This window comes from Adiantum capillus-veneris, chromosome 4 (assembly GCF_014529385.1).
Source record: "Adiantum capillus-veneris isolate H3 chromosome 4, ASM1452938v2, whole genome shotgun sequence".
NCBI classification, from domain to species: domain Eukaryota; kingdom Viridiplantae; phylum Streptophyta; class Polypodiopsida; order Polypodiales; family Pteridaceae; genus Adiantum; species Adiantum capillus-veneris.
The window spans coordinates 132,198,735-132,270,823 of NC_140934.1; the positions used below are offsets into that span (position 1 = coordinate 132,198,735).

The 72,089-nt window shown below is 42.5% G+C and overlaps 1 protein-coding gene across 1 annotated transcript; it reads left to right on the forward strand.

Annotated features, from left to right (window-relative positions):
- The first annotated feature begins 50,002 nt into the window (after positions 1–50,002).
- LOC147459998 (maltose excess protein 1-like, chloroplastic) lies at positions 50,003–57,148 on the forward strand. Its single transcript, XM_086511155.1, has 9 exons — positions 50,003–50,288; positions 50,883–51,092; positions 53,310–53,600; positions 53,690–53,779; positions 55,271–55,372; positions 55,441–55,559; positions 55,643–55,705; positions 55,788–55,849; positions 56,781–57,148. Exons 1-9 carry the CDS (start codon positions 50,049–50,051, stop codon positions 56,864–56,866), a joined length of 1,263 nt encoding a protein of 420 aa, XP_086367281.1. The 5' UTR covers positions 50,003–50,048; the 3' UTR covers positions 56,867–57,148.
- Positions 57,149–72,089: the final 14,941 nt, after the last annotated feature.

A 72,089-nucleotide genomic window follows, 5' to 3' on the forward strand; every position in this document is an offset into this window, starting at 1 on the left:
TTTGGAGAGCCTGGAGAGGATGCAGAATTATTTTTAGCGAATTTCAAGATGTCTTGCCGTATCAAGAGGATAATAACTGATCAAGAACGTGTAGAAATGTTTGAGGTGATCCTTAGGAAAGATGCTAGCACTTGGTTTGACTCTTTGCCTGAGGAAGTTAAGGGGAATTACACAGAAGTTTTGAATCGTTTCAAGAAATACTTCTTTGATCCGCAAAACACTCAAAAATTATGGCAAGACATTGTTTCTCATAAGCAAAAAGACTTAGATGACTACTACTTGTACAAGCAAGAGTTTCTACGTCTTTGGGCTCTATGGATACGAAATGTTGCTAACCCTGGTGATGGTGCAGAATTTTTAAAGAAGGAGAGGTTCATAGCCGGACTCTTTCCTGACCTTAAGGTAAAAGTTGAGGCGGGTGCACCTACTACTTTTGATGCAGCTGAAATTAGGGCTGCTGAGAAGTATAGGAAACTCAAGTGCTTAAGGGGAGAGGTTCCAATAGAAGGCCTTAGACCCAAAGGTAAGTCACAAGCATCAACATCTAGGGAGCTTCCTGAGGTAACGGCTGAAGTGATTGAGAAGTTAAATGAATCTTTAAGTAGCCTGTCAATTCACCTTGCACAAGCTATAGGTCCAAAGGGACAAGCAAAGAAGTTAGAAGAGAGAGAGCCACGAACTAGGAGAGTCTTGCAATGTTGGAATTGCGGAGAGTCTGGACATGGGATGTATAATTGTCCTTGGCCCCATGGAGAGCCAGGGAGACCTAACTTGAATTACCCACTGATGAATGCAGGAGAAGGAGCTGGTCAACAACCAAGGCTTCTACAAAGGCCAAATGGACCAAGACCACCTCCACAAGGGGTAGAAGGAGTTCCACCTTTGCCAGATCCAAATGTGCATGTGGTAGAGGTGACAAATTCAAATGAGTTTGACATGGAAGCAAATGGCATTAAGCGTGGCCAAGGAAAAGGTAAAGAGAAAGAGGGTGTCCCATCACAGAGTGACCATGGACAAGGCAAAAAGGCAAAGGAGACCAAGGAAACCAAGAGGACTTGACATCGTATCAACCTCCAAGACTTCCCTCTTGGACATGGTATGGCTCCGTACAACTTGTTGGAAGACATGAGAGGTAAGGGTCCTGATATTTCATGGCCTCAATTTCTTGCATTATGTCCACAAGTTAGGAGGGATTTAACAAGGGCAGTTAGCACTAGGAGAAAGGTAAAAGAGAGTGTGCCTGTTGTAAAAATTGCACAAGCTGAAATGAATGAGGACATTACACCGGTGCTAGACTGTTACATCAAAGGAAGATTGGTTAGGAAAGGTCTAGTGGATGGGGGTGCACAAATTTGCATCATGACAGAGGGACTCATGCAAAGACTAGGCATGCACATCCATGAGACACCTGAAATCAAAGTCAAGATGGCAAACAATAGCGAGGGTAGGTGTGTAGGCATTTGTAAAAATGTCTTTGTAGAGGCCTTTGGAATTAAGAAAGCGGTGGATTTTTATGTTATGTTTGACCAAGGGAAGTGGTTATCCATTTATCCTAGGAAGACCATGGCTAATGAAAATGCGAGCTTTGCAGGATTGGGAGAGTGGGAAATTAATTTGCAGGAATGACAATCATGAGAAGGTTGTCTTTGACATGAAGGAGCAACGCCAAGAGGAGCTCCATGAAGAATCATCTCAAAGTGAGACGGAAGAAGGTTGGACCGATAGCACTTCAGAAGAAGAAAGTAGCGGCAGCATTACTGAAGAGGAGTCTTCCATCGAAGTCATGGCGGTAAGGTTTAAGCCAAGCAACCAAGAGACCTCTTGTCAAGGCTTGGAGGAGGTAGGTCCTCAAGAGAACGAAGGTGTTCAAGATGAAGAGATGCTGGAAGGTATTCTATCAACAACACTTACAAAGGATGAAAGAGAGGAGTTCAAATGTGTGCTAAGGAAATTTCCTAGGATTTTTGCTAAAGACTACACCGATGTGCGTGGAGTAGATGCTGTTCAACACAAAATTGAGTTGAAGCCAGAGGCCACACCTAAGGCTCAGAAGCTACGAAGGCTAGGAGTCATCAAGGAGCAGGCTTTACTCAAGGAGGTAAGAAAGCTTCTAGCAGCGGGTTTCATTTATCCAGTGGAGAATTCAGAGTGGGTCTCTCCCGTTGTTGTCACTCCTAAGAAAAACGGAAAGTGGAGGGTGTGTGTGGATTACCGTCCACTCAATGAGGCAACAAAAAGAGATCACTTTCCCCTCCCATTTCAGGATGAGATACTAAATGAGGTAGCTGGTCATGAGAAGTACACTGTGTATGATGGCTACTCAGGCTACTTTCAAATAGGTATCGCATTGGAAGATCAATTGAAAACAACCTTTATCACTCCTTGGGGTTGTTATGCTTTTAGAGTCATGCCATTTGGACTGACAAATGCTCCTGCAACATTCCAACGTTTCATGAACATGGTGTTTCAAGCATTCTTTGGAAAGTCAATTAGGGTGTTCATTGATGATTTCTGCATTTATAGCTCAAAATCATTGCATCTACAAAGGGTAGAAGAAGGTTTAAAGAAGCTCTACGACATGGGAGGTCAACTCAACCCCGACAAGTGCCACATAGGTGAGGATGAAGTGATCTTGCTCGGTCACAAGGTTTCCTATAAAGGCATTGAGGTGGATCCTTCAAAGGCAAAAGGCTCTTATTGAGCTCCCATCACCGAAGAGTCTTAAGCAGGTCATCTCTTTCATTCAGAAGGTGAAGTATATGTCACGCTTCATTCACTTAGCCTCGGAGGTGCTTCATCCTTTGCAAAAGTTGACACAACAAGTAGAATTTGCATGGTCTGATGAGCTTGAAGAGTATTTTTGTAACATTAAAGTCATTTTGTTAGAGCTACCAACACTCATGCCTCCTTGTTGGGAGTACACATTCTTTGTTAGCTCTAGTGTTGGAAGGGAAACAATTGGTGCCGTGTTGCTACAACAAGATCCCCACAGTACAAGGATGCGACCCATCTACTTTGCTAGTAGGGTCATGAATGCTTTGGAGAGAGACTACACAGAAGCAGAACTCATGATGCTTTCTCTCATGTTTGCGGTGAGAAAGTTTAGATCCTACTTGCTCCCAAAACCTTTTGTAATCCTCACCGCAGAGAATTTGTTCCCTTGGGTGTCATCTCAAATGAATCTTAGTACTAGGATCTCAAAGTGGATTATGGAGTTGCAAGAGTTTCAATACTCTTTCAAGGTAGAAGATAGTGTGCGTGCACAATTGGCAGGGATTCTCACTTATAGGGTACATGAGAAGGAAATTAAGGTGCCTCAAGTAAAGACCCTACCAATTCCACCACCAAAAAGTATTCCCAATGCTTTTACCTTGTTCTTTGATGGAGCTTTTCGACGAGCCACAGGGAAAGCAGGGGGAGGGCTAGTGTTGCTCAACCCAAGTGGAGAGGTGGTCATGAAAGATAAGGTCAATCTACCAGGTTCAACTAGCAACAATGAAGCAAAATACGACACACTACTTCATGGTTTGAGGATGTGCATTGGCCAAGGGATAAAACTTCTCATGGTAAAGGGAGATGCACTTCTCATTGTTAAACAGATTTTAGGCATTTGGGCATGCAAGAATGAAAGCTTAAGGACAAAAGTTCATGCCATTCGTAAGATGTTTAATCAATTTGAAGAAGTGCAACTATATCATATTCCTAGGAAACAGAATGAAGATGCCGATTTACTTGCACAGCAAGTAGTTACATGTGTTGAGAAAGAAGTGCAGGTCATCATGGTGGCAGCAACTGTCCAGCAACCGAGATACCAGGTATTGGAGTCATTGACTCCCATTATTAGCTACATTTTGGAGGGCGAGTTTCCACAAGACTTCACGAAGGCTCAGAAGAGGAGATTCATGAAGAAGGCAAGCGCATATCTCTTCCTAGAAGGCTCCCTCTATCAAAGAGGGAGGGATCAAGTATGCAGAAGAGTACCAACTATTGAGGAAATTCCAGACATTCTAAAAGGTTTGCATGAAGAAGCATGTGGTGGTCATTTTGCCCAAGAATTAACTGTGAAGAAGATTTTGCTTGCGGGTATGTTTGGCCAAGTTTGCATGTGGATGTCCAACATTGGTGTAAAAGTTGTCACAATTGTCAGGTAAATGGGAATAGAAGATTGGTTTATGGTCCAAGGCAAATCGTGCTTGCAAATGGACCCTTTGAAAAGTGGGGCATTGATGCTATGGGTCCTCTGCCTAGGACAAAAAATGGTAAACTCTACATTCTAGTGGCTGTAGACTATATGACTAGGTGGGTGGAAGCACAAAGTGTGGCAAAGGTAAATGAGAAGATAGTGAGCAAATTCGTCTACACTCACATTTGTTGTAGATTTGGCACACCTTTGGAGATTGTTTCTGATAATGGTCCAGGGTTTAGAAAGGGATTGCTCACAGAAGTCTGTGAAGAACTTCACATTCTACATCGTCACAGTACACCCTACTATCCCCAATCAAATGGTTTGGTAGAAAAAGCTAATGGTGTCATTGCAGGCATCATTAGAAAGATGGTGAAAAATAAGACAAAGTTGTGGGATGACTTCTTGGATGGTGCCTTGTGGGCGTATCGAACCACATATAGGGAAGCCACGGAGTTCACACCATTTCACTTGATCTATGGTCAAGAGGCCTTATAGCCAATTGAGCTAAACATTCCAACAATGCGACTTCATGGCAAATCAGCACAAGATGATCAAGAAGCATGGATGGATTGACTTCTTACCTTAGCTGAGCTTGAGTGGAAAAGAGAAGCAGCATACGAGTGCTATAAGAGGAAGGCCACACAGACAAAGGAGAAGCTTGACAAGAAACTGAAGGACAAAGGCATCAATGAAGGAGATCTTGTGCTAAGGTATGACAATCGATTCGATAATCGTTTTGATGCCAAATTTGAAACAAGATGGCAAGGGCCATACATAGTCAAGAAGGCTTTCAATTCAAGTTACTATCAGCTTATGGACTTGAATGGTAAAGAGCACTCCAGGAAAGTAAACGGATATCACTTGAAGCCCTATTTGAGTCGCCTTCTACCAAAGATCTGTCAAAAGGCCACTGTCTCATGTAAGTATTGTTACATGAAGCATGAGTGTAACTCTAGCCAAAATTCTGAGGGGCCAAACAATAAAAATCTCGTCAAGGACTCTGAAGCACTCTCTTTGGAAAAGATGCTCTATGATGGTACATGAATATACCATCATCCAGGGGGAGGGCTAATGATAGCCGTTTTTTCGGCTCTTTGTAATTGCCACAGTGAGTTACCTCACCCTACCAAAATCACTCAAACACTGTGGCTATCCCTACCATTTCACTGTATATAGGCGCGTGTGAGTTAGGGGACTTTTCCCATATCTCCTTACTGAAATAAAAAACCCTCAATTAGCTAGGCATTGGGCTAGTTGAGCCAAAATATATATATATATATAAGTATATTATGGCCCATGCATATGTAAATATTTCTTTGTATATAGGGCCTAAATAAAAGATTTTTTCATAATTATTTTGGTATTTATTTAAATATTTCTACTTAGGTGTGTGTTATTTATGCTCTGTACATTGCCTCACCATTACCACAATTTTTCTTACCATTTTTCATACTCTTTATTCCATATAGAAATATTTTCATGTAAGTTTCTCTTATATTTGGTGTAACTCCACCCCAACAAAAATCCAAAAAAACTAGTTTTATTTATGTGTATATTTTTTCACTATTGTGATTTTTCCCTTCCTACATCTATTTTGTTTTTTCTCTAAAAAATTAGAACACCAAAAATATTTATCTTTTTATGGTAGCCTCATAATGAGAGAGATTTCTTTTGACCCCTTTATATTTTTTCCACTTATATTATTTATATTTGACATGTACATATTTTTTAGACCCCTCAATATTTGATTTTCTTAGTTGTACTATTCACTTATATCATAATCTCAACAATATCTTCAATTATCGACCTACCAAATAAGGTCAAGGGTAGGTGCCATGCATACATACACTATGGAGGGCTCACTCTTGGAGGTATTCAAAAGAATCATCCAAAGAAGGACCCCACAAGGACCTTGTGCAGTGGAAAAAAACGGTCGGTTTTGCTGAATTTTTAAAGTTCACTTGCTCTCCGAATTTGAAAAGGTGATACAGACAAAAGTTGTAGCTCGTGGGCTGAACTTTTGCCTCAAATTTTTTCATATTTTTTTGAGCTACGAGCTGTGAGCTATGATTTTATTAGGGGACCCCAGTTTTCCCATGCTATGCAGCCACACTCTCTCTTCCACTTTATCATTTTCCTCTTTCACACACACTTCTCCACTCATCATCCCCACCTCTCTCACCACTCCTCTCTGCACCCTACTCACCTTCTCCTCAACCTTGAAGAATAAGAGAAACCATGGTGAACTCATACCTAGTCTCATTTTTCCTCCTCCAAATTACCCATATCTATAAAAAAACCACAAAATTCAGCCTCTTCTCTTAAAAGACGGCATCATGGTGGTTGATTACTCAGCTTCAATTACCTTGTCTCTCAAGGAAGGTCAAGAGTGGAGAAAAAATGTACCGTCAAAGCTAGTGGACCGTCAACAAGCGTCAAAATTGGCCCTACTCAAGAAACTTGGAGCATCAACCTTGTAAGAAATCCACCTTTTCTTACCTCTTAAGAGTTTTTCTTCCTTGTTTGTATCTTACATGGATACTCCCATTGTAAATATCCAATTCCATTTGTAAATTAATACTAACTCTACTAACACTAACCCACTATGAAAAGTCCTATCACCTCCATTTCTCTCCTCTCTCTTTCCCCACCAACTTCTTGATAATTCCAAGCAAAAGAAATTAGATAAATTGCTGAAAATCTAACCCAACCATGGTTAGAGGAGTAACCCTAGCCTTCAAAATTGCTATAAAAGGAGGGTGTAGCTAGCACAAAAAGGGTAAGCAAGAGCACTATGCTATAGCTTGAGAAGCCAAGCTCAACCTCTCTAGAAGGAGCTCTTGAGTGGAAGCTCATTGTCTTATGCATGTGCATGTGTTGTAATAGGGGATTAGCAAGGGAACTCTATGCCATTGTAAGAGAGAGAGGATCATTCAATTGAGAGTAGGAAATCTATCATTTCTCCTACTAGTGAAAGCCCAACATTTGCTGAATCAAGGAGGGTGGATTTGGACTAAGCTTGGATACTTTGTCTCCCTTCCAACGTGAAGTAATGGACAACAATGATGCGTAAGTGTCTTGGTGTTTTTTGTTAAGTTCTTGATAGCTTGTCTCTGGTGTTGTCATCAATCTAGCCATAAATTCCACATACTGTAAGAGGGCGACAGGGTGGAGAGGACTCCCCTGGCCTTAAGACAGTGATTGGGGTGGCTTTTCTTGTGATGTGTTGTGGTGAAATTTACGCAAGCTATGTTGAACAAATACTAATCTCACTTTGATTTGTCATGACAGATTTGTAAGAAGGTATTAATGCAACAAGCACCCCCTCCCCCTTTCTCTCTCCTTCTTAAATATATAGTTGTGTTTGCTTGATCATTGCCGATACATTTCAAAGCAGCTCTCTCTCTCTCTCCTCTCTCTCTCTCTCTCTCTCTCTCTCTCTCTCTCTCTCTCTCTCTCTCATTGGTGTTAGGGTTAGTGTAAATTCCTTGCTTGTTTGTGGGTTGCTCTAACGATTCTCCTCTTTTGCGTCCTAGTTCGCTCTTAAACTAGGTGGTGCCCCTTGTGTAGTTGGGATTTGGCTGTGGGTTTGTTGTTTTGGTTTGTGTTGTGTTGTGCCCCAGTCCCATTGAGCAGCACGGGAGCCTTGAAGGGTGTCTAGAGGTTGCTCTTCTTGTTGCCCGCCCCGGACCGCCTCAATGGTTGGGAGGGTGGGTTAAGTATGTCAGGTATGTCGGGTCTATTCGGTGCGAGTGATGGTGCGAGTATGTCTTTGGATGGTGAGCACCATGGTGCTCTATTTGGTGTTCTTGGAAGTGCTTTGTTGCGAGTGGACAGTTTGCCAATGATTGCTTGGAGTGGTAGAAGTATGATGCTGGCGGTTTGGCTATGCAATTGGTTATGTGCCTTGGTGTGGCACTATGCAAAGGTGTTACAGGTGGATGGAAGAGACCAATGCAAGGTGTTTGACCATGGAGGTTGATGATAGTTAAAGCAGGGGGTGTGGTCTATATAGCCCATCCGGAGACTTTATTATGCATATGAGTGTGTGTGGCGAGCTCCCCTTCGAGCTTGGCTATGGTGGAATGCGGGGGCGGCTCTGTCGGACGCTGTGCAGGCGGCGCGTGGGTACTGGATGCTGGTTTTGGCCAGGAGGGGAGCCGTCAGTGGCACACGCCTGCATGTGGGGACTCGGTGGATGTGATTGATGATGTGGCCTACCCGCCAGGAGGCCATTCCTGCTACCCTTGGGGCCCAACCTTTTTTGAAGAGAAACCCCCCCAATAGCGACATCGCTAATGCCTTGGGGTAGGGGAGGTTTCATATGAGTGTGAAAGAGAGGAGGTAGCCCGGGCAAAACAGTCGAAGGACGAGCCGAGATAGGGGACAAATCCCGTGCAAAGGAGGAAGCCCAAAGGGTAGAAGAGCAAGCAGTTAAGAACCGGGGAAGATGGTCCAAAGGAGCTCCAAATTGGTTGGGTAAAGAGGACCAAGCAAGGGCAAGTAAAAGTAAAGGGCAAAGAGGGAGGCCGGGACCAAAAGGGCAAATGAGAAATAGAGGGTAAGAGAAGGCAGGAGGGAGCTAGACAAAGATGGTCAAAAGTGAGCCAAAGGGGCAGTGCAATCTAAGCCCCCCCAAAGGATAAAAATAAAGGAGAAAAAAAATAAAAAATAAAAAATCCTAGGGAGCAATCGTGACATCGCTAATGCCCCCCCCTCCAAGTGCAAAAAGAGCAAGAGAGAGCAGGTGAAGCCAAAGGCGGTTACCTCCTCCCAAAGCTGCTAAAATAAGATGCCAGAAGGGCCAATGAAAGGGTAATTTCCAAAGTTGAAAGCCCCCCACTTTAAAGGTCAAACTTTAATCAAATTGGGGGCTTCTTTTGTGCCATTTGGATCCTGCAAAGTGGATCTCTCTGACAGAGGAGTGTGCCTGTCAAATTTCTTTGTATTTTTTCTTGAAAATGGCCATGGTGATGACTGTGCAAGCCTTTGTACATGCTATTTGAAGTGTAATCGAGCCACTGTTGCCCCGTCTTGTTGTTGTTTCCCCTTCCCCCATTCTCTTTCTCCTGCTTTCATGTTTCCCCTCAGTGCCGGCAGTGTGGAAGTGTGTGCCCCCCGAACCGACGGTGTTTTGTGTGAGAGAGTGAGATTGAGCGGTTGTGTGTGTGTGTAAGGGTGGAGAATGATATTGTATGCAATAATTTGCATATGGATGATTTTGTTGATGCATTGAATAAAGGGCTTAAGTGGTTTTATAATCATGGAGAGCACACATGGGTGACATATAGACATTTGAATTTAATCAAGGAGTTGCAAGAAAATTCAAGTCATTTGCATGAGTTGCTTGAGGAAAAAAGGTTTCTAAAGAAATTGTTTAAAGCATGGCATACCCTAGCCAAAGAAGGGGCTGGAAATGATGACGACCATGATGAACATGGGAATGGTAGGAATGGGATGGATATTGGAGTGAAGAGAGAGGACCCTATGAGCCAAAAGAGCCAAGGAGAGTCCCCGAGTAGCCCCATACTCACATCTTGCACCATCAACCAAAGGATTGTGGGCCAAATTTCATTTGCTTTTGATGGAGGATTGCATAATTTTGATGTCTTAAAAGATGATGATGATGATAACATAGATTTGTTTGTTGAACATCATGAGATGATTCAAGAAATTAATTTATGCAACTCTAAAGTAAATGATTGCTTTGATGAGCTTTGTGATGAAAAATTGAAGAAAAATCATGATGAGAATGATGAACTCACTTCTTGATGATGTAGAAAATGACGTGATCAGTGCTTTTGTAAATTCTCTCACATTGAGAGAAGATTTTTGAGTGGTGATATCTTTATAAGAACACTCATGTTTTTTGTAGTGGCATCCTTCATGGATCCAACTATCCATTTCATCGTGGAACATGGTTCAGTTGGAGGTTCAATAAAATCAAGAAAAGCATCTTGATTTTTCACATCGTTTTCCCTTTGCAACCATCTTGTGTAATCGGCCCATTTTTGCCAACATAGCGTATAGACTCCATTTAGAACTCACTTTAGTATGCTAAAAGAGTTATCACAAGTAAGATGTATCTAAAAGAGTACCTCTTTTCACTTTCCATGAAAGTAGCTAGTTGACGTAACTCATGAGCAAAGTATAAGTCCTTGACTTAATATCATTGTTCATCAGTAAAAATCTCCACCATAACTAGTGTTCAAGGTCGAGAACCTGATTTGAACATGAAGAGGCTAAACTTAGTCGCAACATGCTTTGTCTCATGGTGAGAAAACTTTAACTAGAAAGATAACCTTTTTCAATTGGATTTCTTGGTGCTAACATATACGCTTAGCATATCCTTTAGCACAAGATTAACACTGGTAATCTGCCTATCCTCTCTGGATGACTGGCAGTATTGATATGTATATTCCCACTATTTACAGACACAAATGACTGGTAAGCAGGGATCACAATTCCTTGCAACATTGCTAATTAATCAAAAATGTTAGGAACAATCATCTTGATTAACTTTAGTGAGTTGTTCTATAAGCACTCAAACTGATCCATGACCTCTATTGGTGATTGGTAGATCTACAATTAATCTCATAGAGATATTGCACATATAGTGCAAAATGATTTAGAAGCTACTGATTCCATGAATGTGCGTGACCTGCCAAACCAACCTTTGCTAAACACTAGGGCCCATAACACCTAGTGTGCATGAATTTAGTAAAAAAACGGATCTGAACTTGCATATCCATAACCGTACTTGCCAATGCTTATGGGTAATGTTATGCTCATAGCCCACTAGGAAAGAACTAAATACTACCCATCGTAATTAGTGAAATCCATGGTAATTTAGTTGAGTTATAATAGAATGTGAAAATTAATCACATCTAGGTGCCAACAATACAACATATTCATGAACAAAACATAAAGTCACTACATGTGTAAACAACCATCCATGAAAGTTGTCTAGTTGTACTTGTAACCTTAACAAGTCTTACTAGGTATTCAATAATTTTTGGCCACTGAAATTGTTACTGATAAGATGTGCTCAGAATGGTCGATTAAATGGATTTGACCATCACGTAGGGACTCTATTGCAACACATAATTGAAATGATGGACACCAGTGTCAGTCCTCGAGACTCATATTCTCCACATGTGGAATGTGTCTCATATAGGGATGTTTGCAAAAAATGATATCCATCAAGTACAAGATGTACTTGTGTATGGAGGTAATCTTAAACACTGAACGACATGAGTGAGAGGGGCCCTCGTAAATTGTGCTCCACACTGGCTAAAACGAACTCCATGAGTTTGTAGACCATGTTTCTCCTCTCGTGACAACATGTGGCAAACAAAACCCTACTTTGTAGGTCCATAACTGCAAAATGCAGAAATGTACATAGGACACTACGACCCAAAATTCTTTTCTCCTACATGACCTTGTCATGTCTTTGAAGAGCAAAGTGGATGAAAGAAGTGAAGCCTATACATCCTACTTGAGAAATCAATCAAGTCATATTCAAAAATTAAATAAAACCAAATCAGATGTGCACTCGGAGGCTGAACATAGCATTCACTTACCCGTAGTCAAATGCACATGGCCAAATCTCCCACTTGAATAGGCCTAGTAACACTAATTAAAAGATTAGTGAAAATCAAGCTGTATTGCATGGATAACCTTGGGTCTTGCCTTTGCAATCCAAACCCCTTGGTTAAAATCTAGAATGTCACTTTGTATGAAAAATTCTCAAACTAGCAGCCAATGATGACCAACACAGTCTACCATGTCTAATAGTGATTGGAATCAACTTGAAAAGTTGAGCTTGTCCACTATCCCTTGGTAGATTGTGGACTTCTTTCCTTGACAATACAATTGTGATGAGATCAAACTATGATCCTCAACACCTATGGAGTGATTGTGTATTAGCTGGGTCACATCCTTGAAAATACCACTCCTATAGATACAATCAATGCTATAACTAAGCAGCATATCTTTGCAAGTTGGAATCTTATTCACGACTGGATCTTGAAACTATGAACAGAAGAGAAAGATATCAAACACCCCAAAGAATGGTAGTCATAATTATTTTTTCTTAGGTGTTCAAACAAGATATTACCTTTTATGAGGTTCTCTTAGTTTATTCATGTCATCTCATGAATTAGTTGCTTTTGATGGTTAGGCCATGCATACTTTTTTCCACTTCATGTCATCTCATGAATTAGTTGCTTTTGATAGTTAGGCCATGCCTACTTTTTTTCCATAGGAAGCGCCATTTGTATTGGCTACACCATGTGCATAGAATCAATGATGTAAAAGCCTACTGTTGTAGACATATACAACGATCACAAGCCAATCTACCAGTCTCAGTTCTTCCTTTGCTTTGCATAACAGAAAATCTTTTTTCAAATGAAAAGTTAACAGATAGAAGAACAAGTAGAACTTGAAATTGTCTAATCTTGTTGCCCAACTAAGAGCAGTTTCTTTTGCTTGAAGCTGGCTCGTAGCCATGTATGCTAAGAAATTTAGAGCTGTCGAATGTACCTTGTATGCCCTTGGGGCTTGGTTCATACCAACCTCCAATAAAAAATAGGTAGACATGTTACCAAGTTCGTATGCTAATAGTATCCTTTCAAACCTGGTCATAATCAATTCTGCCTATCGACTTCTTGGAATTGGAATTAATAATCGGCCTTGCCGAATGCCTTTGCCTTACAAGTCATCAGCCATGCCTGACTTGCTTTTACTGCTACACAACCTTGCCTTATTCAAGGTTGAGGAGTGTCATTGAAACCCTTGTATGGGTTATCCTTGTTGGAGCCTTGCTCCTTAATCTAGCATTGTGCAATTCTTTGTCACAAGCCTTGCTTGTGCCTAGAATACTTAAATTGCACAATTATGGAAAAGCGTCCATGGTAGCACACATGTCCATTACATACCATAGCCACACAACATGTTCTTGAAGAATTTGGCAAACAAAATCAAAATTGTGTTAAGTATGGAGCCTGATTTACCCCTTGTAATTTTTTTTGTTAAAAACACACATTTGTAAGGGCCCCATTATGAGGAGAATCCATCTTACGTTAAGAAAAATAACTTGCCGGAAAATAAATCACCCGTCGCCAAAATATTCCTTTTTGCCGGAATATTATGGCCGGACGGCGGTCGGAAAGTGGTCGGAAAACGACCGGTCGGTTGGTCGGTTGGCCGGTAGCCGAATTCAATGGCTGGTGGCCAAATCCAAAATCGGACTTGTCTTCTCAAGGGTGGCCACACATGGGCGGATTGGAGGGTCCGATTTGGACTTATCTACACAAGGGAGACTTCACATGGCTGCCTCTTATGAGAGAGCGCAGCCCTTTTGGCCTATAAAAGGAGGCCATTTTTACACACATTTCACAGTGTGAAGTTGATGCAACAAGGTGGGTGTGAGGTGGTGAGAGTGAAGCAAGGCGGGAGCTCCAAATGGGTATAATCCCTTTGTAACCTACTTCTCTTGTTTTGAAGTACTAAAGCCATTGAGTGGCTGCTTTCCCGTGGACGTAGCCCACATTGGGTGAACCACGTATATCGTGTGTACTCTCTCTCTCTCTCTCTCTCTCTCTCTCTCTCTCTCTCTCTCTCTCTCTCTCTCTCTCTCTCTCTCTCTCTCTCTCTCTCTCTCTCTCTCTCTCTCTCTCTCTACACTCTATAATCTCTTGTGTGTGTAAATTATATCTCTCCCTTCAGTAATCTACTCAATTATCTACTTAGCTACGTCATATTTCTTAACAAGTTGTTTGCTTACCTCATAAATTACCTGCATCAGCTTTCTGTGTCGATCACATGACCAAGGTGTTGGAGCTTCCATGATCCTCAAATCGATCATCAATATCGTTTTTGCCTAGCAGCCTTGTCCTCGCAAAAATTCACATCCAAAATAGAGAGAGAGAGAGAGAGAGAGAGAGAGAGAGAGAGAGAGAGAGAGAGAGAGAGAGAGAGAGAGAGAGAGAGAGAGAGAACCCCCTACTAGCTCCTTGAAGTGGAACAACTGGTCTGTCATGCCGAGCACCTTGGCACCTTGCCTTTGCATGATATAGCTCAGTAGCCCAACTTTGGATGCTACCATTGGTGTTAAATATCAACTTTGACAAGCTCGCTTTGAGCGTCCCTTCTTCACTTTGGAAGAGGGTAGCCATTCTTAACCCTCTGAAGTGGTCTCTCATATGCGAGGACCATGGGTCTTACTGAGCATACAAAGAAAGACTCTCCGTCGCATTCCTCATCTAAGAAACAAGGAAGTGCACTTGAAGAACATGGCATGCTACCTTCCGGTGACATACGGAGCTTTTTGAACACCCCACAATTAATGATTGTTAATCAACAACAAGATATCATGTCTCTCATAGAGAAATGCTAGAATTTGGATATCAAGAATGTATACCTTGAATAGACAATCAATGTGCAAGCTTAGAACCTTGATTCATAGGTGCAAATACTTGCTTTTTTGGATGCCATGCTTGTGGATAGAAAGAAAATGCAGTCAAGGATGCACACATAGATGTCAAAACAATGTTGTGATCGGAATGACACATGCCAATGGAGGTGCAATTGTCAAAACGTTGAGGAAGGGAATGCCTTGCAAAACATTATCATGAATGCACAGAGTGAAGGCACATGAGTCGATCCATGGGATGCACATAGAGATGTCAAAACAATGTTATGACCGGAATGACACATGCCAATGGAGGTGCAATTGTTGAAAATGTTGAGGAAGGGAATGCCTTGCAAAACATTGTCATGAAGGCACAGGGTTTTGATCCACGTGAACTTTAAGAATGTGCCAAGAAAGCCCAAAATATTTTGATTTGAGGACTACCCGAGAAACCAAATGAGACACCCCTCTCATTGGCCAAAGATATTAGTGAATTATTTGTGGAACTTTTTGCAATGCCTGACATTGTAGTGTTTGATTCGGAAACACAAAGAGATTAAAGAGGACAATGAGAATCCTCATGGCATTGTAAGCATTTGATGGATGTTCATAAACGTGAGATCATCTTGGACTATGTAGAATATACCTCCATGGAACATCTTTCTATGTCTTTGAGGACCGCACTCCAAAGCAACAAGAGGAATGCAAAAAACTATATGAAGAATGCAAGAAGTTTCAACAGAATGCCACAACTTTTAGTAGCATCCGGGAGGATGCTCTAGCTTTGGATAAATAGGAATGAGAAACCCATGGGACACACACATTGCATGAACGATTGAGAATCATCTTTTGGAATTGGAGGGGCTTCCCCATGGCACAAGAGGGTTGTACTCTATGCATTCATGAATGATGCAGATGTAGCCTTTTTAGCTAAGACTTGGGAAAGAGAAACATTTTGCATCTCGAACATACCTAGATAATTGATGCATACAACCTGAAGTGCACGTGTGAGAGCGTGTTTGTGTGTGCAGCAATGGAGAAGAGAGAAGAAGAGAGGAGACATAGGTTTGGGTGGACTCCAAACACAATAGTGTTAGGGTTATGAGTCCTTATTGTTTTATGTAGAATGAATGGTAAGTGTTAGTCCTTGGTTATTCTATGGCCGCCCAACACTTAGGCGCAGCACATTGCGCAACACTTACCACCCCAACAACCTCCCACTAAAAGGACAATGTGCCTTTAAGTTGGGGTAACAATGTATATATACATACAATACAGGTAGACAATGACCATGATCATCTACCCAATGCCCATGAGTGCCCAACAATGTGCAAACCTCTTTGAAGGTAAGTCCTTTGTTAGAAGATCAGAAGGATTCTCAGTGGTGTGAATCTTGGCAAGCTGCAATCACTTTTCCTCCTCAAGCACCTCACGAATGAAGTGATACTTCACATCCACATGCTTTGTCTTTGCATGTAACACTGGATTCTTTGCCAATTGTATAGCACTTTGTCTATCACAATGTAACACATGCATCTCAAAATTGATTCCCAAGTCTCCCACTAGCCGACCAAGCCATATAGCTTCCTTGCAAGCTTTTGAAGCTGCAACATATTCAGCCTTTGTAGTAGACAAGGTAACACAATCTTGCAAATGATATCTCCATGAAACTGCACCTCCAGTGAATTCAAAAACATAGCCTGAAGTGGACCTTCTCTTGTCCAAGTCTCTTGCATAATCTGCATCCGTGTAACCCATTACACATGCTTCCTTTCTTCCAAAGCAAATGCACATGTATTTTGTACCATTCAAATATCGCATAGCCACTTTCACTGCCTCCCAATGTTTCTTGCCTAGATTTGACATATATCTGCTAGCAACTCCCATTGCAAAATCAATACGTGTAGCAATCATAGCATACATCAAACTCCCAACAACTGTAGATGAATAAGACACTTGTGCCATTTCAGCCTTTTCCTCTTCAGACTTAGGGAAATCATTTTTAGAAAGTCTCACATATGGAGTCAATGGAGTACTCAATGCCTTCCCCCTCTCCAACTCTAACTTCAAGGCTGAAATCTCATCCCTATATTTCCCAAAAATTAACATATCATCCACATAAAGGACCAAAATCAGAAAACTACCATCTTTAGCTCGCTTAGTGTAGAGGCAATGGTCCATATCACTACGTTTGTAGCCTTGAGAGAGCATGAACGAGTAGAATTTATGAAACCACTCCCTTGATGACTGCTTTAGACCATAAAGAGTTTTGTCTAACTGACACACCAAGTCTTCATTGCCCTTCTCAACAAAACCTTCTGGATGGTGCATATAAACTTCTTCTTGAATATCACCATGCAAGAATGCCATCTTGACATCCATCTGGTCAAGTTCCATGTCTTCTATAGCAACCAATGCAAGTACACACCACAGAGTAGTCATCTTGACAACCGAAGAAAAGATCTCATCAAAGTCAATATCCTGTTGCTGCTTAAATCCTTTAGCAACAAGTCATGCCTTGTACTTAGGTTTATTATCATGAGGTGTAATTTTTTGCTTGTACACCCATTTGCATGGTAATACCTTTTTACCTTTAGGCAACCAAACCAACTTCTAAGTTTGATTCTTATGCAACAAGTATATTTTTTATTGCATAGCTTTCTCCCACTTTGCCTTGTCATCCATTGACATGGCTTCCTTATAGGAGGAAGGCTCTCCGCAATTTGTCAACATAATGTAGTCCAATGAGGGAGTAAATCTATCAGGAGGCCTTGAAACTGCTTGAGCCGGTTGTCCCTCAGCAACATCTTGTACTATAGGAGGATTATGTACTTGTTGTCTGACATTAGTCACTTCAGCCCTTATAGGAGGAAGGCTCTCCGCAATTTTTCAACATAATGTAGTCCAATGAGGGAGTAAATCTATCAGGAGGCCTTGAAACTGCTTGAGCCAGTTGTCCCTCAGCAACATCTTGTACTATAGGAGGATTCTGTACTTGTTGTCTGACATTAGGCACTTCAGCCCTATTGTGGACAATTCCATCTTCTTGGAAGATAACTCTCCTAACCTCCACTATATGCACAAGCGTCTTATGCATCTTTTCTTCATTGAAGTATACGTCATTGCTGCGAACTATGTTTTTAGCTTTAGGATCCCACAACCGATATCCCATCTCGCCAGGATTGCCATAGCCAAGAAATATGTATTTCTTTGACTTAGGAGCCAACTTGCTTCAAAACTCCTTTGGAACATGGCAATACTCTTCACAGCCAAAGACTCTAAGATGCTTGTAAGAAGGTGGCTTCCCATATCAAAGCTCTTCATGTACCTTCTCATCTAAAGCCTTGTTAGGAGATCTATTAATAAGATGGACAGCAGTTGCTAACTCTTCCGCCCAAAATCTATTAGGCAACTCTGCATTAGACAACATGCTACATAACTTCTCTATTATGGTACGATTCATCCTCTCAGCAACACCATTTTGTAGAGGGTTATATGGAGCATTCAACTCTCTTTTGATGCCTTTGGAGTCACGAAATTTTTGAAAGTCTTTAGTGACATACTCACCACCATTGTTTGACCTTAAGCACTTGACTTTCTTGCCAAACTAATTCTACGCTAATGCCACAAAATTAAGAAATTTTGAAAGAACTTCATCCTTCTTTCTGAGAAGATATACCCACACTTTCCTTGAGAATTCATCAATGAATGTAACAAAGTACAATGAACCTCCCATGGATACGTTAGGCATAGGTCCACACACATATGCACTAACTCTAATGGCTCACTTTTCCAAGTGCTTCCCCTTTTGTGTGGTGATTGTGTTTGTTTACCATAAAGACAATGCTCACAAACTAAAAAGTATGAGATATTGAAGCGAGGAACATAACCAGAACGAGACAAGATTTTCATTCCCTTTTGAGACATATGTCCTAACCAGTGATTCCACAAACTTGGCTGCTCGGTTACACAAATTACATGGTTTTTAACATTGGATACATGTAGCATGTACAAAGTCCCAGACTTTGAACCATGTGCTACCACTAAAGAACCTTTGGTAATCTTCCACGAACTATCACCAAATGTGCAGTAATATCCTGCGTCATCCAATTGTCCTATACTAATCAAGCTTTTGGTAAGCTTCGATACATGTCTCACATTCTTGAGCATGAATAAAGAACCATTTTGAAATTTCAGCTGCACATCGCCGACACCAACTATGTCCCAAGTAAAATCATTGCCAAGACAAACATGACCTTTACGGGCTGTATCATATATATTGAACCACTCTGTGTGAGGAGTCACATGAAATGATGCATCTGAGTCAAGAACCCAATCCTGTAAGCATAGTCATCAGTGGCAACCAAAAATGATGAATCCATGGGAGATGTGAGATAAATGTCTCAATCAGAATCTTCAACAAAACATTGTTGATCTCTTCACTCTTTATACTGCTTTCCTTAGTCTTTCCTTCTTCGTGCTTCTTGTCTTTACCTTTCTCTTGTTTCCACTTTCAATAGTCTTTCTTCAGTGACCCTTTTTGTGACAATGATAGCACTCAATGTCTTTTCGGCCATGTGATTTGCCACAAGATTTTCCTCTCTGATTCTGCTTTCCCTTTTCTTGTGATCGACCACGAACAACGAGAGCATTGCTAGTACCACGAGAAGCATCAAGATTCTTCCTGCTAACCTCTTCAATAAGCAAATTGTCCTCAACATCAGCACATGTTAAACCATCAGAAGGTGCTGAGTTACTTATGGCTGTGCAAAAAGTATCCCAACTTCGGGAACATAACTAGCAAGAAGATTGCTTTGACCGAATCGTCGAAATTGACTCCTTGTGCAGAAAGCTAACTGAAAATTGTGTTGAACTCATTGAGATGGTTGCACATGGGTGTGCCCTTATCCAGCTTCCAATCAACTAGCTTTTTCAACCAATAAACCTGTGATGCTGCACTTTGCTTTTCATACAGGTCATATAACTTCTTCTACAGCTCATAGCTAGTCTTTTCCATGTTCACATTGAAGTACACATTCTTTGACAAAGTCGGCATGATGGTGGACCTGGCAAGCTCATCCAACTCTTGCCAATCATACTCATCCATATCCTTAGGCTTTATCCCCTTCATCTTTATCGACCGGATCTGCTTCTTCTGTACTAAGACATTGTAAATTTGTTCCTTCCAAAATGGAAAGTTAGTGCCATCTAACTTCTCAATGTTGAACAAAGAGGTCTCCGATGATGAAGCCATCACTCGACAAGGAACAAAAGTGATGGATACGCTGCACTAAAGAAGATGATAGAAAACATGAAAAATTTCGGCAAAGTCTCCCCTGCAAAACTGACTTCGGGACCCAAAACAAGTGTGTACAATGACTGAAATGTTGATCAAAGTGGCTAAACTGGCAAGATAGAATCTCAAAGAACTGTCACTGTCGGTGTCTCCAACTCTAGAAGAGTGTCTCTGACCAACTGAACACTGTCAAATGCATACACATAAAGATGACAGCAATGCCAACAATGGCGGGCCAGTAGATGCACACAATACTGCACTAACCGCATAAATATATGTCCTATGTTGATGCCGAAACTATGGGGATGTCAAGGGCTCGCTCCAAAACTTGTATCACCGAAAGGATCTGCACATTTGAGAATCCCCCAACTCAATAAAACCTTACCACGACCCTCAACAATAGGCTTTGCATATTTCCATCATAATACATAAACCGCATAAGATCTTACATCAACCATAGAACCCTTTTCTGTAACCCCCGCGGCGGTTTGTCTGATTTAACAGACCCTCAAGATCTTACATCAAATATGCATGTGACAAAGATTTCAGAAACAGTCTGCAATAAAAACCTATATGCAGAAGAACCGATGAAGTTAGACCACCTTGCTGTGTGAACTAAATATATCTCGAATTGTGCAAAATTTGCATAAACTTACTTCTGCAAAGTTGTAAACCATGCGAAAACGGTTGGGATTATGGGAATGGATATAAAATAAGTTGTAATAATAGGTCATAACGAATCTATAAAAATCTACAGCTTGTACTTTACGACCTACAGGCAGTCTGAGTGACGTATCTCAAAATCGGTGAGTATTTTGAGAAAACTTTCTTCTGCAAAGTTGAAGAGGACAAAATACCGGTCAGGTTTCAAGGAAATCATCCTGAACAAAGACGTTTTGATGGGCCAAAATAGATCTGCAAAAACGTGCTATAGTTTTTGCTACTTCTCCGCCTGCTTCCCCGTTGAGCTCCAATGGTGCTCCCAATCCCTGAGCTCTGATACCAATTGAGTGCTCTTGTGAGAGCGTGTTTTTGCAGAATGGAGAAGAGATAAGAAGAGAGGAGACACATGTTTGGGCAGACTCCAAACACAATAGTGTTAGGGTTATGAGTCCTTATTGTTTTATGTAGAATGATTGGTTCGTGTTAGTTCCCGGTTAGTCTCCGGCCACCCAACACTTAGGCGCAGCACATTGGGCTTTACCACCCCAACACATTCTTCCAACCACATTTTGGTAAAAAAGGACAAGGGGGTGTAGCTTGTTTTTATAAAGACCAATTAGAGGGAATTATTGAGTTATGCAAGGTTGATATACACAAACAATTTCTATGGATAAAAGTACAAAGTGATTTGTCTCGCATGTATATTGTTGGGTGTTAAATGTGCATCATGATTCACCTTTTTGTACATGGTTTGAAGTAGACCCTGGGACCTATACCTAGAGCATGAAATCTTTATAGTTTCAACCTACCTTGCACGTTGATCTTGATAAAGACAAGACATGAAAACTTGACCCAATGTGGCACATATGCTCTATTGATGACACAATTGATTCCCATGGATGTGCTTTGAGGTGCATGATGAAGAATGGCCTTCATATGCCAATTCTTAATGGGATGCAACTCTTTTAAAAACAAACATGGCTACTTGTTACTCAATGGGTGGAGGATCTAGTGTATTGGACTATGCATTGGTACATGTGGATACTCTATCTTTGATATAAAAATTTAACCTAGGAGACAAGAACCCTGAGTCTAACTACCTACCTCTGTGGATTTCTCTTGACATGCGACACTCATTGAATGGTAAAGGGTCTCGCCCCATGTTACAAATTTTAGATGCTAATTTTGCAAAACTGTGTGGATATTACGTGGGATACTTTGAGAGATTTCATTGTCTTCTATAAAAATTGTGGGGCCAAGAGGAAACACAATAAAGGTCTACCATGTAAAAGATGGTTTGATGATGAAAGAAAACAAGCACAAGAAAGGATTAAGCAAATTTCTTGTGGAAAAACATGGTGTGAGATTGAAAAGCAATATCGTACGCTCACACAAGGGAAAAAGAGGCATTATATTTAATCCAAAGATTTACAGATGCTATGGAATTTGTGAGACACACCAAGAAAGCTTGGAGAGGGCTGCGACAAAAGTGAAAGCATGTCACAAAGGATTTCACAAAGTGGGATATGCTCTCTAAGACTATTCACTTGTACACACATATAGATGCACATCAACTGCACTATGAACATAAGGTTGAACAACCTGCTACCCTCCTTTTTGCTGATGATGTTGATATGGGTTTGAAAAAGATGGTAAATGGAAAATCCTCTAATACTATCCACATGTGTGCTAAGATGCTCAAGTGGGTTGGAAAAAATATGTGGAAATGGTTGGCTATGGTTCTTAACCATGCTTTCATGTATGGTTTCCCGTGAATGGCAAGAGAATTGGATTTCTGCCACTCTATAAAGGGGGAAATCACAATCTTCTCATGAACTACCTCACCATTATGCTAGGCTCGACAATGGGCAAGTTCATTAGGAAAAATATGAACCCCAAAATGGCCCTTTAGCTTAAGGGGTGATTAAGCATGGACCAATAGGAAGAGGGTGGTGGCCACAACTATACCCTCTCAAAAGGTAGGGTAGTAAGGGGCATGGGGGCCTATTTGTTCCCCTCATTATAGCTTTGTCCCCTAGAAAGAGAGAGAAGAGGGGAGGGGGCTTTCCCTCCATTTCATGGGCGCCCATAAAGTAACCCTAAAAATTCTTTTTTTTTTGAAAATCTCTAAATCTCACTTTTCACTCTCCAAAAGCTCTCCTAACCAAATACATGGTCAAAAAACTATTTTCTTTGACCAAAATCTTCATTTCTCAGCAGTACCCTCTATTCTACCTCTTCTCTCTTCTCTTTCTCCTTCTACCTCCAAGCTTTCCATAGTTGCAGCACATGAGGAAGCTTTTCATAGCTACACCACTTGTCTCCCCCTTTCATCCACACCATCCCTTTGAACTACTTCTTCTCCCCTTGCTCCCCATTGAGCCACTTCTCCCCCTCCTGCCAAGCTTTTCATAGCTGCACGACATGTCTCCCCTTTCATCCACACCATCCATTTGAACTACTTCTTCTCCCCTTGTTTCCCATTCAACCATTCCTTCTCATTTCATTCCTGAAGTAACATGCCTCTCTCTCTAACACCACAACTCTTCTTCTTCTGGTGCTACCATGTCAACCCCCTCCACTTCAAGGAAGCCAAAGGATGAGATAGAGGTGGTTTGCTTGCATAACACTAGGGATTCCGATGGGGAATGCGTGCCGCAAGTGTTTTCTAAAAGATCTTGGATCTTCATGCAACCTACAGCTATTGGGCCTCATCGAGTTCGAAACCAGGGCAACCTTGAAGAACATTGGAAGGGGAGACTTCTTGGTTTCAAGAACCATAGATTCAATGTCACAGTGGCCATTGTTCAACACGTGCACTTTTGGCGTTCCATGCGCTTGAGGAATGGAAGCTCAACAGATTTCCCAATACATTGTAAGTCGTAAAACATTGTTGGTTGCTGATTGTAAATGCTTGTTACTTGTTTTTGACTTGATATTTTTTGGTGTTTCCATAAATATATTCCCATCCGACTTTGTTGAGGAACAACCAATCAAGAGTCTCATAGGAACCTTCAACGCTCTTCATGCGGACATTGGTGTTATGATGCTTCCCAATTTGCCACCTTCAATTCTGTTGCAATGCAGAATCTTCTTCTACTCACACACGTATGTAGTGCCAGCCTTGAAGGATGGATATGGTAAGATCATTGCTGTTGAAAAACCTTCCTTACTGAGTCCAGAATGGCCACAACCAGATGCGTGGTCACTCTTCTCAGTGAAGGAGAAGATGCTTTCTAATATTTTCTCCTCATTAAAATTTGGGAAGGCTTCCATATTAGTAGGGCTCAGTTGGTGCTTCCCCATGCATGTCTTTGTCCACATGTTCAAGACATTGCCATTCTGTGTCACACCTACTATGTTTTGTAGCAAGAATGTCATGTATGAAGCACTAAAACTGGTATTTGGAGATAATTGGGGAATGGTTGAGGGAGTGCACCAAGGAGATAAATACAATTATAAGGTGGGGGCTTCAGGTATAGGGATACGATATTTGAAAGTGCACACTACTTTGTACCTACGTTTCCACTATGAGCGTTGGATGTGTAAGAGTGGAAAGTGGATACCCTTACAATCTAGCGTTGCTAATTTTGTGACATTTGACATGCCCGTTACTTTGTCAAATGGTGTTTCTGAGATTGTGCAAGTTAGTGAACATTAGACACTCACCAACATACGGGAACACTTGATTACCTGGGGCTACAAAGAAATCAAAGATGCTTACTTTCGTCTCAATCGACAAAAGGTCAGTTTAATTATATGTTGTCTACATGTGCCAATTGTTAGTCTTATTAAAAGCATTTTTGTTGTTTCAGATTGGTAGGCGGATGGAGGCTGCCATGAAAGTGCAAGACGAGTGGAGGGTTGGTGGTGCACTGTCTTTAAGTTGATCTAATAGATCAATGTAACCGGCTCTACTGCCACATTGTAAAGCCTTCTGTTTGATGGAAATTCAAATTTTTTTTGTCGTTATAGTATCACCTTCATTGATTAAGTTTTTTAGATTTTGTTTGGGTGTTTGTGTGCACACCCATGTGCGTTTGTATGTATATCAAAGAGATTTGGGATGGTGTCTTTTTCTGCAATGGGCCACGGCGGTTTGGGGAAGGGGGGGGGGGGGGGGGGGTATAAAGGGGAGGGGGATTCTTATTTTTCTGTCAACACTTGAGACAGAAAGAAGACACACCCACACACACACACACACATGGCAGCACATGCTAGCACATCCTCCTCCCACGCAGCAGCAGCGTCTGAAGAGCCACACACCCCCCTTTTGTGGTTTCTTATTTTCTTATAGGACACCGAATATATTGGATGCAATGATCTTCACGTCTTCTTTACCCACAGAGTGTATTTACAAAAAACCATGCAACTCCACAATGACACTTTTCACGACATCATAGAGTATATGCAAGCGCATATACTCAAGTATGCTGTGAACTTTGAAGACAATGCCATGATGTGGTTGCCATGTGATCTACTTTGCTACATCCACAAGGGTGACACTGCATTTTCAAAGAGACTAGCCCGCTTTGAGGCGATTGCAATGTGAACCACTTTCGCCAGGTGACAAAGTAAGTTGCAGACTCCTTCAAGAAGCGCAAAATTGGGCAATCTTTCTTGTCCAACATTTCCACTGTCTTCTTCCTTGTCAATGAGGAGCCCTCCTTGGAGGAGATGGAGATCCCGCATCTGGCAATGGGTGGGGTGCTGGCGACTCGTAAAGATCCCAAGGCCACATCTATAGATGTCCAAAATGAGTGAAGACAGCAAGCTGTCGAATATCCCCACAGCTTGGAAGAAGCAGTTGCAGTGAGAGAGCAGATTGCTGGCACCTCCGAGGTGCCTGACCCTAAGAGCCATGATCCTGCTACAATTCTCAAAGTAGAGATTAGCCGTCTCAACAGCATAATTATAGAAGATAAAGAGTATTTATTCTTACATGATCTTAAAAAGGATTTTGGTGTCCTACTAGATGAGTGTCTTAGCCTCATATGCACCAAGATGGAGTTCCCCCTTGATCTTACACCAAAAGCTACAGATGACAAGCTGCTTCCATTGGGGGACTCTGTTGCTAACACAATTGCACTAGTGACAACGGATATTCTCGCTGCAGAGCAGAGTGAAGTCACGGAGAGGAGTTTGTTGCCACACAAGCCAGGGTTGTTTCCAACCAAACCCCTATCCGCCCCGATTTTCCTGGTTCGTGGAGCCCCTGTAAGGTTGATGAGAGAAAATCCTCTATCAACCTTGAAGCCACACCAACTATGTATGATGAGGATAAGCAACAAGAAGTAATACTAAGAACCTTCTACGTTGATAATTCAACCTTTCTTCTTTGCTTTTGGTTAATTACAATTTTGCAGGATGTTTTGGACATGGACCTGTGGGCTAGACGGAAGAAGGGGGGAGAGTGAACGGTGTTTGGGCCTCAGGCAGCCCTAGCACACTACATCGGCAAACTACCAATGCAAGATGTGTGCATCATACACAAGGATTTCTCCCTAAATGTTCATTTTGTTTTGTGGGTGCTCAAGGCCACAAGTAAACTCTATGCTTAGCCACCATTCTCAAATAGCCCATGTAATTATTCTGGTGAAAAAATCACTTGCAATTGCCACTTTTGGCATTAGCTTTTGCGGGCAAGGTCATGACACACATAGCTCTTTGTTTTGAGCCCTGGGGGTTGATAGTGCCCAAGCTATAGCTGCTTCCGTACTTACATCCATTCTACCCAACACTATAGAACGTCGTAGACAGATCGCAAAGCGTCTCCTATCAAAAGATAGTTAGGCCTGATGTACAATCTTTTAAAAAAATTATCTCTCTTGTCCATGATCTTTTGCAAAGTTCAATTTACTGTTTTGTTCATGTTCAGTGACAAGGCAAACTACAAAAATTCTACCCATTTGTAATATGTGTTAATTATTTGAAAGTTGATTTTGTACATTGAAAAAAATTTGTCTAGTTGTGCCCTGTCTGTGACATTTCATGCAATTCTGAATGTGTCCACAAGGCAGCGAGAATTAGCCCTGCAAGCGTGCTGTCTGGCCGAACCTCGCTGTCTTGTGGACAACACCATTTTAACTAGTTTTGCAAATTTTTGACAATATACAGAGCAAACCTTTTACCTAATGAACAATTTCAATCCAACCAAAAAATTTATTTAGCTTTGGTTGCCATCATCTAAGCTATGCCTGTCAACTGGAGAACCTTTTGTATAGTTGATTAGCATCTCACCTTCAACCATTCAACAAAATAAATTTAGACAAATAGACATTAAAAGTGGACATTAAATTTACATAGAGCGACAAAAAGAGACGTATTGTATTTGTCGCAAAGTAAAAATACATTGAGTTCACCATAAAACTTGAATCCAGTACAAGGGTTCCAAAGTAAATTGAATCCAATACAAAAGTTAGTTACAAAAAGAGGTTTTGATGTCAGAGGGTATCAGTCATGCCTTAGGCGACGGGCAAGTTGCATGTCCTTGGCCATGATTGTTACATGCTTGGCATGGACAGCACATAAGAATGTGTCTTCAAAGAGACTGACCAAATAAGCCTCCTGAATTGATTCGAGGGAAATTGTTGACATCCGAAGCTCTATGTTGTAGCTTTGTAGAACTTCCTTGCATGTCCGTGCAAATGGTGCTTTCCTAATAAGCAGGTCCACGGTCTTCTGGTAATGCTGAATTTCAACAAAAACTCGACAAAACCATCGTGTTCTTTGAGGTCGGCGTTGTGGGGATCTATGAGCTCCTTGTGGCTTTGCTCTCTGCAGCTTCTTGTAGAATTTTGACTTTCGACGGCGCTTGGGAGGTGGTTGGGGGGCATCTTCATCCAGATCATAATCCTCATCATCACTGCTATGCCCCTCATTGTTGGGTTGATCAGAAGGCATGGCACCTATTCCTTTGGGCAGTGACTTGCCGGCCATATTGGGGCGGACCAGGGCTAGATGGCATCGCACCCATTTGGCCTGGAAACGTTTTCCAACCCACCCTATGGTTCACTCGGATGTCCTCCCCTTCCCATGGCAGATCTTCATCAGACTTGTCCATCTTTGTGCGTTCCAAGTCAGCTAGTTCTTCTGGTTGCAGATTTGCACGCATCTTCTGCTTTCTGCGCGCCTCAATGGTCTTTGGATTCTTCCTTGCAGTCTGTTTGGTCCTTGCCATCGTGAAAGTGCGTTTGGGGGGATTCTTAGAGCTTGTGGTGTTCGGTGAGGGAAGGAGTGTTATGTGTTTGTGAAGGGGGGGGTTTTACCTCTTTCTATAGGGTGGCCATATAAGGGTGGGTTCACATGGTGGAAAAGAGCCGCTAAAAGCACTAGAAAATAATCTTTTGAATTTTAAAACCACATGAAATTGGAGAACTATTCAAACACACAGAGCAAAACATACACTTGTAAAATTGCGTAAACAATCAAACAATGCAAACACTTGATCCAAAAAAAAAGAGCATCCAAATGTAATAGATTTTCCATTTTCATGAGATTCTAAATACATCTACTACCTCTTGACCCAAAATTTTCCAACCCTAGTCCTTGATGCTCACCACACTGCATGCCGTGCTAGACCTCGTGAGGATATCCAACGTTCTAAGGAATGAACATGGGCTAGTTGACGGGCTTCTTTTGCCAAGCGCTATGACCTTGCTCATTCAATCGACACTTTGCGTCCAAAGGTGGTGCGATACAACCAGTTGAACATTTCCTGAAGATAGCATGAGTACACTAAACCCCCTCCATGTCTTATATTCTTGAAGTAGACACCCCTGGCATGATAGTGTGACTTCTCCATACCTTGTGTGCTCCAAAGATCCAATGAACCATACATGTTCATAAAGTATGCACCATGGGCATAGAGGATATGCTGCCCAAAAAGCCACAACACATCGATGATCAAAACTAAAGCATATTACAGACCAAGTCAGAATAGCAAGCACTCACCATATAGTGTATAATGTTCAATTCATCCCATGCAATGATGACTGCCTTTGTGAACTCCACCACCAAATTTTGGAATTCTTGTCGTTGCTCACTGGTTGTGCTTGCAAGTCGTAGTATCTCCATCATCTTGTCGAATACCGCCCAAACATGTTGTCGGCTAAGCACAACACTTGCATTGCTATCATTGTCCGTTGTATACTTGCATAGATCCTTCCATAACTCCCATCCACCTTCAGATGTTGATGTTCTGGCAGCAGCATCCCTTTCCTTGGACCAAACCCTCTTCAAAAAATGCCTTGCCTTTAGCCCACTCATGGACATTGGTTGGGCCACTTCCTGAGCGCTTGCATTGTTCTTCTGTGCAACAATGGAGGTGTTGGTCCCATGACAACCTATTGAATTTAAGAGCCCTTCCACTTTTGAGATAGCATTAAGCGACCTCTCCGCAGGCTTCATTGTAAAGGCATAATCAATATGAATCTTTAATAAACGATCAAAGATGCACATAAAATCATGAAGTGTGCAAGAATGCACATTTTTGAGAGGGAAGTTAATTATAGGATTCCATTCACTGTCTTTTGCGGCACGATTGAGCTCCTCCAACATATGACATCGTAGAACCAAATGCTCCCACACACATTGGAGAGGGGGAATGGGGGAACACTTTCGGCACAAACACAAGGGCCTCTCTATAGCTCAGGGTATCCACAACACCCCTATCCTCTCGAAAAACACCTTCAAAAACACACTTTACACTAGGAGACCACCGCCTGCTCGATTTCCACTCCTCACACACTCCGCAAATCCACCACACAACACACACCTACTGCCACGGTTTGTCTCCACCCTTACACACGCACACAGCCGCTCAATCTCACTCTCTACCTCAAAACACCGTCGGTCCGGGGGGCACACAGTTCCACATTGCCAACACCGAGGGGAAACACTAGAGCAGGAGAAAGAGAAGGGGGGAAGGGGAAACGACAGCAAGAGAAACACAATGGAGGCTTCACCTCTGCTCAAACACTCTTTACAACTCATCTACATCAAAGGCGCACCCACCTGATTGTCGGGCAAGAAAACACGCACTTGGGGCTTTGCAGGCACACACCTCTGCGCAAAAAAGCCAACCCAAGAACTCACACACACGCTCTATCTTGGCTCTCTGCAGGCTCACCGGCTCAAGGCCCTCCTCGAGAAGCCTTCTCTAGCAAAAAGCATAATGGCAAAAAGCATGAAAAATGGCTAAAAAGTGGTTTATATAGAGGTGCCCCTTTCAATTTGGGCATCTGGCCTCTAATTGGTCCACTTTGCATCCACATTTGGAAACTTTGGGGAGGTGGCTGCCTTGATTTCCTTTGTTCTCTCTTGCTCTCTTTGCACTTGAGGGGGGGGCATTAGCGACATCGCTATTGACTGGGCTTCTCAAACCTTGCATTGCCCCTTTGGCTCACATTTGACCACCTCTGTTCGGCTCCCACCAGCCTTCTTCTCTTTATTTCTCTCTCCTCATTTGCTCCCTTTTGGTGTCGGCCTCTCTCCTTGCTTTCACCTTTGCTTGGCCGACCTTGTTACGAGCTCGCCCTTTGATTTTCCCCTTGTACACTTGGCGGCCCTCGGGCTCTTTCTCTCTCTCACTGACTCACAGTCACCTGCCACGGGAACCCCTCCCCTAGGCAATAGTGACGTTGCTATTGGGGGGGGGGGGGGGGGGGGCTTTTGCCCTCAAAAAAGGTTTGCCTCATGGGTGCGGGCACAGTCCCTTACGACCCTGCCACATCACCACTGTGACTAGCTACCGAATCACCATCAACGGGTGCGTGCACCACTGGCGCCGCCCCGTGTTGGCCAAAACCACCACATTCCCGCCCTGTAGGGCCGCCGCGCTCCACCAGGCTTGCCTACGCAGCGCTCACAGTGCACGTCCTCGCCACGGGGTGAGGGAGCTACCCTCTCTCCCCCTTTGTGTACCTCCTAAGGCGCATGGCCCAGGCATAAAGCCCGAGCACCCTGCCTTCTCTTGCACATGTGGGTTCATTGGGTGCCACGTGGCACGCACTGAGGCTCCCCCTTTTGAACTCCCTTGAAACCCCCTAAAAATCTCAAAAAATCCTCCCTTCTTTTGCCATCTTCAAGCAAGTGTAACTTGCTGCCCTCAGGCCTAATACTCGAGCTGTAAGACCTCGCTAAAAGCCCACATTGCCAGCTTGGTTCAACATAATCCCCGTCACCTCTCGACTTTTCTAGGCCCGCCCAACAAGGCAGCGAAAAAACAAGAAAAAAAAAATGGCACTGCATTCTCGAGAAACTACCCCTACATTCGACTCGTTGTATCTTGTTGACCAAGAACTCGATTGACGTGCCGTTGATTTGTGCTATCCTCCCATGATGTCCTCCACCTTCCAGAACCTTGCTGAGGTCAAAAAATGTGAGATGGCTCATCCTCTGATGCGGGCAAGTGGGCATAGACCTGGCCCCCGTCCAAACTTCGACAGCTCATATCTTGCACACCGTGAGTTCGATCATCGATCTGAAAAGACCGACAGGCTCCATAAATTGAGCACTTCAGCCCTATCATTTCACATCCACTTCTCTGGCCTAGCCGCACATGTCCATCCCGTCGGGAATCTGCAACCACCTTCACCTTCAAATTAACATATCTCTCTCTGCATAGCTCTGTTTAACGAGCCGTCTGGACCAGCATGGAAAACACACTGGAGACCACATTCTAGCACATAAAATCCACATCTCGGGCATAGAAGTCCATCACCCTACTCAGCTCTTTGCAGCACACCTTTGTCCTAAAAAACCACATTAGGCATACATTTCCATAGCCACTGGGCTGCCTAGGACCTTGGTACCTGCCCTAGCCTTCTGCATTGCACCTGCCTGCAACCTTTGCCTGGCATAGACCACTTTCTAGCTCGGAATAACTTTGGCTGCACCATGGAGAGGGGGAATGGGGGAACACGCCCAGCACAAACACAAGGACCTCTCTATAGCTCAGGGTATCTACATCACCCCTATCCTCTCGGAAAACACCTTCAAAAACACTCTTCTCACTAGCAGACCACCGCCTGCCCAATTTCCACTGCTCACACACTCTACAAATCCACTATAAGACCTAGGGTAACTGAACGTAGGATCCTCCTCCCTACCGCCCCTTCTATACGCCTAGCTCCTAGCACTTTCCCTAAGCGGATTCCCAGTCCGCACTGGTCCAGTCCAGGCCCTTGGCCTAGGTCCCTGACCCCCTAGGTTGGGCCTTGCCCCGTAGGACCCTTGTCCTGACATTACTCCCCCCTTAAGGAAGAGTTTTCGTCTTTGAAAACACAAGTAGTAATATCTTCTTAAGAATACTGATGTTTTCTTTATTGACGTCCCATAAGTGAGCTAGTTGTCTGTATGACCGATAATTGGTATAGTAAGGACGTTCAATGAAACCAAGAGCAACATCTTGATTTTCAACATTGTTGTCTGTTTGCAACCACTTGGATCTAAATGAGAACTCCATTTATAACTCACTTGAGTGTTGTAAAGGAGTAACCACAACTAAGAGTCACTTGGGTGTAAATGGTAACTCCACTTATAACTCACTTGAGTATTGTAAAGGAGTAACCACAACTAAGAGTTGTCCAAAGGCATAACCAGCTTTCAGATCTTCTGAAGGTACTGGAATAATGCAAAGAAACCTTGGCGTAACTTTCGAGATGCAGTTGTGAGCCAGATTTCCTACTCGCCTGAGTATCTTGAAAAGTTCATAGATAGGGAGTGTCCTCGTGTTAGAATTCTGAATAGTTTGGAACACAAAGAAATACATGTTCATCCCTAATGAAGGTTACTTGCCAACATACTTTGTCAGAAAACCTGGTAAGTCCTTGACGTGTGAAAGTATTGACACAATCTCCAACCCCACCACAACAGGTGTTCAAAGTCGAAAACCGTACTTAAGCAAATTCTAGAATAGGGAGAAAATCATCCATTCAGAAATGCGTTGTGCTAACTTATGCTCTTAGCAGATCCTTTAGCACAAGATTACTCTTTGTAATCTGCCTATCCCCTTGGATAACTGACAGTACTGAGGTGTGTTTTCCTCACGGTTTACAGACAGTCGTCCCAGATGACTGGTAAAATGGGGAATCATAGTAGTGTATAACATTGGTGCGGAATCAACAATGTCCAAAATAACCACCGTGGTTAACTTGAAAGAATCCACAAACGCCCAAATCAAGCCATTACCTCTATTGGTGATTAGTGGATCCAAAAGTAATCTCACAAAGATAGTGCACATAGAGTGCAAAATACTTCGTAAAGCAACAACCTGAGGAATATGCATGTCGTTCCAAATCAGCTTTTGTTAAACACTAGGGCCCATAACACCTAGTGTGCATGCATTTAGCAAAAACTAACGCGAAACTATATATCCATAATGGTCCTTGCCAATACTTATGGAAAATATGATGCGCCTATCACGCATTAAAAGGAATGTAAATAGTTCTGAAAAGAAACTAAATACTTCTAGTTGCACTGTTTTGCACGCCTTGCTGAAACGTCTGAATCACAATAGAAGGTGAAACATTGATCACTTCTAGGTACAGACAATGAAACTTTTTCATTAACAACGTATAGCCTTGCTATATGTATAAACAACCATCTATAATGTTGTTTAGCAGTACTTGTACCTTAACAAGTCATTCTAAGTATCCGACAATTTCTGGCCACGAAATTGCTCCTGATACGTCGTGCTAAAAATGGTCTAGAAAACAGATGTGACCAGCACCTAGGGACTTTGTCGTGACACATAATTGAAATAATGGCGCCAATGTCAGTCCAGAGACTCATATTCTCCACATGTGGAATATGTCTCATGTAAGGATGTGTAAAAAAGAACATCCTTCAAGTACAAGATGTACTTATGTGTGGAGGTAATTGCAAACACTCTACGACGGGAGTGAGAGGGACCCTCATTAGCCTTGCTCCACATTGGCTAAACCGAAATCCTTTAGTTCCGAGACCATGTTGTATCCCATGTGACAACATGTGCCAAATTGAACCCTACAAGTAGGTTCGTCACAGCATAAGGCAGAAAGATAGATTGGACACTTGGCCCAAAATACTTTGTGCCAGCATGCCCTTGGCATGGCTCTGTAACATTCAAGCGTACTTATACATCTTGAAAAGCCGAGCAAAGCATACTAAAAATGGAATAACACCAAATCAGTAGATGCGTACCTGGAGATTTGAACACGTCCCCTACCTGAAAAAACAAACAGCATTGCACTTGGAACCCTGGGTGTTTCCTTTGCAATCCAAGCCCTTGGATTAGAATCTATGTAGTGAAACCCCATGGTAAGACTCTTTGTAGAAACTGCTCAACTAGCAGATAACGGTAACCAACATAGTCAACCGTGTACAGAATAATTGGAATCGACTTGAAAAGTGTGTTCGGTCACTACCGCGTGGTAGATTACGAAAGGCTTTCCTTGAAAGTATAACTGGGAGAGATCAACTGTGGAGATCAAACTGTGCCTTAATGCCTATGGGGTGACGTAGCAATCACCTGCCGGGTCTTACCGCAACACAGGGATGCCATAGACACTCGTAGTGCTATAGAGAGAGCAAGAAATCCACACCAGTAAGATGCTTAGCTCGTGTCAACAGCCATGCTGTCTCAACTGTTTGCTGCCTCTAGACTCCATGGTATAGATCAGCTGATGTAAGTGGAAGAGTATCAAAAACTCAACTTGAGCATCGCACTAGAAACATATAGTGCAAAAATGACACCCTAATCCTCCGAAATAACAAGACTCTTGCTTGTCCATTAACGTCGAGATGTTCGATGTGTAATCCACTGGGAAAATCTGTTCGATCCTAAGAACAATCACCCAAGGAATGACAAGAGTTGGGTCCTACCCAAAATCTGACAATGGCTCTTAGTCAGCCTGTGTGTGGCTCCTAGCTCTTACGGCAATAAGTGTTCAATCGATAAACCGATGAAAACTAATGTGAATGGAATCTTGGCCAATTACTAGCTGAGAGTTAGAGCATCTTGGCACATGTTGACTTCCAAACAAAACATGTATCAAAAGCTTTCTTAGAAGATTTTCATGATTCCCTTACAGAGAGAGAGAGAGAGAGAGAGAGAGAGAGAGAGAGAGAGAGAGAAAGAGAGCAAGAGCATGCTGGGCTGAGGAACTTTCCTTAAATGTGTAGAGTGTGTGCCCAGAATGTGTGCTCTTAGACATCTTATGTCCGAATTGCAGCTTATCCTATAAGCATTCCACAATCTGTCTGTATAACGCTCTCATCGACAGAGGCAACAAAAAACACAAGTTAAATCTTGACCATCTACCATGTAGGGTCATGATTGTATGAGGATGACTTGAAAGGGGCACCTTGACGGTGAATCTTGTCGAAATTTTAGGTTCTTTTTAGTATTGTTGAGTGTTGATAGCAACCAACAATCCATCCGTACTCTGTCCTTGACAGAGTTGCGAGTGTGTTAGCGGAAGCGTAATGCATGAAGCGGCAGAATTGAATTCACGTCATTAGCATGCCTTGCATAAAGAATGGTAAGCCCTTGCGCAGAGTGAAGGATTCCACCGTGAGAACCAAAACCGTAAGTACCTTATATAGTTTAGATTGGTAGGGATTCTATGAGCTGAGATCCCCTATTTTGCCAGTTCCCTGAAGCCGAGCTTCCTATAAAATTGCCAAAGCACTTTGCTTTGCACAATGACAGTAATTGCCAAGTAAAGTATAAACAAGAAAAAACAAAGAAAACTTAAACTTGGCTAACCTGGTCGTTGTTGCTGCAACCAGTTGTCATGAAATTTGGAAGGAAAAACTCATTCCAAAATGGCTTATAGCCGTATCTGCACAGACACCGTCATATATCCTATACACCCGCCTGGTACATCATGAAATAACCTGCAATATGAAATAACCTGCAGCCACATTTTCTATTCCATCCCAGTTTTGGATGCTCATAGTAGATGCCAAACATGGCCAGCTTCAATGCAAGATGTATAAGTTGAAGCCTTGCTTCATAGAACTTTGTCTGGCCTCATTGCCAACAAATGCTGTTGACGACAGATTGTCATAGCAAAGGGACTCGACCTTGTCGATCATGCACAAAAGAAAATGGACCTTGTCTACTTGTACATCATATTGCAAAGCAAAAAATATACTTGCAAGGTATGAATGTTTACTTGCTTAGTGTGATTACGGTTGTCCTTGACTAGATAAGGCCATCAACGGTCGGTGAACTTTTCCATTTGGATCTTGCTTTCGTAGAAGTTGTCTAGCAAAGTCTAGCTATAGGTCATGCCAAACTCCTTGAGATGCTAGAGAGGCTATTTGTACGGAAGCTGTACTTGATTTGGATACTTCTCAAGATTATATGCAACAAATATGTAATGTATATGATAATTGTCACAAGCCATGCTTTTGCTTGAAGGGCGTAAAGTGCACTCACCTTTTTTGCAATATGTTGTTATGCAGTATGCCGTACAAAAATTATCAAACAAAAGAAAAGCTACTGCTTACCTTGTGAGGTACTCACCTCAACTTTCCAATATAGCCTTGTGTTCTAGCTTCTTGCCAATCTAGTCAACTCTTGTGTGGAATTATGGAGACACTTTGGTCCGATCTCGGCGACTGGCCGACTATGTATTATGCTTTGCATGGTTCGTGCATGCAGTCCTGAGAACTTGCACCATCTTCGCATAGTCTTGTGATCAATCATTGCTATGCTCGACCATCGAATCCCAAACCGTTTTTAGGAAGTCAATCTTTCAAAACTTTGCAATCTGTTTCTTGCTGCATGGCCGATGCATATTATCTAGTGATACATGCAAGCTAGCCCGCGCATGTCACCTTCACTCGAGGCCAAAGACCGCATCGGCCTTGCAAAACAGCGTTAGCCGTCGAATTCATGATGTATTTGACACATTGCGGCCTAGCGGGTCTCCGAATAAATTCTGCAGAAAACTGTCGAACGCCGGGCTGCATTGCTATGGAAGGTGTGCAACCGTCTTCATGGGGTAGGCGAAGGCCTTGCTCAAAGCCGAGATGTCGCAAGCCTTTGTCATGGTGGGATGGGCCCCTTGGGTGGCCCCTTGGGCACCCTAGGGCGTCCAAAATTAAAAAAAAAATACAACGTGTGGACTCCTTCTCACCTCACAGCGATGGCAGAAAACGCAGGTTACGCAGGAAAAAAACGGTCGCGCCGTCCCGACCACACCCCTAAAGGGCTCCGGCCTGTGTGACGAAAATTGTTTATCTTGCCGGGGCGCACCCTTTTGGTGCCAAGCCCACCCGAATTTGTGAAGGTCGATCTTCCTCTCCCCCTCCCGCAAGCGGCCCTTCCCGCCCTGCGCTTCTCGACAAGCCGTATCTACACAGAGCCGATTCCTACGGCCATGGTGGTGTCGAAAACTCCGATCACGAGAGAGAGAGAGAGAGAGAGAGAGAGAGAGAGAGAGAGAGAGAGAGAGAGAGAGAGAGAGAGAGAACATGCATCCGTGCAAGGCTTCCTCCTCCTCCATAGCTCCTCCCTCCCCCTGAGCTCTGATACCAATATAAGACCTAGGGTAACTGAACGTAGGCTCCTCCTCCCTACCGCCCCTTATATAGGCCTAGCTCCTAGCACTGGTCCAGTCCATGCCCTTGGCCTAGGTCCCTGACCCCCTAGGTTGGGCCTTGCCCCGTAGGACCCTTGTCCTGACATCCACCACACAACGCACACCTACTGCCACGGTGTTAACCCTCACGGCACACGGACACCCTATGATCTATAAACGTTGTATTATGTATTTGGTAGAGTCAGGTACCGGGCTTGTCGGACCAATAGGGAAAGGTAGAGTGATCGTCAATGAGAGGCGCACTTTAACTTGGACATTCAAGGGATTAGTTGGTTAAGCATGGGCGCCCAAGTGTGAATGGGGTGAGCTCCTATAAAAGCCAACTAAACCTAATTTTTACTCATTCTCTCATTTGTGCAATTGAAGAGTGCTCTTGCTCCATCTCCATCTTCTTCTTCTTCACCTCCTTGTGTGTGTGTGTGTGAGAGAGAGAGAGAGAGGGAGAGTGTGTGCGCAATCGAGCATTACGAAGGCACGACGGCGACGAAGCGGTTGAGCGCGGCACGACTGCAGCTTCTTCTTCATCACGGCGAGGAATCCACCACGAAGGCGAGCGTAGAGCGGTGAGTGACACACCCTTTGTTTTCTTGAGCTTGCTAGTTTAGGCTTGTTGTGTGCTTGGAGCCGTTTGTGGCTCGCACACGGTGTATTGGCAAGTCCCTTGCTTCGACAGTGCGGCAAGGAGCGCACATTTTTGGCGTCGTTGCTGGGGATATGCCCTACACTAAGCTCGGTTAGCACTTTACGCTTCCTTGTGGTGCAATTTCTATCATAGGAAAGGCAGGGAAGGAGTGTGTGGAGATTTCTATTTTTTGCGTTTTCTGCATTTGCTGTCAAGTTTCAATTTCTGCTATTGTCTGCGTTTTTTCAATTTCCGCAATTTCTGCATTTTCAAGTTCGGCGTTTTCAATTTCTGCAATTTTCTGCATTTCTGCGTTTTTTTAATTTTCTGCAATTTCTGCGTTTTTTTTAGCAATTTCTGCAATTTCTACAATTTCCTGCAATTTCTGTATTTCTGCGTTTTTCAATTTTCTGCATATCTGCGTTTTCTGCATTTTTTGCATACCTGCGTTTTCAATTTCTGTATTTTCTGCACCAAAAAAAAAAAAAAGTTTTTTATTTTTTCTCCCAAAAAAAAAATAATTTTTTTTGAAAAAAAAAAAGAAAAAAATTTCGGAAATCAAAAACGCGAGCGAGCGGCTAAATTTTTCGAAAATAAAAAACGTGACTCTTAAAACGGACGGGTTGGTTTGTATAAAAGATAGATCGGGATCATTTTCCCAAGCCCAAGCCCAAGCCCAAGCCCAAGCCCAGGCCCAGGCCCCAGTCCTCAGTCTTATGATACATACTAGACTCACTCTTATATATATACCCTACTCCCTCAAGAGAGAATGAGAGCATGTGGGACAAGTCCTCCACTCTCCTCCTTTCTCTTCCCACTTGCACCCTTAGACTTTCTAGTTTGGGCCTAGTTCCCTACTGGAAATTGACAGTTTTAGGGATTTCGAGGGCATAGAGTGACCAAACGGAGGGCTGTAAAGCACGGCACGACCCTCTGACCGATACGCTCGTTTCGAGCTATCACACGGCCCATTCCACGACACGCTCTAAAAAATCTAGCAAAAAAACAAACAAAAAACACGCTAAAAACTAGTCACAAGGCCTCCTAGAGCAGCTTTTTGACACCTTAGGGTATCAAAAGCACATGCACTTACGCTCTGGGCGGGTGCTAGAACACGAGCATATTGAGGGTGCCTCTGTTCATACGGACACCCATTACCCATCCACGATAAGCTCTAGACCCTCAGCGGGGACACAAGGTAGCACCACCCAAGACCCTAAAATAGCCGCTAGTGATTCCTCCTCCGACTCAGAAATCATGGAAGCATACCCTACCCAAAACACTGAGAGAGAAGGCCATGCACCTCCCGAAGCTCCACAGCCTAGTACTAGTATGTTTAGCCGTTTCATGGAAACATTAGGTAGAGCTACTCGCTCGGAACCTGATGCAAATGAAGCACACGAAGGGGGTGGGGAAGTGGACTCTCCTTTCACATCGCACGTGGACCCCACACCCCCAAAGAGTGTCCATGTGGATATCCTACCAACTTCTTACCAAGAAGGCCCTGTTGAGCTGCCTCCTTCAAAAGTTCCCTCTAGAGTACCGTTGGTGACAAGTAAAACCACGGGGAGCAACATTGCTTCTACCTCACAAGAAACCATTAACACGTCGACTCTAGAAGGATTGTTCATTAATGATCATTGGACATACGACCTCCACACTGAGGTGTTGACGGATCTTTACTCTGGCCACGCCTACCATGTAGGATGGATAGAGATTGTACAATCCACCTCTAGTGCCACGAGCATCGAAGATCAACAGAAAATGATCTGTAATGTTATCCATGGCATTATTCAATTAGAAAGGCAAAACCGAGGGGTAAATATACTCTCAACTGGCCCCATGAGATTTCTGGATACGAGCAAGACTCAACAGCCTACTCTATCACAAATGGAGACTCCTCTAATGAGCCCCATGGACCCATCTTACGTCATTTCACCTGGGGTCTCTATGCAATCTGAGCCTCCGAGCGAAAACTTTAGCTTCCCTAACTTGGCTCAACCCTCTATCAAGGAAAACACAGTGCTCACTCCAGGGATAAGCCTAACAGAGAATGTACCGATGACATCTACGGTTAGCGCAGTGCCACTACCTAGTGTCGTAGTACCTAATATGGGGCCTCGACCGTATGTGCCTCTAGCCCCTTATGCACACATGGCCCCCACACCTCCAATTGTACCACTTGCTTATGCTCCTCGAGTGCCGCTCCCTAGCTCTTATCCGAGTGGACCTATGCCCGGTTATGTTCCATATCCTGCATCATCCACACATATGCCAAGACCGGTACCCGTTCCTCTCCCACATATGATTCCAAGAGTACCTCCACCGGCCCTACCTCCTCACATAGGTGACTTGGCAGCGTTTGCTCAAACCATAGGTCGATCTATCGCGGAAAATATGCATCATGCATCTGATAGAGAGCCTAGAAGTAAGGCAGTACAAATTGCCAAACTCACGCAAAAATTCAATGGGGACGAAGATGCTAGGAAACACATTGAAGTGTTTGAACAAGTATGTGATTCCTTAGGGGAACGCAACGAACTACATAAGTGTAATGCCTTAAGCTTGACATTAAGTGGGAAGGCTGGAGATTGGTATAGGACCCTAAGGGTGGACGAGAAAACAATCTACCCTACCCTTCGAAGGTTGTTTCTAAAGGAGTACATACGAGAAGGTGTGCTTTGGGGTGTAGCATCTCAGCTACAGAAGGCCGAACGTAAGGAAGGAGAGTCAGTAAGGGACTTCATTAGTCGTCTAAAGCACTTAAACTCTCGCTGCCCTGTAAATGAGCGCTTCAACAATAACCAACTGCTTGATCGATTCATTCGAGGGTTGAGGAATGAAGGAATCTATAATGGACTAGTGATTAGAGGTATCACAACCTGGGAAGATGTCACTGCCAATGCAATCCAATTAGAGGACAACTTGATGATAGCAGGCATGAGGGTGTCTACTGACACGAGATCCACTAGCTCACAAGCCATTGAGTATGAACCCATGACTGCAAAGCCCATTGCCAATGAGCCAAAGGTAATTGAGACATTCTTGACAGACCTCACCAAGGCAATCCAAGAGTCTCTTAAGGATAATCGACCCCCTCAAAATAGTCACATGTATCCAAGAAGGGAGCAACAATGGTGTTCCATTTGCTTAGGTCCACATAGCACTAGTGAGTGCCCTACGTTTAGAGTAAAATTTAATGGAACTTGCAACGCATGTGGTAGGTATGGTCACCAAGCTAAGGATTGTTTAATGATCAAACGTATGATGGCAAATAGACCACCTGTAGCCTGGACGGATGCGCCTCGAGCTCCTGTATTGATGCCTACTCCACCTGTTGAGCAACTACCGCAACACATGGTCCCTAGATCTCAAAATGTTGTACAAGCTACACCGCTACCACCTCCTGTGCTAGGACCGCAGCCCCCGCATCCAAGAGTCGCCCCTATGAACCAAGTGGGTTGCGAGCCATCTAATGCTTATGCAAATGGCTGTGAGGAGGAAATAGACACTAGTATTGCCTACGGACTTGATATATTGGAAGAGTGTCCTATATACTACATGGAAGATTGTTGGGGACAAGTCAAGCCGGTTTATCAAGCTGCTGCTCTCGCATCCAGAGGTCAAAATATCAACACCCAGGCTAGGAGGCCACCTCTTCAATGCTACGAGTGTGGTGGACCACATCGAGCAGCGGAGTGCCCTATTAGGCTACAAAAGAATGCTGCACAGATGCAAATGAATCAAGGGAGCACGTCTGCAATGCCAATACTCACATGTAATCGTTGTGGCATAGATCACTTGATTGCCCAATGCCCCTATAACCCAAATGCGCCTAAAATCACACCCCTGAATTTGGTCGAAATTGCTAGTGTGACGTCGCCAATACCACCCGTCGCACCCGCTTATTCGATTACACGATCCATGCTTCAAGGGCCAGGCCATATCCTCGAAGAGAGAGATACCGCGTCAATTATCCAAGCAAAGAAAAAGAAGACACGAAGGAAGAAGTCACAGAATATGGGAAATTCAAAGCCAAGTTCCAAAACAAACATAGGAACAGGAGATGACCCCGTGTATATGAATGACCTCGAGGATGATTCAGATTCAGTCGAGACAATGGAGACTAGAACCAATACCACAAAGGGAAAGACCGACAAAGAAAACCGTAACATGGAACCAAATGAAAACCGAATAAGAGAAAACCATAAAGAGCCTTTGCGCAACCAAATAGGCCTGACTCGATTATAATTGATGAGGAAAATCATGTGCAATCACTTGACTTAGATGGACACGAGTCTGTGATCGAGGTACCCATTAACGAATTAGGGCAGTATTTTGAAGGCGACGAGTCTAATGCGACCCTACCCATCACTACCAAGGGATTAACTATAAAGGGAATTCTTGATGGTGGTGCGGGAGTTAGCATCGTTACAAAAGATTGTTGGGAATCCATGGGAAAACCCCGCCTCAGTGTTACTAACATTGTGGTAAAGATGGCAAATGGTACCATAGCCAAACCTATGGGGATGCTCAAGGATCTTAAGATCAAAGTTCTAGGACACAAGGTACGACATACGTTCATTGTAATGGATTTCTCTAAACACCTTATGTCATATGAAATGATTTTAGGACGACCATTCATGAGGGAAGCACAAATGGTTCACGATTGGTCTAAAAATCATGTCTATTTGCAATTCCAAGACTCTGTCCTTAGAGTGGATTTGGTGACTGGTAAGGTACACCCCTTAGGGAGTAAAACCATTATTGATCATCGCTCTGACACCACAGTTCACTCGGCCCCACTACAATATTGTTACACTTGTAAGAAGGATACAGACATTGGCAAAGATTCTCCTTATATGGATATCCTACCTGGGATGACGGAATCAGACAATGTGGATTGGGTCCACCTAGCATCAACCATAGACACTTGGGGAAATAGGGGGACGACCTGGGTAACACCTGAGGGGGATGAAATTCCTATACCCTTAAATATGCTACAAGCAATGCATATCGCTTCTGACAAGACTCATCCTAACGTAACGAAGAAAACATACAAGTGGGTCCCTAAAGCTTCCTTAGTGACCATAGCTAGTGCTAAAAAACAGAAGCCTTGTAAGAAACGTACCACTCGCTCCAAGAAAAGTAAGAAAATGTTGCGGTGGATCCCTAAACGACTATTGGAAGCCCAAGGCTACTATCAAGGGAATGATCAAATCTGGGTGCCAAAACGTAGATTGTGCTCTTACCTATCACCTGACCCAAGTGAGCCCAATCTCGTATCTCCAAAACGAATCAATGATCGTCGAAAGGAAAAAATCACAGAATGCTACACACCCGCTCCCGAGCTAGTTTGGGTACCAAAGAAAGAACGATTTGTTCCACCTAGCTCAGGAAGGGGGGAGTCCCATGAAGATTCTAGCTCCTCATGTAATACATCCATAGAGGTAAAAGCTTCTACACAGCCTCCATCTATAGTAGTGGACCTCCATGAAGCTACAAAAGAATCCACACCTCCCAGTGTTCAAGAATCACCTAATGAACCACTTCAAGTTCAATCCTGGGAGAGTACCTTACCACCCTTGCAGCTTGACAAGGCACCTAGGGTAATAGAAAACTACTGGCAAAAATCCTCACCTATTACCAACTGGAACAATTGGTTTCAAAGGGTGACAAGCTCATTTCAAACGGTATGATCTACCCAAGGAAGGGGGGAGTGTTTGTTGACAGTCATCATTCATTTGTTTCCCTCTCAACCTTTTTCCCTGACCTCTCAATTCCAATCTTAGGGAATGTACATATAAAGCTTTATACTCACAAAAAAAAAAAAAATAAAGAGCAAGAGCAATTAGCAAACGAGTATGCACATTAAAAGTCAAAACATTGACTCAGACCTACACATGTCACATCTGGTACAGTGAAACAGAAACCTATGCCATAAAACACCTTTTGATCCTCATCACTTGAGTGATGGAGGGTAGGTAAGATTAGTACGATAGGAGTGTTTCTGTTTTAGAGTTGAGAGATTAGCGAAGTTCTCTTTTCCCACTAATGTGCCTCCTGGAGGTATTCCTTTTGTTTCCTAGTGTGTACAGGAGCGTGTTGCTATTGATAGGATTTGGACCTTCATGGAACCTTCAAATCAAGCGCGACCATCAACACAAACAGGTGTTTCTTGTCCATTAGCATTGCCCTTATCTTTTTGCATCCATGTTTGTCTGCTTTGATTGTGATTGGTAGCATAATATTCAGCGCATTGGCTTAGTATCAAACATTTAATTCAATGTAATGTTTTGTCATAATCACTTGTTTAGGGGTAAAAATCAAGCAATCCGACTAAGCTAGTTTGACCAAGCTAGGTATTAGAAATCTTCTCTTAATACCATGGGGAATGCCTTCCTAATAAGCAATGGTTACTTAGGTTCTTAATCCGATTTAGGCAGCATTGTATGAAATGTACTAGGGCTTTCTAGTGGGCTTGACCCTAGTGACCTTTAGCTTAAGTATTATAAAGGGAGTTTACTAATGTGATGAGCCTGGGGAGGGTAACAGTGTTATATGAGCTCCCAAAGTTACAAAATTTAAATGTTGAAAATGAACAAACAAAAAATCAAAGTGCCACAATGTAAAATTTTAAGCTGGAAGAGAAATCTCAACTTGATTTGGTACTTCACTCACATGTATCGCCTATGGTACTAGAGCCCTAGAGGTTCCCAGTGTGGGCGCTTTTCCTTGAAAAGCAAAAAACCCAAGGCATACAAAATAAGCACCCACATCATAATTGAATCACTGTGAAAAGACTTTGGGGGGTCAAAGAAAAAGTAATCAGTCAGGCGATGATTTCATGAGAAATTCCTTTTATGGTAGCTTAACTACAAAGTCTTCTAGATATAGCCTCTAGTCAGCCCTCGAACATGAATACTTGGCTCTCGCGATTAAACAACTTAATTGACCACAGAAAGTTAAGAAGCTTACCCATGGTATTAATATTCGATCTCTAGTGCCTTTCGACCGTCAAATTAGTGACTCCATACTTGTTTAATTTTTTACCTTTACATCTGTTGATGCATTTGATTACATTGCAATTTAATGTTCATTGCTAACAAATTGTTTGAAATTCTTTGACCAATCAATTTGTCTACCTAAAACTGCATATGCTTTTTAAGAGAATGCAATTACTGTGCCAATGTTGTTTGATTTTGCAGTGACTGAAGAATGCTAAGGACATTCATCTCAAATGCTCTTCCACCTCGACGAACCAGCTTCAACTCAATAGCTTCCGAGGACGGAATCTACATCAGGAAGGGGGGCATGTTAACCCTCACGGCACACGGACACCCTATGATCTATAAACGTTGTATTATGTATTTGGTAGAGTCAGGTACCGGGCTTGTCGGACCAATAGGGAAAGGTAGAGTGATCGTCGATGAGAGGCGCACTTTAACTTGGACATTCAAGGGATTAGTTGGTTAAGCATGGGCGCCCAAGTGTGAATGGGGTGAGCTCCTATAAAAGCCAACTAAACCTAATTTTTACTCATTCTCTCATTTGTGCAATTGAAGAGTGCTCTTGCTCCATCTCCATCTTCTTCTTCTTCACCTCCTTGTGTGTGTGTGTGTGAGAGAGAGAGAGAGAGGGAGAGTGTGTGTGCGATCGAGCATTACGAAGGCACGACGGCGGCGAAGCGGTTGAGCGCGACACGACTGCAGCTTCTTCTTCATCGCGGCGAGAATCCATCACGAAGGCGAGCGTAGAGCGGTGAGTGACACACCCTTTGTTTTCTTGAGCTTGCTAGTTTAAGCTTGTTGTGTGCTTGGAGCCGTTTGTGGCTCGCACACGGTGTATTGGCAAGTCCCTTGTTTCGACAGTGCGGCAAGGAGCGCACACACGGTCTGTTCTCAAGAATATAATATTGCTCCAATAATGTCAATGAGCAATGTCGGGGTTTATGGTCATCATGACCACATTGCGACGATGGCTTATTGCGACACTTTTCCCATACATGGCCATTTTCCTTGCAAAAAATGCAAAATTGCTTACATTTTTTAACCATGACGCCTTCATTTTACGTCAATGATGTTCTTTAGATTATGTCACATGCACTTACAAGTCTCCTGCCATCATGTCAGTGACGAGATTTGCAGCAAAAAAAATTTCAAACGTAAGGTTTTTTAACGTGTTCCACTTATCACATTTTTCCTAATGCTTTATGATTATGCTCACATAGTGCCCACCATGCATCCGGGTAAGCTCTGCACTTTCACCTTGCACCATTTATGAACTCCACAATCGTGCATGAGAAATGCCCCTTAGAGAATTTAATATTTGATTTATAATTAAGTTTTCTTAATGGTTCATGCCGGAAAAAAAACCTCTAAAGACGTCTGATATTGCCACCATTTTTGCTTTCTGATATCGCCACCACTGTCGATTAACCACATATTATATGCACATCTACAAGTTTATCAAGGCAAACACCTCCGCGCCCGCTCCGTCTCGAGATCACTTCGCTCAGCAGTTCGTGGTGCAGAATCAACAAGCAAAGGCACTTGCTTAGTGGTTGCACTCCCAGTTGCAAATGTCTGTTATGGGTTCAATATTCTCAGAGCGCGAGGGGAACGGTCTCTTTTCTTACATAAAATTGTGAATCAGGGCACAAGCAGTGATAAGCTTGGCCCCTCAAGAATCTACCACAGTCAATGTTCCCTTCCAGGTGCACTAAAAAGGCCTGCAACCGCTTGCGTTCTGTACTTGACTATTATGCCGAGTGGTTGCAGTGTTTCCATGACCGTTGTCATTCATGAAGATGTGCATTTTGCCTGCCTTCAAGCATTGAAGCAAAAAAAAAGGCACTGCCGAGAAAGGGTTTTTATCTCTGGCACTCAGTTGCCTTGACCTCCTCAAGTAGTGTAACCGCAACACCACCTCCTCATATCGCACTCGGGTTTGTTTCACTTGTATAAACAGACGCCATTGCAGGATCGCCAAAGTGTAAGAGAGAGAGATAGAGAGAGGTGGAGGTTAGAGAGGTGACGCATGAGAGAGAGAGAGAGACTCGTAACTACTTCTTGATTCACCTAATTGATTGCTCTCAATTACAATACAAGAGCTTCTTTTATAGCATTCCCATGCCCCTTAGCATCTCGTACTAGACAACCATTAAATACTCCTAGACCTTAGTGCTAGCGTAGGGAACAATGCACATTACGGTTTAACAAAGGGGTGCTATATTTTAGTAGGCTATGAGTCTATATATGGCAAGGTTGGGTGGAGAGTTGCATGGTCCAGTTCCCTCTGTTATTGGATAACCTATCAACATGCTTTCATGGACTCGAAGTCTGTTCAAACCTTTTTGGGGTATTTTTGTATGGACTTAATATCAAGACTAATGCGATATGGGACAACCTATGTTTTGTGTGGTCTTTCTTAGACCCCATCAAACCAATGATATGCAATGCTAAGGATGTTTTTACATGCAATATAGTACCTTTATATCATTGTATTGAATCAATGCCCTACAAGACTTTAAACATGTCTTATTTTTTGATCTCATGCTCCTTGAGAATAATCTCATAAGAACCACACTTATAAAAGGACTCAATCATATCCCCACTCTCAAGTTTCTGAAGTGGGTCTCAACCGAGGGTCAAGAAGGCATCAAAACACTTCTCATTCACTGTATGTACAAGGAGAAGCCAAAGATATATGCCAAGCAAGCTGCCCTATTTCAACAATTACCCTTGGATGCTCAATCTGGTGAACTGAAATCATTCCTCCAAAAAGTTGTCTTACCCACCAGAGAATTGAGCTCAGACTCTAGACATGGAAAGAGAGGTCGGGTGGACCAAGGAAGAGGAAGGTAAAGGAAAGGTCAAAACCCATATTATTTAACTCAGCCATGGAAAAAGAGCTTGGATGGACCAAGGAAGAGGATCCGAGGGTGGATGTAGTATAAAAACACAAGGGGGGTTTCACTTGGTCACAGATCGAGTTTGTTAATGGACTATTTTAGAAGAATCTAAGACTTGGTGGCTTTCTAGTGTCCTCATCAAGAAAACTGAGTACATTTGTAGTTTAATACAGGTGCTTGGAAGATTATGTGAGTTTCAATTATGCCAATTGCTTGCACCTGTTGGGGTGGGTGATTCACATGCCGAATAATCACCCCAGGTTGTACCAAAGAAAACCTTTTGAATTCTTACTACTTACAACCGTCGAGCTTGCTTGCGCTTTAGCAAGCATGAATTTTGTTTGCACCATAAGCTTCTGGTTGGCGTAGTCTAGATGCCCACTCTCATATCAAGTTATTTTTAGACAAATGTTAAGTCTTTCACTTGGTCGATCTGTCATAATAATCAATATCTAATTCTCCTAAATGGTTTTCTCATATTAAACTGATCATTTAATGTGGGGAAGGCCAGGGGAGAAAAAGCACGAATATTGGTTAAGCTAGCAGACCGGCCACAGTAGGGATCCAAAGGGGGGGCCATCTGCAAAAGAGCCATGTGCAACAATGGGCTAAAAAGACCCTAAGGTTCAGCCCATTAAGACTTCCAAAATGCTAAGGTTCCAAAATTCAAAGGTTGTGTCCAAAAGGTCAACCCTAGGGAAAATTGGATGCTTAGTGTGTGTACAAAAGTCTTCTTCAAAGCCTACAAAGGAGGGGGCGAGCCCATTTAGTAGGGGATGAGAGAGAAAACCACACACACACACACACAGGCTCCCTTTACACAAAGGGAATTAGGGACACATGTCAGCTCCCTAGGCTAGATGCCCACAAGGGGTGCCCAATTCCTATTGGAAGACCCTTGAAGTGGACCAATGAGAATTAAGCTAGAGTAAATCTAGTTTAATTAATTTAAAAACATTTAATAAAAGAAACCAATGAGAATTAAGTCTCCTAGAAGACTATTGGGCAGTCTCCCAAGGGGTCCAATGAGCATTCAGGAGCCCAATGGCTTGCCTGATTCCTATTGGCCAGGAGGCAAAGGGGTCCAATGAGAGTTTAGTTTAATTATTTAATTACCTAAAGCTCTCACAAAAGGGGAAAGGGGGACACATGTCAGAAGGCTATCACTTATGCTGCTTAACACCCATTGGCTTGACTTGGGGAGGTCCAATGAGGCAAAAGCCTGACCAATTTAGCAAGAAGGGCTCGCCCAAGAGAGAGGGGGGGCTGATTTTTTCTTGGTATTGACACACACACACTCACACTTGACCATGTGTGAAGAAAGAATACTCTATCTCCTCCCAAGCTTTAATGGAGAGCTCATCACCTACTCCAAGCTTGTGAGATAGAAGTCTACATCAACACTCTCTTGGCATGTGGATGCAAATCCAACCAAGAGCCAAGCTTCAATGCATGCTCATCTTCTCTACCAAGCTAATTACTAAGCTAAGCTATGCTAATATGAGTGATTATGTGAGGACATGTACATCTTTCTCGTAAGATACTCCTTCTTCCTCTCAATCTACTCTCATACCCTGTTAGCTCTCACCATCTTCGAAGGTGTGTGAGGTATTGGGTCTGAGAACGGGGATAATTCAAGTTGTGTTTGATTAAGTGTTTTGCTTAGTGCATGAAGCTTCCATCTTCATTGCACTAGCTAGTCTTGAAGGAACACAAAGAATTGTATTGTACAATGTCTCTCTTGATGGGAGAAACCATAATACAAAGCCTTTTGGAGGGGGGACCGGCTCCATGCAAATCCGGTCCTCAAGTGTTGTCAATAGCTTAATTTCTCTCTCTTTTGAAAGTATTGTTGATGCTATCTAACTAGGTGTTATGCTTTTTGTTGCTCTCTCCACCCAAGCACTCTTGTAATTCTCATTAGGAATCTATTCTAATGAAATGCCCACTATGTTCATGCTAATTTCCGCTAAACATAAGTTATTAGGCCATTAAATGTTACACGATCTATCGCTCTATAAAAGCACAACATGAAACGTTTGGTCAAAATACGTCCATGTCGAGGTCCCTTATTGCAGAGTTCAGTAAAAGCGTGTTGTGTTTCCAAAGTAACTTGTGTGACACAAACAGTGCCCAACCGGCCATTTTGTACATGTTTAGGAGTTCCCGCGTGACATAGGCCTATTTCTAACTTTTGGAGCCAATCAGGTGCCCTTTTGAAAATTGGCGTGTATCGTAATTACTGGAAGAAATGAGTGGTGGGGAGCACCAAAAAAATAGGGGAAAAATCAAATGGAACCTCTTCGTTCTCAGCTCGATCACCTTTCACCATTCAAGCTGCTGGTTTTGAGCAAAAATGGCGATGGCGATGGCGAACACGACGCACTCGGGTTTACAAGAGCCGCACCAATATTGCCGAAATGCGTTGCTGGCAGTGTCACCCGTTTCTTTCTTTTCTTCTTCATGCATCCAATTTCGGCGTCCCCAGGTTGCTGCTGCCTCTCGGCGCCTGCCCTCGGATAATGCCCTCATCCTCTTCAAGAGAAGAATTCCTTCTTTAGGAGCAAGCGGTATTCAACCTCTGCCGAAAGAGAAGGTGAGTGCCCTTTGTTTTGTTGCTCTCTTTTTTTTGAGCATGCATATTCTCTGTTGCCACTGCACGCCTACTTTGAAAACTACTCGCTTATGATGGCCTTAATCAGGTGCTCTTTAATTCTGCCTTCTCTTTCTTGCCTTGTTCTTGGAAGCAGCATACCTTTTTTCTTGCTTTTCTGTGTTTCAGCTCTGCATGATCACACGCCTTGGGGAACACAGGTAGTGAAACGTTTGTCAAAAGCACATATATATACTCGCGGGTACACAGGTGAATGCATGTAGCGTCAGGATTCACACACGGCAATTCATGCATGGGCATGCGTGAATGCATGCATATGTGTTTGGTCAGACCAGACTCCCTTTCCCACACACACACATCTACAGGGTCTCTAGATGCATGCACAAGGGCACGCACACAATTCCACACTTTTAGATTAATCACGTTTCATTCCTTCAAAATCCAGTTTCATATCTGCCATCATCTGCAAGAATATGATGCTTTTGCAAATTTTCAGAATTGTCACTTTTGTCCCTTTTATTAAGGGGAAATGTTTCTGTCTCGGCAGCTGGAAAATTAAACTTTTCGGTAATGCAGGGCAGAGGATGCAGGGAAGTGAAATGTCAGGCATTGGAGTTTGAGAAGGAGGAAAAGAGTTCAACTTATAAATTCTGGGATGGTGTGACAGAGCAGCTTTCTGGATCAGCAACCTTCGCATTCTTGCCTCTCCAGCTGCCTCAGATCATTCTGAATTACAGGAACCTCTCGGCTGGCAATGCTGCCGCACTTGCTGCAGTTCCTTGGACAGTTAGTGACTAAATCCATTTGTACATGTATTTGAAGTCACAAATACATTATTGTTCACACTAATTCGGCACATATCTGAGTGATTTTGACATTATTTTGGTTGTTTAGGTTTCAAAGCTCTAGTCATGGCATTCTTATCAAGCTTATGGCCATACACAGATGTCTTTCTTTTGATAATAGCTGGTGCAAAGTTGGGACCTTTGACTGCTGGGTTGTTATCATAGAATTGGCTCTCCTTTTTCATAATACAAAATGCTTGAAGTGTGGCTGCGATGATAGCAGATTGTATTTTGTGTATGTACACTTGCATTTGTGCTTTGAAGGATTTTTGTGCACTCATCAAAATTTACAAGGACATGGTGAGGTTAGTGTGTTTTTTTTTTGGTTTACCACCGAACAAAATCATCATGAGCCTTTGGGGTGCAGGCCACTCAAAAATACTGCTTCCTGGTGGCTGTCCAAAGAGAGCGAGCTTGAGAACTTAGAAGTTCAAAAATGCCATTTTGGCCATGTGATTTTGATCACCAGAAGGCAAGGGTCACAGCTATTTCGCCTCAGAATACTGGGGTTGAGAGGTGCCATGCATGTTATACGAGGCATTCATTTCGATGGCATGCATTTCTATGCAATGTACACAAAGAATCAACATGTGCTGTCGGAGATGAATGCCGTATGTACAAACTGGTTTTAGGTGCCATTGTCTTTGAGGGCTGTTGTTTTATTGCAATTATTACAAAGTCGATATGTGCTGTACAAGATGATTGTCATAGGTATGAACTGGTTTTGAGGTGCCATGTTTGTGACACCAAGGGCTTCTGTTCTAATGCAATACCTATGAAGTCTCATGTGCTGGACAGTAGAAGGGGGAGTAAAGCAGGGGCCAAGAGTGGATGGAGGGGGAGATCATTTTGAATGCGATCCGATGGTACAAATCATTGAGACAGGCAATTCAGTGCTCGGGAGCCATGCTTATGGTTATACAGATACTGTTTTAGCATATTGATGCGCAGCTTCACCAAGGCATTGATTAAAAAACTTGCCAAATCGGGCATCCATTGACCTGACAGTTGCATAGCACAGCTTTATCCATGTTCAAAACATCTTCTGTGGAATTGGCAAAGCCTGTGCAAAATTCTCAAATCAAGAGATTGTAATAGTCTGTCCATACCAAGCAATGCAATACCAGGTTTGTGGATTCTCCATTTTGCAGCTTATATGCTATTAATCATAACGCCGAGTCCCACATAACATTAGAGGAATGTGTTATCCATTTGCTGTTTTGGGCAATGGCGCGTAGCAAGGTTGACTCTGTCCACCACTAAATCCGGTACTTGCAAACACTAGGCTTGATTTGTGGATATTGGGCAGGGTGGTCATTGGCTCATGTTTTTTCAAAACAGACAGCTCCAAAAACTATGGTTCTTCAGCTACTTTGTATCAAAGGGGTTCTGATTTGCTAGGGAAAGTTATCACAATGGAGTGTGTGGGTTATCACATTAGGCCCAGGGTGATTGGGATTTCTGGTGTTTCTTAGCATTCTGGTGTATAGAAGTCACAAGCTTCACCTTGGTTCTTATGAGCCTAATGATTTATTGGGAGCTTCATTTGCTAGTTTGGATCTGTAATACTGTTTGTTTGTCCATCTTTTCTCTGAGACATGGAAAAGACATGTACACTAGAGTCGTTATTTCTCATGTAGTTCAAAAGTCATGGTTAGAGGTTCTTTCCTGTGTTTTCAAGCATAGCAAAGAAAGCCACCACCTGGCAGGGTTGGGCCAAATAAGGGCAATGGCGATGCTGGTTGGTGATGTTTGCAGATGATCTTACTCAAATGATTTCTCCATGTGGACTGAGGTGCTAAATTTTGGGAATCTTTGGGTTTTCTTCCAGTGTGACTGCTGGGGTCAGGAATATCCTTTTTCAAGAAGTCAGAGAGTTCTATCATGAGGCCGAGTTATCCGTTTTGATTTATTTTGGCTTCATTGCTTAGAATTGATGGTGTTTTTTTCCCAATGTTTGTGTTTTGTGGCTTAGGTGTGAACAGGTGTGGAGATAAGTTTTGTGTTATCTTTTGGTCTCACGTGCTGTATGGGTTGCCACTGCTCAATGTATTTAATTGTAGCTGAAATATATTTAGTCCTGTCCTTGTTCTCATCATGTTAAGGCTTTTTAACTGAGTAGCCTGAAATTCTGATAGGATCTATTGATAATTTGCAGGGCCTACTCACAGGGTTGTTGGGAAATTTGTCCCTGCTGTCGTACTTTGCAGAAAAGAAAGAAAAAGGTGCTACGATCGTACAGGCAGTTGGTGTGCTATCAACTTTTATTGTGCTAGTACAACTGGCCATTGCTGGGACAATGCCCGCACCCGTCTTTACAGCAACAGCCGTTGCAGTCGTCATTGGCTTTGTTGTGAACATTTTAAACTACAATGGCCTACTTAGCAGTGGTATTTATAGAGCTTGGAAAGAGCTTATTACTATTGGTGGTGTTTCTGTTCTCCCACAGGTTCGTTCTAGGTGCTGCTTCTCGTTTTGATAGATTTTAGGGTTTTCCCTACTGATTCTAGAAGCTTTTGGTCCTTTTTTGGTTTCTAGGTCATGTGGACAACTTTTGAACCTTACGTACCCCCAAGTGTATTGCCAGGAACCATATTTCTGGCACTTTCAACCTTGATGGTGATCCTGGTACATGTCAAAACATCTTATGCCTCTCATTGGAAGTTGTTTGTGCAAAGATTTTTGCGCAGTTTCTGCAAGATCAAAATTTTCGTAACTTATGTCTACAAGAAATGAGATTTCTGCTTATTTAAAAACCGGCTCAATCCTGGAATCAATTTCCAGCATTTCAGCATTGTTTTGAGCATAAAAAGCTCCCGACCCACCATACATTTAATTTTTTTAGTTGCTTGACTTACTGACAATGAATTATTCCAGCTGATGTATGTGTTAGCTGTTTTGTTGTGGATCATGGATCACATGTCGCAGCATGGGAATCACATGTGCTGTTGCCTTTTCGTTAGAAGTTACGAGATTGTGATAGTAGGCCTGATCCTGTGGTTCATGTTCATGAAATGTTTTTGTGTGTACATGGGGTGGCTTGAAATGCTTTGTGCAGATTTGATGATTAATGTGTTGTTTGGGCTAATGGGCAGAATTTGTATGCCTAACAACAGTTGTTTAGGCTAACCTGAGCAATGACATATTTTAGGAAGAGGGCTTGTAGCAAGTGGATGAGCCCGAAGATAAGGCATCCAAACATATAAGCGATCCCAAAAAACAACAACAAGAACGAATTGGCCACAAGTGGTAACGGCCAAAGGTATGGAATGGGAACGGGGTCCTCAAAACAATGAAAGGTAGAGGGAGCTTGGAGGGGAGGGGTAGAGGGGTGATTATCTCGAGAAATGGAGGTTTCCTTGAAAAGCTAGGCTTTGGTGGTCAAAGGGCCTCAAAAATTGTCAGAGAGGGTTTCAACATTACCTAAACCCTTAAAAAGCCTTTTGTTTCCACTTTCTCATCCTGGAGTGCAACTGGAATTATGCCGAAATGCATTTTGGAACAATACTGGAATGTGTATTCTATTTGGAGCTGGAATGCTCCATAACTCATAACTTGAATGGCACTCGGGTTGCTCCCATCAGGCCAGAATAGGTGTTCCTTGTTTCTATGCAAGAACAGAAGCAAGATGGTGACTGCACCTGAGCAGCTAGAAAAGGATCTTGTAAGAAGGAAGCAAAAAAATTGAATCTCTTAATCAAGATCAATAACTCTTGAAAGGACCAAATTTATTGATTGCATGTGTCCAAATTCTAGAGGCAGCTTAATGGCGTTGAAATTGAGGAGTGGAATGTGAATATTGAGGTATCAAAGGGAGACTTTGGAAACCAATTAATTTTGGTAAACGAGAAAGTGGAAGGCTAGACAGTGGTTGCTTATGTTTTAGTTTTTGTGTTATCTGAGAAAGAGTTTGTTGTTTTTCGCATTCTTTGGTCACATGGCTCGGCATTACTCTCTCATGTCCAAACACTTCACAAAACATATCCTCACTGGGTGCAATGATTTGGTATGCAAGTTTCATTTAGTCTTTACTCAAATACACATAATCATCCTTTCCCCAAAATGTCGGCAAGTAAGTAAAAGGCATAGGCTTAATCCTCTGCAGTGCCTTGCATGCAGGGACGCCTAGAGAAATTACCAAAGCAGGCTTCAAATTTTATGGGAGGTGTTGCAGCTTGGTCAGCCACTTTGTTATTCATGTGGGGCCCAGTGGCTCAAATGGTAAGCCTAGATCTGTTTTTTCCCTCATTGTAATGCCACATCATGTTATCTTGTATTTCTGTTTGCAGTGGACCAACTTCATTAATCCTGCAAATATAAGGGGTCTCTCTGTCTATACGATCTTACTAGCAATGGCTGGGAATAGTCTTCTTCTACCTCGTGCTCTTTTCACTCGAGACCTTATGTGGTATGTATACGTGCAGCAAGTCATATTTGCTGTGGTGCTTTGCTTCTTCTCTTGGTCATGTAAAGGGAACTCCTATCTTACAGGTTTACTGGATCATCCTGGGGTGCCCTTATGCAAGGATGGGGTATTCTTCTGAGCATGTACATGTGAGTATCTCTATTGTTCACCATCTCCTTTTTGTTGTTGTTAATTAGGAAAGCTACTTGTATCTTGTTTGGTGTGGCTCAGAAACAAATGTGTGGCTGGATCCGTGTTCGCTGGAATCTCATGTGGCCTTGCACTCTGGCTTGGTATGTTTCTTTTGTTGACATCTTGGTCAACCTTATTTGATTTGCAGCAGCTCTTACAAATCTTATGCTGTAGTCAGCAGTGTTTTAGGTTTTACTCTTGATTAGGAATGGTGAAGTCTGTCCTCTTGGTTCTTGGAAAGACCTTTTGCTTAATAGGTCAATGCTGGAAATGCAAAGCAGGGATCAGTGAGCGAAGTAATGCCAAAGTCGTGTTTGAGAGATATTGTAGGCAAAAGCTAGGTATGCAGTGTGGTTTTGTGTTGCTGTTTGGCTTTGGGAGGGGAGGCATATGGATAGTGAGCGTACCACCAATGAGGGATTGAGGTAAGATTGGCGAGGGGCCCGTGTCTGTATTCCAAGAGTTTTAGGGTGCTGACACCTGTGGGGAGGCTCGCTATTGTTAACAAGAAGGTATGGAGAATCACACATTGGTTGCATATTTTGTGGGCTGTCAAATGCAGGGGGAATGTGCCTTGTCCAGGGGGTGGTTAATAATGTGGGGATATGGTGTTAGTGAAAGGAGTGTAAAGAAACATATGATCCTTTCTAGAACTCTCAATGGACCTCAATTCTCAATGCTTGGGCCATATGAAGAAAATGGAGATATTATGTGAAGGGTGTGAAATGATGCCAAACATCCCAAACCACTTGCACAGCGGGCAGCACGAATCTTATATAGAGGCATCTGAAGACATGCAAAAAGAAATCCTGTGAATGTGGGCGCTGCCAAAGCAAATGAGCATTGGTCTTTGCCATATATCTACACCCTGGTAACGCCCATTCGAAACATTGTGTATAGTGAGTGCTTTGCCATGCAGGAAGTACAACAAGATATTTCCAAAGAAACTTTTCCTTTAGGAAAAGCGTGTTTTCCATTTTTTGCACCTCCCCTATGAGAGAGAGAGAGAGAGAGATTTTAATGTAATTGCAGGGAATATGGTCGTCATGGATTCTAAAGCAAATTCTCTAAGTTCACCACTCTCTCCTCTTGGAGAACTGCTTTATGGCAAGAGCTAGAAACATCACAAACCTCCTTTTCATTAGAAGTCAACAGTTTCGCAAGGAATTGAAGCTTTTATAGCTTTGAAAGGCTTGGAAATGCGCGAGTTACACTCAATGTATGCAAAAATCTACTTCGATTTGTTCCCTTTGTACAGGCTTACTTTGTTGGAGGTTAAGCAAAAAAAAATTTGCCAAATGAAGACTGTATAGAAACAAAACATGATTGTCTAGTGCGAGTAGTATGTTGTTGTTTGCCGCCCCAAGGTTATTATAAGACAAGTATGTTTGTACATTGCACTTTTGCTTTAGATTTCCTACAAATCTTTAGCTGGTCTATGTCACCTAATATCTCCTATTTTTATAACAATGTGTTATCAAGTTGGTTACCAAAAGGAAACGCGCATGGTCAAACAATCAATCAAACCTTTATATACAAAGGCTAGAAGTTTAACATTGGAGTCATGCTTGAGAATATGGCAATGAATGTAGTAATACCATCCTCCCAAATTTTTGGCTTTGCCATTGAACAGACCCCAACAATGGAAAGAGAAGATGTGTTCCAAAGAAAAAAAAACATCTCTATTGGAGTACATGTTTTTGAGAACCACTTGCATCAGCGACAATAAGGAATTCTTGATGGTCCAATTATGCCTAAACGGAAGTCACAAAGCATATCAAGGAGCTGAGAGGGGAGGGTGACATACATGAAAGCACTTTTCCAAGAACCCATCTGCAAGGTGAAGAATACCAACATAAATCCATATGGATGAAACAAAGGCCTTTGTTTTCTTGGGGAGAGGTCAAGTAATGAACCATTGTCTATTGTCTTCTCTATAAGCGGGAGAAATATGTCCGAGCAAGGCCCTCCCACCATAGCCTGCCCAAGAGACACCTTTGCTGCCTTGAAAACAATACATCTCTCCACCAGTCAACATATTTGTTGACTATCCATGTTATTGTTGGGCTTGTCAACCACTCAATTCTTTCATCTATTGAGTGATAATGGAGATAATGTACAATCTGCAACATTGTCAATGTTGGGATTTTGTCTTTTACTTTCCTTGTTGCCAAGGCTGCTCCCAAATACCTCAATACCTATGAAGGATTTGATATCAATGTTACTTACCTATGAAGGGGAGAAGATGGTTGTGTTGTGCCTACAGAGTGTCAGAGAAAAACAATGTTAAACCTTGTCATGCAGTTGGAATGTCAGCAACAGTGCTCTTTGCCATGCTATGTGATTATTCTAGAGGTGGAAAGCATCTCATATTGTAAAGAATTTTTTTCCGTCTTGACAAGAGGATGGTTTTGAGTCAACAAAATTCAATACCTCTTGCCATGAAAGCACCAAGCATGTGAGAAAAGACCCTGTAGCAGGATATTGGGTAGATTGAAATGTGTGGCATGGGTCATCATGATGTAACCAAGACCATAGCTCTTGCTCAATAGTAAAGCATTGGAAGGTTTACCATGTCCTATGCTCAGGTGTGGGGAAGAAGATTGCAAAGAGAGTACATACATTAAGGTGTCCCATAGCAATCCCCGACTGTCCCAAAACCAATATATGTGCAAGAGAAGCAATTGTAAAAAACTATTTATGGCCAACATTAGCCCAACAAGCCAAAGAAGCTCCTCTTGATATTGATTTTTCAAGATAATGTGCATTCATTTGTATCATTTTTTCACTTGCATAAAATGCAAAGAGATAACACTAGATAGCGATCCACATTTTTATGAACAAAATGTGGATAGAAAGAAACTCTTGCTTCGTTATTGTAGCAGAGAAAGTGTGTCATGCGCTCTACAATGGGTGCTCCTCAGTGCAGTATACGTGAAACCTCACTCAAATAGAGAGAAAACATCACATAGCAACGGAATAGAAACTCAAAGCACAATACAGACTCATAACTCACTAGAACTTGACAACTCACAGAACCATACAGACTCTGTCTGGTAGCACACTCAGCTTCAAGCCCAAGACTCATAGGTACAATGGGGGTGTTGAGGCTCCAATGTGCAAGGAGGGTGCAAGTGTGTGGTGTTGGACTCAAGACTCAAAACTCAAGACGCTAGACCATTGTAAGTGGATGATGTGGGTACGACGACTAGAACCAACCACAAATATGTACATTCATAAAGACCACCAACGGCTAGCAAAATATCCCAATCTAGCTAAGTCTATCTCCAAATTGTGGTGATGGTGATCTAGCCACAGTGTCCATTAGAAGACCACCCCTATCATTGCCACGTCGAGCCACTCCGCTTCCTTGATGGGAAAAAGAGCAAAGGGATGCAGATAAAGTCTATTTGAAGCTTATACATTTATTGAGCACTGACTAGGGCTCGGGAACAAGCAAGGTTCAATGCTAAATGTATGCCAAATGTGGTGTGTTTGGTAATTTTTGATTGATAAGAATGTCAAATGTGGTGTGCTTTGGAAAGCACAAATGTTATAAGGAGCATTGATTGCCAAATTATGCCAAATAGGGCAATAAGTGGTCAAGGAGCGTCTTGTCCGGAATGTCATCCCTTGCAGTGCATTGTATGCTCGCTTGTAATTGAGCTCGGCACTAGTTTAGTCGATATACATGCCAAATAGGGCAATGGTAAGAGAGTTTTGGATAGCTTGGCACTGGATCCGTGCCAAATGTGGTGCTTGGAGGATGCTTTGGCCGATAAGTATGTCGAATACAATGCTTTAGCATTGACTTGGTTGATATGCTTAATGTGGTGCCATTACGAAAGCACATAAAGTTCTTGATAAGTATTTCTTGAAAATATGGTCCCTTAGAACACGTAGATTGCAAGCTATGCCCAACCTGGTTGTGGCAAGCTTTTTGTGGGAAATTTTAAACGAATGCAAAGGGAAGGCCTTTTGCCAAATGAAATCACCTATACTTACATCTTGAAGGCAAGCGGCACCATCCAAGACACTAAAATGGGCAACAAAAATCACGATGATAACAAGCCGGGGTGGGAGGTGAAGATGGAGAATCTAGAACAAATGATGAAATTGATGGAAGAGTTTACTCTAAAGGGTTTTAATGGGACGCCAACAGTTTCAAATTTTTTGAAGATGCTTCAATTGGTCCAAGGATCTCTGCTTGAAGTGGAAGCCATGAAGACGAAGAAGAAAATGGATGAAGCTTTGGATGCAGTACATGACAAGAGGTTACTCCTTGATGGTTATGATCCAGAGGGCTACCTAGAGTGCTATGAGTTGGAAACCAAGTCAAGAGGGATACTAGAAGAATTAATGATTAGATCTTTTGAGCACTTAGTGGATTCAAATTGGAAGGTGCAAATTCAAGAGCTTACCAAAGGCTACACGACAATTGGGAATATTTCAAAAAAACTATTGTACGGGCAACTGATGAGCATTATCAAGAACAAATTCCAAGTCTACCAAATTACTCAAATATTCGAGGACAAGTATGATCACAATTAGAAGCTGTGATTGATGAGTGTCTTCTACAAGATGCTACTTTCTTGTAGGCTAACGATGAAGATATAGTTAAATCTGTGTATGAAAAGTTGGGTTTTGCAGATGCCTTTCATGACATAAAAACCTTTGAGGGTGAGGCTATACAACCTCAAGATACACAAGGTGAACTTTGCAAAGAACCTATGCATGCAATACAGGAGGAAAAGTAATCAGGGGATCAAAACGACAAAGTGGTGTTGGACGGGAAGCTACTCACACACCCATGAAGTGCATGCAAACACTACCTAGATCAACACAATGTCAATCGAGGACACAGATGACACGATAGGCACACGGAGGAAATATCTTAAGCTTGTCAGGCTGAGACCATCCTACACATACAACACTCTGGAAGGCCAACTAAACCACAATCAAGAACCTCACTGCTCTCAACTACACCACCTAGCCACATACACACATACTAAAGGTAACTCGCCTAATCATGCCAGATTCGTACGAAAATTAAGGAACACCATCCCCTCACTAGGATACACATGTCCCTAAGCTTCTACACTCAAAACCCTCGCTCTAAACCCATCTGCGGAAAACGCGTAGGATGACAGAGCCAAAATTTGAAAGTGCTCAAAACTAAAATTTATGAGTACCTATGCGTAGCTTATGTCGCCACGATTCTATAGACTACTAGCACGCAGAAACAGACATCGTTTGATACACTTACGACCACAAATAGCTCATAGATGCATCGGCGTGTGCGCTTCGTCTCGCGTGGAATGCTTGGCGTTGTCGCGTAGCTCTCCTCGAGCCTACAGCAATGGTGCAGTCGGATCTCCAATGTGTTGAGCGAGCTGGGCGTAGCGGGAGGATGAAGCTCACACTCACTCTCTTTCTCTCTCACACACAGTAGACGACAGCGCTAAGTTTTGATTATGATTAAAAAGTCCTTTTACAAAATGACTTAGGTACCTTATATACTAAGGCTACCTTAGGTTTAACCAAAATTGGGGTTGAAGGGGTCAAATGGCTTTGTATTTACAATCTGGAAGTGCCATTGCACCCCGGCTTCTGAAACTAGAATAACTACTCATTACAAATGACGTTTATAGACATAATCCACAACATTTCATAACTCGCAAAAGATAAGACTTTGGTACGAAACTTGAGTTATGTTGTGTTGTTGACCCAGCGGTCAACATTCCCCCCTTCCGCGTTCATGTCGTCCCCGACATGACCTAATTGTCAATGGTGATGTGGTCTTTGCTGTCATTTTGTTGTTGGAAAGAAAGTATAGACTATAGCCTTTGCAGTAGCTTGTCTTGTTCGTCCAATCCGATGTACATAGTCTTCACATGATTGAGGAAAATCATAATTGATGATGAACTTTATGTCTTTCACATCTGCACTTCGAGCTACAGCATCTGTTTCTGTCATTATAGGTCTACTGCCAGATCTAAATTCAAAAAGAACCCAATGTCGTTTAACTTGACTCTTATCATCATGGATAGAGAAATCTCCATCGATCACTTGCTCCAGCAAATCTGTGAATTCGGAGTATTTGTGATTCTCAGAAACAACTTCTACAATCTGTAGAATTGACAACTTTGTAAGGATTTTGTAGAAATTGTATGGCTAAACCCTTAACTTCTTTAGGCCAAGTTGCACTCCAATGCAAAATCTGTCTGTCAGGCCGAATCCAGGACTTAATTTTTCTAATTTGAGGTTCAAAACCCTGCCGAGCATTCGATGTGCATTATCAAGGAAAAGCTTTTGAGATCCTCTGATTACTTTTATGTCTGGTCTTCTTCATTGGGGACTTCTTTGTTCCTGTGCAATCATGTTGTTAGTGTTGTCTGCAGCTTTGTCATTGCAGGCCATTCTTCGACTCGCCATTGAGGAGAAGTATGCTATGATCTGCAATTGGTGCTCCAATTCATTTGTCAATTGATTTGAGTAGCATTTCCTTATTGTTGATGTAGAAGGAATATGTACAAGAGGATGGTGATATGTGTCTTTAGATTAGGGTCTAAAACCTGGATGACCAAAGGGAAAAACCCGGTGGAAAAAAAATGCCTTTGGTATACGCTCTTATTGGAGTCGAGTAGTTGAACGTGAAGTACATGTTCATGAAAGGTGAGTGCTTGGGTGAGTGGCGTAGCTACTTGACTCTGACGTGTATGACTTGTCGGTTGCATGTTGACACTGCTTGTGACAAGTTCTTCGGCTGTTGTAGTGGCTGCTGAGACGTACTTCGTGAAGTTTCATCGTTTTCCTGTACCTTCTTCTCTTTGTAGTGCTCAGGCCTCTCGTCAGTCTTTTCTTCATGTGGATTATGGATTTTTTTAATTTTTTCTTAGTAATAAATAAAGAAAATCTTTTAAAAAAACTTAACAAAAGAAAAATCGTTCAAATAGAAATCTAAATGCTATGTACACTATACACATGTCCCTAAGGGCTCATATATGGATTTTGTCCCCATACTCCTTTGTAACACTACTATGAGGACATATACTCTGAATTTCGTCAAAAACTTATCACAATAAAACGCAAAAATTCAATGCATCTCACAAAACATTGCCCTCTAATAGTCATAATGTTAGGTCCGCATTCAGAATGCCTCCCCCCTTCCTATTTGGAGTCATCCTTTACGACAGGGTATCGCAAAGGGTATGTGTTGTGCTTGGGCAATTAAAAGTTGTGCCTATGCAGGCCTTGTAATGTAGCCCTATTATGCATGCACAGTCAATGCATGGAAAAGATTTATGTTGTGCAAGATGTGGGTATAAGCAATTTGCTTATTGGCATTTGTTGGCGAGGCTTCCTATTCTAAGCAATGTAATGGTCTCTGAAGCTCCTATATCGTTGCTTGATTGAAGCGACTTGCTCTCTTCTAACTGTACTGTAATCGTAGAAAGAATTGTAAGAATTCAAGCGGCGATGCACTGACAATAGTTTTGTTGTTCTTCTTTGGGACCCATTTCTTTGCGATTATTGGCTGTTTTGTTGCTGGCTCTCGTTTGGGAACCCATACTTGCCCATGCTTTGTTTGTGTTTGAAGAGACTTCTTTGGGATCCACCTTTTTGTTGTGTGAGTCGACAGTGGTCTTTGCTTTAGCCCTTGTACGCTTGGTTGGGGACAGGATTTAGGCTTTGAAAGTTGATACTGTGGTTGTTTGGGAATCCAAATGAATTCCTGTTTTTTTTGTGCTTGAATCAACTTCTTTGGAGCCCAAACCTGAGTTGTGAAAGCTTGCGACTTTTTGATATTCTTACCCGTTCGTGCACGCTTTCCTTTTTTTTTTTTTTGGTGTTGGATCTTGTGATTTGTCATTAGAGATCTTTGTCTTCTTGATCCATATCTGTTTTTGGCTGATCTGGCTTTTTGGTATCCAGATTTGTCGAGCTTTTTGGCTTTGACTTGTTGTCCTGTTCTTTTGACCTGTCATGGTTGTTGTTGAAGGGGTTGGTGATAGTGATGGTCTGAGTTGATGATAGGGAATGTCGTAAGATTCATCACTATCGCTACTATCCTCAGCAAGGTTGACTTCTTGTACTTTCCCTTGATTTTTTGGCTGGTAGTGGAAAGTTAATGTCTGTTTGCTCGTGGGTGGTAGTTTCTTGGAGGACTTTTCTAGCCCATTGATTAGAGCATTGTTAGCTCGTTGCTCTGGTCGTATTCCTCCTAGCTGAGTCTTTGCATCCTTATTAGGAGCCCTGTATGAGGATGCTTGTGGTGGTTGTGTCTTCATTGAGGACTTTGGAATCCACTTTTGATGCACTTTATTCGTGTAGCAATGACATTGATTCTTGGGTCGTTGATCTTCTTGAAGCTCGAAGTGTTCTACAGAGTCATAGAACTCGTCGTCTTCTTCATCTTTTGATTCTCCAAATTTCTTTGTTTGATCTTTATTTCGAGAGCTTGTTGATGTCTGGTTCTCTTCGTTTTCCTGGATTACACTCACTGCAAAATAAGGAACGACATCATAGCCATTTTCATCACAAAACTTTGTTGTGGGAGCATCCTCCACGGTGCACACGTCCAGAGCAGCCAAGATGTGTTCCCATCCAAAAGGCTCTAACTCTTCTTCAGGAAATGGTTCAAGGATATAGTCCATATCCTCTATAACCCGTTCTAGGATACATTCCTCACGTTTCAAGCTACCACATTGTGAAGCTCCACACATCCACAGGTATTTAGGCTTACCTAACCAAGCTGGAAGTTCTGATCCTGCTACTGTGGCGGAATCAAACTCCTCAATCGGTGTTCTCGTCACATCCCTATAGCTATGGTCCCTCAAGTTTACCTTTGTTATGGTTTCCATATGTCTCAGGTATATATGGTCATAACCCCAATCTTGGACCATTTTCAATTGTCGCATGAATGGTCTTCCCAGAATGATTTCATAGTTGTTCTTCTTGCCAAAGTCAACAACAGCAAAAGTGTGTTCATATTCAATGCCATAAGAAGTAACAAGTACTTTTTCTAGCAGTGCTAGGGGCTTTTCCTTGTGTCCGTCTGCAAGCTGCAGGGTCATTCGTGTGGATATCAAGGCAGGTTTTCCCCATTTTTTCCAAACCTCTTTGGTTGCAATGGCCACACCAGCTCCACTGTCAAGGATTGCCATGGTTTTTACACCATTGAATTCCATAGGAAGGGTGGTGTTTCCATCTTCTCCCTCGTAATACTCGCCTACCTTGTTTAATGGCACTGGCCTAGTATTTAGTTGAGGCATTTCAAGCTCTTTGATGCCTTCCTCGATTTGAGTCATTGGGGTTTTTACACCAAATTTCTCTAGACATTTACCCACATTAGCCCACATGTTTGGTCTTATTCTGAGCAACTCGGCTAACATTATTGTACAGGTGACTGGGGTAGATAGAATATCTACTAGCCCCTTTGAATCGATGGCCTTGTTGGGAGACAGTCTCTGTGATGGGAGTGCAACCACATCTGACTTGGTCTCGTACTCTCCCATGTAGGACGGTAGTGTTCTTAGCGAATGGGGTTGACTATCCATAGATTGTACATATCCTTTGTCTCCCCAATATGATCGCACGTCTAGATTCATTTGAGATCCAGTCTCAAATTCCTCCATTGGTGGTAGAAACACTCCTCGTTCATCACCAGTCTTGTCTACTCGTCTTCTTAGGTCATCGGCTTCATTGGCCTCTTTGACTTGTTTCCACAATTCATCAAGACCATCTATCTCTTTACAATCCTCAGGTATAGCTTGGTGAAATCCCTCGGAAGAGTTATCCGTGGTATTCAGTACTATCCTTGGTTCTAATGCTGGTTCTTTGAGGTTTGGTATGTGCTTATGACTAAAATCTGGCTCTTTTAGTTCCTGGTTCGGTGGGATTACTTGTGTAGGCATGACACGGATCACATCCTCAGGTTTTGCACCTGGTGGTTCTAGTAAAGCTTGGGCTGTTTGAATCCATTTCAAACCTTTGCTTTTCTAGTTCCGTATAGGGATATGTCATCCACCTGTGTTCTTGGGTTTGGTTGTTTTTGAGCCTCACATCATAGGCTTTCAAGAGGGCATCTAATGTCTCATTAACCTTCTCTGCCAACACAGATCCTCTTGAACTAGCACTTCTTAGTTTCTCATCCGTGGATGGTTCTTCTAGAGGTTTAACCATCTGTGTAAGAGAAGGTGCCTCCTTTTCCTCATGTTGTTTTATCTTCTTTTCAGCTTCAGTAAGCTTCTCAGCTAGGGATTTTTGCTCTCGTTCCCTGCGTGCTTTCATCCTAGTCTTTCTAGCTTTCCAACTATTTCGTTTGCTCTTGGTTTTCTGACTAGGTGCGTCTGTCTTTGGTCCATCATCTGTCTTTGGACTCATGTCACTTTCCGTGTTCTTTGTCTCTGGATTCTCATCAGCTTTCTTTTGGGCTTGTGCTCTCGTAACCACTTGAACTGGTACGACCTTTTCATTTTCTAAGCTACTAGGTAGCTGAACAATCCCTGATACATCTGTCGTTATTTTCCTGATTTGGTTTGATTTTTTCGGGCAATCGGGGATCAAGTGAGTGATGCCACACTCAAGACAATAGGCATTTACTTCAGTGATCTCTGTTTGAGGACATTGTTTGACCAAGTGGTTGTCACGACTTTTGTGACAATCTGTCTCTGGTTGAGGAGATTCTTTTGGCATTTCCTCTTGGCTATAAGCAAGCTTTGACCTAGATAAGCCGCTATTTGCAATGAATCGCAATGTCTTTTCGTCCATTTCATACCTTCTTTCTTTAGACTGAAACCCAGGAGGTGGAGGTTGTACCGGCCTCACCACTCCATGTGTTTCTCTCACATTTTGTTGCTCCGAAGGGTAGTACTCACTTTGGTTGATATACCACATTGTAGCTGGTACTGGAGTTGGTTTATTTGATGCTTCCATCATTGGCATGTATCTCATGTCTACCGGCATTCTAGCACCTGGCAGCTGAGGTTGTTGTCCTAAGACAAGCTGTGGCCTTAAAACTCCTACTGGTCCTGGCGCATTCCCCGTAATGTATCTAGGTGGAGTAGGTGCTTCTGGAACAGGTTGTACATACCTCTCCCTAGCATTATCCATGCTATAATAGCACTCTTCCCCCGTATGGTTCGTCCATTTTCTCTCAATTTCAAACCACTTCGGCTCTCCCGAATCAGACCTTACAAGAGGAATCAACCTCTTGACCAAGTCGTCGATAAGGTTTTCTTGATCAATAGGTTCCGTTGGCTTGTCAATGGACTCACTTATTTGTGAAACACTGTGCTGAGAGGATGTGTCATCTCCTTGACTCTTTAAGTCCTTTTCTTTGTATGCCTCACAGTTATCCACTAGATAAAGAGCTTCTTTGATCAACTCGTTTAGCGTCATCCTCCTTATCATATGCAGATCCTTCTGAAGGCCCTCATCTCTCATTCCCTGGATAAATATCAGCATCAGTCGTGCTTGCGTAGGTAATTCCGCTCTCGGACAGAGCTTAACATATCTCTTGAGTCGTAATGATGCTTTGCGTACTGATTCATCCTCTTTCTGTTTGAATCTATGGATTTGCGAGACCGTGTTGTGAGCAATGCCTTTTGGCGAGAATTCTTCAATAAACTCCTCAAACAGCTCATCTAGGGTCTCAAAATCCCATTTTTCCACCGAATCGAACCATGTAGCTGCATCATCTTCTAGAGTCAATCCAAATCCCGCAAACTGTGTCGCAAAATCTGAAACTTCCTCTGCTCTAATCACTCTTCTAAAATCCGCTACGTGATCTTTCGGATCTTTATCTCCGGAGTATTTTCTGTTTACCCATTTCTGGACATGGGATGGTCTAACTCGTCGATTGTCTATAAGTCTAACCAGAGACTCTCCCAATCCTTCTCTCGTTATCGCTCTTGAAGGGAATCCTGGTGGCTCTCTTCCTGGAATTCCTATAGGAATTCTCGTGTTTGGTGGAGGCATTGGTGGTCGTTCATTGACCAAATATCCACCTCTTTCTAGTACAGTCTGTGGATTTGTGCTTTCTACAACTCTGTATTCTCGTCTATACTTGTCGACAACTATAGATCTCCATTGACAGTCGACTCCGTATGTATAAACATATAAGAGCATGTAATCCGTTATCTCTTCATGATGTATCTATATAGTCCTTCACTCTCATGACCAATCATCCAGACTCTCTCAACAAGATGGGTCTTTATCAATTGCAAGTTTGGAAGATCCATTGTGGGAGGATATTCCTCTATCGTCGGGATCTCCAAGCTTGTGTAAGCTGTGTTTGAATCTAGGGTAGACATGATTTCTGGGCTTAAAAGAGCTTTTGCTTGGTTTAAGTAGACTTAGTCCATTGTGTTCAAGTGCTTTGGTTAGGGAAAAGTCGAAACTATGTCCAAAACCGCAACCGTTTCGTCACAATTCTTGCAAATTGTCGCTTTTAGACCCCCGACTTCCGGATGAATTTTGAGGCCTCAAACGACGTTTTTTTCAAAGTTGAACTAAACAGATGCCGTTTTGCTCTAAGATCTGTAGAGCCGCTCTCAGGCTACGTTTTGATATGAAAACTTTTCCGATCCGATACCGTTTGTGAAAGTTATGGCCAAAACAATGAAATGCAGTTTAGAATGGTCAAAATGAGTCCAAATTCAAATTTGAAAAAAGATTTGGGATCTCTGTGACACTGTGAACACTTTTGTATGGTCAAAAGTACACTTGGACCCTAACACTGGCCTAGAGACATCCTACGCGTAGTATGTCTATATGCTCAGAATTTAACTAAATTTGGTCTAGAGACTCCCCTTAAGTCCAGCAACACATTGGTATGCTCAGAATTTCATTTGGACCTAAAAATGGCCTTGAGACATCCTACGCGTAGGATGTCTTTTTGCTCAGAATGACTTGAAATTTTCACCCCAGCTTCTCCTTGATGTGCTGATCACAGTGGTGTGCTCAAAGGTTGGTTTGAAGTCCTAAATCAAGCTAGAGACATCCTACGCGTAGGATTTCTTTTTGGTCTGTTTCAGCTCAAACTTGCATTGTAGCTTCCCCTTGATGTGCTAAGCTCACAGCTCTTTTTACTTTTTGATTCTGACACCTATGGGTTGGTCAAATGATCCAGAATCTGCTCCAGAAGCCTGATGTCTGTTCTGATGAATTCCCAAGTCAAATCAACTCCAAATTGGACTAAATTTGACTAGGAGGCTTGCCTAAGGCTATACAACAGCATAGTATGGTCACAGTAGAACTTTGGTTTCAGAATTATGCCTTAGACATCCTACGCGTAGGATCTCTAACTGCTCAGAATTGCCCCAAATTTGAACCACAGACTCTCCTTAAGGTGCTGATCACTGTGGTATGCTCAGAATTTTGTTTAAAGTCCAAAATCACACAGAAGACATACTACGCGTAGTATGTCTTTTTTGCCTGTTTGACCCCAGACTTGTCCCACAGCTTCCCCTTGATGTCAGTAACCCAGTGGTATGCTTAGATTTTGGTTTGGATTTCAAAAGTCCCAATTTTTAGCTATTCTTGCCTTTTTCAGTAAAAAATGCTAAAGTCCTCTTTGAACCCAATTTTCTCACCCAAATGAGGTGAAATTTATCACATGCACTCAATACAACATTTAGAATATGCCTATGGAGTCATCCTATGGTTTGGTCTCAAAATTAGGCCTTGGACACAATTTGGGTAGGATGTCTGGCAATTCTCGTCTTTTGGCTTTGATCTGTCAAAATTTGGTCAAATTTTCACTTTCTAGGTGAAAATAGGGTAAAACCTACCTTCTAAACACACTGGTAACCTCAGATTTTCAAAAAAGTGCCCAGATCACCCTGTAGACATCCTACGCGTAGTATGTCTTCTGCTGATTTTTTGAGACTGAAGTGTCCCTAATGCTTCCTTATGCTCTCAGCAAGTGCAAGTATGCTTCACAATTGCAAAAACATGCAAAAATCACTCAATTAAGCCTTTGCAGAAATTTTACGTTTTCTGACTGCGCCTTTTGGCTTTTGGTCAACAAAAATAGGGAAAAACACCCAAGTCAATATGTTACTAGGGTAAAACCTACCCTGTGAACCCACTGGTGCAGTCAAAATTTTCAAATTTGGTCTCCAGAACCCCCTTGAGACATCCTAGGCGTAGTATGTCTATGTTTACAGAATTGCATGTTTTCTTCACAGAACCCTTGCAAATGCTCTTTTATATACACAACATCAATCAGTCATACAAAAATATCCACAAAGGCTTGTTTAATGCATTTTTACCCTCAAAAGCACACTTTTCCGTGATTTCAAATGCAATCAAGCACTTTAGCAAATAATTCAGTGTTGAATAGCTCTAGACCAGAATCGGATCACTTACCTAAAGCTACTCCTACAAGTCATATGGGGTTTTGCATCTATGAGTAGAAAAACGCTTCACTGCCACACACGAACTAGTAAACGCTTTTATCACCTCACAAATCACTCGACCACCAACAACTACTCTAATCCACAGATCCTAACCAAACCTATCTAGTCGCAGACCCTCGGCAAGACACACACTTCCTGGCTATCCACTTGATCGCGGAATATCCTCTTCCGGATCCACTTAAGAAAAACGCTTTCTTTAGCCGAAACTAAATCAAGCAACCATCACACGAGTGTTAGTAGGAAACCTACTTAGGTCCTTGTGTCCCCGGCAGCGGCGCCAATGTTGGACGGGAAGCTACTCACACACCCATGAAGTGCATGCAAACACTACCTAGATCAACATAATGTCAATCGAGGACACAGATGACACGATAGGCACACGGAGGAAATATCTTAAGCTTGTCACGCTGAGACCATCCTACACATACAACACTCTTGAAGTCCAACTAAACCACAATCAAGAACCTCACTGCTCTCAACTACACAACCTAGTCACATACACACATACTAAAGGTAACTCGCCTAATCATGCCAGATTCGTACGAAAATTAAGGAACACCATCCCCTCACTAGGATACACCTGTCCCTAAGCTTCTACACTCAAAACCCTCGCTCTAAACCCATCTGCGGAAAACGCGTAGGACGACAGAGCCAAAATTTGAAAGTACTCGAAACTGAAATTTATGAGTACCTATACGTAGCTTATGTCGCCACGATTCTATAGACTACTAGCACGCAGAAAACAGACATCGTTTGATACACTTACGGCCACAAATAGCTCATAGATGCATCGGCGTGTGCGCTTCGTCTCGCGTGGAATGCTTGGCGTTGTCGCGTAGCTCTCCTCGAGCCTACAGCAATGGTGCAGTCGGATCTCCAATGTGTTGAGCGAGCCGGGCGTAGAGGGAGGATGAAGCTCACACTCACTCTCTTTCTCTCTCACACACAGTAGACGGCAGCGCTAAGTTTTGATTATGATTAAAAAGTCCTTTTACAAAATGACCTAGGTACCTTATATACTAAGGCTACCTTAGGTTTAACCAAAATTGGGGTTGAAGGGGTCAAATGGCTTTGTATTTACAATCTGGAAGTGCCATTGCACCCCGGCTTCTGAAACTAGAATAACTACTCATTACAAATGACGTTTATAGCCATAATCCGCAACATTTCATAACTCGCAAAAGATAAGACTTTGGTACGAAACTTGAGTTATGTTGTGTTGTTGACCCACCGGTCAACAAGTGGCTAAAGCTCAAGATGAAATTGTGCAGGTGTATGAGTGCAACCACATTTAAGTAGACATGCAGGATGATTTGGTTGTAGCTAATGATTTTTCTAATGACTCAAAATTAGAGCAAAATTTTTGTGGTACAGATTCTACCCTAGAGTTGGTTGATGATATAGATGTATGATCAATGGTGCTATGATGTGGACAAAACCCTGCTTGTCCTTTTGCACACTTGTCATTCTCTTCAGCCCAATCACTCAATTTTATCTCCATTATGTACATTAACAACTCTGCCACCATAAGAGACCCAATCATTATAGTCTTGTAGTTATTTACATTCTTTACATCCCCTCCTTTATGCAAAGGCTTGACCCAAGTAGTGCTCCAATCACAAGGCATGCCATGTTGAAGTACAAGGTTGAACTTATCACACACACACACAACAGAAGAGAAAAGAAGAGTTTTAAGTGTTGTAGAAACAAACCCAATGTCTATTTGACTAGTCTTGAACTCAAGACCCAATTAGTTCTCCATCACAAGGCATACTATGTTGAAGGCAAGGTTGAACATATCACACACACACACACACACACACACACACACACACACACACACACACACACACAAAAGGGGAGGGAGAGAGAGAGAGAGAGAGAGAGAGAGAGAGAGAGAGAGAGAGAGAGAGAG

Coding starts and splice junctions, on each gene's coding strand:
- LOC147459998 (XM_086511155.1), top strand. CDS start 50,049: ATGGCGATGGCGATGGCGAACACGACGCACTCGGGTTTACAAGAGCCG. Junction 51,093..53,309: donor TTGCTGCAGTTCCTTGGACA/GTTAGTGACTAA, acceptor GATAATTTGCAG/GGCCTACTCACAGGGTTGTT. Junction 55,706..55,787: donor ATTCTTCTGAGCATGTACAT/GTGAGTATCTCT, acceptor GGTGTGGCTCAG/AAACAAATGTGTGGCTGGAT.